Source organism: Alnus glutinosa, chromosome 14 (assembly GCF_958979055.1).
Source record: "Alnus glutinosa chromosome 14, dhAlnGlut1.1, whole genome shotgun sequence".
NCBI classification, from domain to species: Eukaryota; Viridiplantae; Streptophyta; class Magnoliopsida; order Fagales; family Betulaceae; genus Alnus; species Alnus glutinosa.
The window spans coordinates 3,519,404-3,591,492 of NC_084899.1; the positions used below are offsets into that span (position 1 = coordinate 3,519,404).

General features: G+C 35.0%; 2 protein-coding genes and 1 pseudogene across 4 annotated transcripts; 1 reads left to right on the plus strand and 2 right to left on the minus strand.

The window, feature by feature from the left end:
- Positions 1 to 16,695: 16,695 nt before the first annotated feature.
- On the plus strand, positions 16,696 to 19,659 carry LOC133857525 (uncharacterized mitochondrial protein AtMg00810-like; annotated as a pseudogene).
- Positions 19,660 to 23,506: 3,847 nt separating this feature from the next.
- LOC133857854 (probable RNA-dependent RNA polymerase 5) lies at positions 23,507 to 41,988 on the minus strand. 2 transcript variants are annotated; one of them, XM_062293214.1, is made up of 19 exons: positions 41,593 to 41,988; positions 39,814 to 39,934; positions 39,604 to 39,736; positions 38,595 to 38,669; positions 37,479 to 37,662; positions 35,768 to 35,963; positions 35,589 to 35,676; positions 35,312 to 35,455; positions 35,000 to 35,044; positions 34,816 to 34,887; positions 33,531 to 33,637; positions 29,612 to 29,760; positions 29,015 to 29,237; positions 27,960 to 28,185; positions 26,624 to 26,784; positions 26,091 to 26,256; positions 24,369 to 24,507; positions 23,943 to 24,112; positions 23,507 to 23,842 (listed from the first exon to the last, which is right to left on the minus strand). In XM_062293214.1, the coding sequence occupies exons 1-19, from the start codon at positions 41,891 to 41,893 to the stop codon at positions 23,606 to 23,608; spliced, it is 2,937 nt and encodes a 978-aa protein (XP_062149198.1). In that variant the 5' UTR covers positions 41,894 to 41,988; the 3' UTR covers positions 23,507 to 23,605. The 2 variants fall into 2 exon arrangements, with proteins under 2 accessions (XP_062149198.1, XP_062149199.1); XM_062293215.1 differs by lacking the exon at positions 38,595 to 38,669.
- Positions 41,989 to 50,228: 8,240 nt separating this feature from the next.
- LOC133857292 (golgin candidate 1) lies at positions 50,229 to 66,107 on the minus strand. Of its 2 annotated transcripts, none has more exons than XM_062292502.1 (21): positions 65,845 to 66,107; positions 62,518 to 62,598; positions 61,975 to 62,021; positions 61,238 to 61,888; positions 61,057 to 61,119; positions 60,058 to 60,135; positions 59,723 to 59,926; positions 56,017 to 56,073; positions 55,835 to 55,909; positions 55,683 to 55,754; positions 55,338 to 55,400; positions 55,099 to 55,197; positions 54,345 to 54,416; positions 53,953 to 54,021; positions 52,805 to 52,852; positions 52,609 to 52,704; positions 52,404 to 52,480; positions 51,315 to 51,360; positions 51,137 to 51,235; positions 51,008 to 51,052; positions 50,229 to 50,702 (listed from the first exon to the last, which is right to left on the minus strand). In XM_062292502.1, exons 1-21 carry the CDS (start codon positions 65,870 to 65,872, stop codon positions 50,631 to 50,633), a joined length of 2,142 nt encoding a protein of 713 aa, XP_062148486.1. In that variant the 5' UTR covers positions 65,873 to 66,107; the 3' UTR covers positions 50,229 to 50,630. The 2 variants fall into 2 exon arrangements, with proteins under 2 accessions (XP_062148486.1, XP_062148485.1); XM_062292501.1 differs by having other exon boundaries at positions 54,345 to 54,422.
- Between the last annotated feature and the right edge of the window lie 5,982 nt (positions 66,108 to 72,089).

A 72,089-nucleotide genomic window follows, 5' to 3' on the forward strand; every position in this document is an offset into this window, starting at 1 on the left:
CACCGTCGGGAGGAGGGAGAGGAGCCTCCTTCCTCCGGCAAAACAGTTCACACTATAAGACTCTCTCTTTTTTCTCTCAAAGGAAGACTAAGAGAGAGGAGAAAAAAACATTTTGTGAAGGTCCTTGATATGATATGATGGTTTTGTGGATTTTTTTTCCCAGTTTGTGTTGATATATACAGTAAAAAAGCTCTTCCCGAGGAGGTTTTTCACTGTCCAAAACTAAAAGCAATCTTCGGTGTCGTTTTTAAAAAATTTGAAGGACACGAATCGGTTATCTCAGTACGTACTGAGATTCCCAGCTAAAGTGAATCCAAATTCCAAACGAAGAAAGAAAAAGGTTCTTTTGCGATTTCTCGGTAAAGAAAAACATTTCAGACGGGATGAGTACCATTTATTTATTTATTTTACTTTTAAAAAGAAAAAAAAAAGGTTAGATAGTATAATTTTATTTAATATTTATATGATAAAGCTATGTAGCGCTCTCAATTGATTCTTGAATTATTATTTTTTTGTTAAATTAAAATAATAATAATAATAATTAATTTAAAGTGTTAAGTTAATATTATAGAAAAAAAATATACTGCTAACATTTTTTTTTTTTTTTTTTTTTTTTATTTTGAGCAACTTCCTTGCTAAGTTTAGTATCTAGGCTTGTCAAGAAGAAAGGTGCGTATATTGATCAGATTCCAAGCTAAAGTGAATCCAAACGAAGCTGCAAAAGGTTCTATTGCAATTAATCGATGGAGGATACTACACACCAATGGTCTTTATGACCTAGATTCTCTCCAGTTGAGTTTCAATCGGAGAGAAGCCAGTTCGTTGTAAATAAGAATATTTTGATACAAATGTGTATCAAAATACCTTTGCTTACAATTAACTGGCTCCTCTCCAGATGAAACTCAACTGGAGAAGACCCTACTGGTTGTCTCTAAGGCTTGCTACTTAAATAGTTTGAAGATACCTAAAAAAAATTCACATATGCTAAGCACACACCATGCCCAAGATCAACGAAGGGATGCACCACTATTTTTATGGGATACGCTTCAAACGATTCTTTCTTTGGCCTAGAGTCTGGACACCTTTCCATATATCTCTTGCTACCACATTTAGAGAGACTCTTGCTCCTTTTTACTATCTTCACTAATTTACTCTCTCCATAATAAGGTTTTACTAATTTGGGTGTTAAGAGTGCCTCCGGTCTCCAAACTAACGGCTTTCTGACCACTCTTTTCCTTATTTTGCAAGTACAATCAAAGGTCCTCCCTAGAAGATGACCTAAGGTCACTATTGATATTCCTTGCATCGACAACGGGTAACAAAAACATTTCAATAGGGATGAGTACCTTTATTTTCACAAGGAAAAATGTTTGATACATTTATCTAATAAGGCTGTTGTAGCACTTTTAACCACTCTTAAATTAGTCTTTATTTAATCTTGTTTTAAAAATAAAAATCCAATAATTAATTTATGGGTAAATTAATAAATCCTTGAGTTGACGTGCAATTTGAAAATGCTCTCTAACTTTTTAATTTTCAACATTGACTTATAAACTTTTTCACATTTTTTAATTGGGCCCTTCTGTCACTTTTCCATCAAATTTTGCAAACTTTGATAGTGCCGCGTGTTCATTTTCGCAACATCACCTTAAAAGATTTTTTTTTAATAATTTTAAATAAATAAATAAAAGTGTTGTGAGTGGCCTGCAAGCCACCCCCAACCCTAGGTGGCGGCACGCGCCACCCCTTGGCTCCCGAGAGTGGCTTTCAGGCCACCTACGAGCCACCCCCAACAATTTTTTTTTTAATTATTATTATTATTATTGTTTTATAATTTTTTTTAAAAAAATAATATTTTAAAGTAATGTGGTGAAAATAGACATGTGGTACTAACAGAGTTTGCAAAATTAGATGGAAAAGTGATGGAAAGGCCCAATCAAAAATACGAAAAAGTTAAGGACTCAATGTTAAAAATTAAAAAATTAAGTGATATTTTCAAATTGCACGTCGACTCAAGAATTTATTATACATTTACCATTTATTTAAAGTATCACATCAATATTATTAAACAATTATATAATAAAAATGTGGTAACTAACATTACTCTTCTTCTTGCTTAATAAGTTTGATTGTTTTTATTTTTTCGACCAACTTTTTCAGAAATTAAGTTTAGTATGTAGGAAAAGAAGGACGATTATTGCACAACAATCATTCACGATAATTACGTAACTCTATTTATATGCGGTGAAATTCATGCGTTAAATTTTACTCATATAAGTCCCGCTCTACATAAATAAAATTATATAATTATTATATCCTGTTGTTGTTGAGCAGGAAGCATTTTTCAAAGCAAAAGGTTCTTTCGTAAGTTTCGTGATTCGTCGGAAAAGAAACAGTTCAGTAGCCAGCAGGGATATTTACCTTACCTTTTTGACTAATAGACGCTTGCTTTGAGCTTCCCACAGAGCTCGAGAGATTCTTGAAAAGTGGCTATACTGCTATTTCTGACCATGAATACGCGCTTTTTTGTTAGGATGGTCTTCTTCTTCTTCTTCTTCTTCTTTTTCAAAAGAAATCTTGTGGCCCTGACTGGACAAGGTAAGTTGAACAAAAAGTCAAATAAAGAGGAAAGGAAGGGCAAGAATGGTGAGAGAGATGAGAGGCAGGATCCCTGTAATCTTGCCCCAACCATATGGCGGTGATAAAGGGGAGAGGCCTGCAATTATTATTTCATAAGAAAAATTTGCAAGTTTGATTGATAAAAATTGCAAATTCAAACAAAACTGCCACACGCATGTTCACACAGAGATACCAACATATCTATGAAGTGTAGCCAATCATGACGACACAAGAAAATTTCAGGAAAAACTCATTCAACAAAAATTAGGTGTAGCATAAGAGAAGTCAGAACAAGCTGAAAGTAAACTCTGTGCAAACACTTTTTAATAGAACTTTAGCCTTAGCCGATCACTTAGTCAACCAGAAAGGAGGATTAAATTTAACTACAGGAATGACGAAAAAAGAAGAAGAAGAAAACAGGGGTCGGGCAGTTATAGAAATAACAAGGCTGTATGATTTAATAGACAATACGAGTACTGATAGAATTGACAGAGAAAAGTACATGTAAAGTGGTAGGAACTCAAGCTTTGGAAAGCTGAACCACGTTGCAGCCCTGTGCATGTATGCATCCTAGAACGATTTTCATTTTCCTTTGTTCATTCATGGAATAATAATAAAATTCAATACATAAGTGATTCGAAACCACCATGACTCTCAACCTAACAAGCGAAGACCAACTATGCTTTCATCAGATATCTGCCTACCCAATAACTCATCGGTATACAATGAATCACTAACACCAACTCACACCCTTAAAATGCTTCCAAGCAACTCCTATGAAAAGAAATCCCGACATTGAGATTTATGCAAATTTTCATCTCCTCAATATCTATGTCTACAATAATTTTATTTTTTTATTTTTTATTTTTTTATGATGAGTAATCCCTCAAAGGCAGACCTACTTCGTGTACCTACCCATGACAGATAAACATCGGACTCGTACAACACTTAAGAGCTCCCTGTGACTATGTGTAACACCCTCATGTTTATACTTAGGAATTTGACCAAGGTCTTGAGCCTATAAACTTAAGGACCATGTTATTAGGTCTAGTAAGCTTAATAAAGATTGGATCAAGCCCTCTAAAAGAGATAATGGAAAATATTTGATTTCATAAATTAAGGATTAATTTATAACATATGTCATATAGAACAATATGAAATAAAACTTTGTGATTTTAATGTAACATGACTTATTTTAATTATGTGCATTAACTATTTTCAAATTTTGTTTAATTATAGATGATCCTTATTAATTAATTGGTCTTTAAATCACAAACCACTCCATGCATAAGACCACCTAGGTAAAAAGAAAATGGACCTTTACATGGAATGACCTAATTAATAGGAGCAATCTTTCTTCATTTGGAATAACAATGCTCCTTTTTTACTTCCCCAAAATAAGGGAAAATGTTTCTTACCCCCCCCCCCCCCCCCCCCCAAATTCCCACCTACACGTCCAAAGCCCTCCCATTTCACTCCATCCACTCTTTCATTTTTCCTCGCCTCTCAACTTCTCCAAGAGCTCATCCCACTCCTCCACTAGAGAAGCCTTTAAGCTCTAGTGTGATTTTTGCCTTAACCTTGTAAGTAACTCATCATCTCCTCTTTCAAGCTACCATTTATGTTATGCTTTAACTTGTATGTTATATTTTACTAGCTCTTAACCCGTGCTATGCGCGGGATTCTTCCTTATAATTTAGTTTCATAATAATAATAATAAAAAAAATGGAAGAAGAGAAGCATAGAAAATATAGATACAAAATAAAAACTGAAAAACACTAATATAATATAATAGGGACAAAAATTTCTTATAAACTGGTTTATAGGAAATTTTCTACAACTTACATTTAAAAAAGACACGTATCCTTCGTACATGCTATTAATGCTATTAAAAAAGCATGTACTTCGTACATGCTATTTAAATAATATATGCTTCTCACATGTCAAATGACACATGTCAATCTTATATGTAGATTGTAAGAAATTTTCTGTCCATATAATAGTGTTATCTTTTTTGTATTACACAAAGTAATAAAAACTACTCAATAAACATAATACGCTAAAAAATCATCATACCCCGTACAAAAAACAACCATAGGAAACTCTCTCTCACCATCATTTTCTTCAATTTAGTGTAAAATTTACAAAAGATAAAATAAGCAATTTGAATGAAAAAAATAATATATTAATTACATAAATAATAAAGAAAAAAAAGAGAGGAAATGAAATAAGAGAACCATAGAAAATATAGACAAAAAATGAAAAATAAAAAATACTAATAGAATAAATTAGAGTTTTCTTTTTCATATACTTTTCCGGTTCATATGAAACCTTGAAAATCAATATTGTCTATCAATTAAGCACGTTAACAATGTGCATTATACAGGGAGAAAAAAATAAATGAACAATGTAAATTAAAAAATCTCATATCTCGTACTCAAAACAACAATTAATGTAAACTCTCTCTCTCCATGGTTTCCTTGAATTCAATGTAAAATTTAGAAAAAGGAAAAAGAAGAAAAAAAAGAAAAGCAATTTGAAAAAAAAAATAATATAAATTAGGAAATGGGGACAAAAAAAAAAGTAAAGAAAGAACAAAATCATAGAAAATAAAGTAAAAAAAAAAAAAAAAAAAGTAAAATGATAACCACTAATATAATAGAAAATAACTATTTTTTTATATACTTTTTCCAGTTCCAAAGAAATTTGTAGATATAGGAAGAAACTACAGTTAGATAGATATTTTTTAATTCGACCATCATTCTTATATATAGCGTAAAAGAAACTACTTTTCCAACAAAAATTAAAAAAAATATAAATTATCAATGCAAAAATAAGAATAGAAAATCAAATCAGAAAAACAGAAGCACATAAAATAAATATAAACATATTATTTACAATTCTATTGAACACAGCCCCGACAAACTTTAAAGGCAAACTAAAAAAAAAGGCTATAGCAGTGTATTACAAATTAAAAGGTTCCAACAATAGCAAAAATTTCGTTCTCTTTGCTTTGAGCACCACTCTCCGGTAATGTAAACAACATTACAGTTTTGCATAGTCACAAACCATTACTTCTCCATATATTTATTTGAGAAAGCGAGAGATATTGGAGTGACTTTTGACATTTCCCAAAGAAAAAAAAACTGACATTTGACTCTTTGAGGTTTAGTTTGTAACGGACATTTAGTGGGAGAGGAAGCGGTGTTAGAGTAAAAGATTTTACTTAAAGGAAGAGAGAGAGAGATGTATAAATTAGTGAGAATTTAATGACAACAAAATCAAATGTTTCTATTCATTTTATATTCAACGAAAGAGATTTGATTGGGAATATTAAACGCATCGTTTATTTCACTTGAAATTCATGGAGCAGTTCAATTTTACTTTCTTTTTTTTTTTTCTTTTTTTTTTTTTTTTTCCAATTTTGCTTAAAGGAAGAGAAAGAGGTAGAAATTAGTGAGGATTTAATGACAAAAAATTTGATGTTTTTATTCATTTTTTATTCAATATAAGATAGTTCATTAGTCATATTAAATGCACCATTTATTTTATTTGAAATACACAGACCGGTTTAGTTTTACTTAAATTACCAGTTTTTTACTCAAATGGCCGGTTCGATATTTAAAAAGTATGGATTCATGCCACATGTCCGAATTCTAGGCCAACTCTAAGTTGGAACTCGGCTTTTATATATATATATGATATGATTTGGGTATTTAAAACCACGTGTTAGCATGCCTCAACCTATATGAGATATTTTGCCTATGTTGTATAAATATTTGTTTAAACCATGAAAATGTGACTAAATTATTTTATTAGGTAACTTAACTCTTATATTGTCAACTTTTTTTTATATCATGAAAACACATTTTAAAAAGATCTCATAAAAGCATGTGTTGTACCCAAACCTATGTACCTTATGTTTTATTTTTCTTAAATTACATCTACCTTATCTTAGATAACCAAGAGTTTTGTAAATGACCAAATGTCTGAGCTCATGAACACCACCTTGTTATAAAGAAGACTTCATAATGACCCTTTAGTAATATTCTTTATGGAAATGATATAGGATTCATACCAAATGTCCATAGTTGTAAAATGATGTGAAAAATGGTTTTAAAAATGAGTATGAGTTTGGATTTTAGATTGGATCATAATCTTTTATAACCAAAAAAGTCTTATAGTATGGTTCTTTTGAGTGATGAATTATTTCTAAACATTAACACTTAAAGTGATGTTAAAACTACTTTAGAAAAATATGATATTTCTCATATATGACAAAAAAAAGAAAAAGAATAAGAAGAATGTTTGAATTAAATCTGGAAAATTTATTTCCATGGTATGTTTGGGTGAGTGTTGATCTAAAATTTATTAAGTGAATACCCTTAGGTGTTTTGGGCCAATGGCCCAAGTAGGTTAAGCGAGGAAGCACTAGTTTAGACCAATTTAGTGAGTTTTGGGTCTTAGTGCTTAACCTAATTAAGAGCATGTCCAAATGGGCCATTCTTGACCCAAGCCCCCATATCTATATATATATAAAGAAAAAAAAAGTTAATTAATTTTAATTATTTATTTATTTATTTATTTTAAAAATATATATTTTAATAGGGAAAAATAGCCAGGAAGGTTGTGTAAAAGACGACATACTCTTAATTAGGGTAGTTGAGTAGCTAGCTCTGGGCTAACCCAGATGAACTTTATTGTTCAGGTCTTAGCAGATCCTTACATATCTTATCGCAGTAGTAAGGTAAGTGGTACTCCTTACCCCTTCTAAATGTATTTCAATTCTAAAGATTCTAAATTCTTTTTACTATACATGTTATGATGGATTATTTTGAAAATTTAATTACCCTGCAAAGTAATGCTTTATTATCTTAAATATTTTAATGACATGTATTTGTTATGGAATTTATCTTAATTTGTTAGTGTTTTATATATATATATATATATATATTTTATCATCATATGATTTAAAAAGCTCATTGCATTAGAATGATTTATAACTAAGTTGTCACTCAAAAGTAGGTATATATGCTCCGTATCAAAAACGATGATTTCAAACGAGGGGAGCTTCTATTTTATTGATTTTTCTTAAATGAATAAAAGTTTCCATTTATAGAAAGTTTCTAATTAAGGAAAGTTTTCATTTTTGGAAACTTTCCCAATAAAGAAAGTTTTACAGGACGAATAGGTACCCATTTTCACGTGCTAAGTTGAATGATTATTGAAAGTTTAAGGAAGTAAAGAATGAGCATGTGTAAAGTGAAACCAAATTACGTAAATGAAGATTTTAAGACACTCGGCCTTCAGAAAATAAGCACGGTACTGGGCTAGATAGAGTGCACCACACTGAAGTATGATTTCGGGAAAGTGTGGCCATCACTAATGTCATGCTGAGCGCACCCGGAAGTTAATCAGCTAACCAGGACACCCCGAGGCCACGGGTGATGCCCGATCCTCGAAGGTTGGATCACACAGCCCCACACATACGGGGCGTAATAGTATACAATATCATAAATGACAAGAGAAAATAAAAATGTTTTGAGGATAGATAAATGGAGTTTAACTCAAGTAATTACTTTATGTTATATGCTTAAGTCTCACCTTCAAATTTTAATGTTACTTTATTTCAAAAAGTCCCAACCCCAACCATTTAAACTTGGTTGGGAATATTACTTACTGAGTTTTTCGCTCACCCCTTACTTTCTCCCATTTTCAGGTTTTGAGGCAGATGGGTAGGTGGCTGGAATGCTTAGGCTTTTGGGGGGTCATCATATCACCCACTATGTTACTTTATTGCATTTCTATTTTGTTAAACTATGTGTTATGTTAGTAAGTGCATCGCGCACAGACAAAAAAAAAGAAGGATCCCTTAACTTGTTAAGTTGTGTTATTATGTTTTTTTTTTTTTTTTTTTTTATTATGTTAAGAACTTGTGCTTCTACAAAAATATTATTTTCTCATGGTATGCATGATAGTATTTTACAAGTGCTCTGACATCCTAATATGTAACATTGCACCTTCGAAGCTTTAAGACTAACGAGTTAGGCTCTTTTGGGTCTTGGCGTTACACTATGATCAGGAGACTCTGCGTAGGATTTCCTGCTATATGAACCTGCATGACCCCTCCTCATATGTGTAAAGCTATCATTTTCCAAAAAAAGAAAGAAAGAAAGAAAGAAAGAAACTGTTAGAATAATACGATACTTGCCATGTTTGTGGTAGAATATTTTCGTAATATCATTAACATATCACGAAAATATTATCCCATCAATTATGGTATTATTTGATATTATTGTATAATGTAATTACGTTATTTTCCTTATTTCTTTGCCCTCATTCAACTATAAATAGGTCACTTCATTGTACAAAGAACACATCTCAAAAATACAAGTTTATTTCACAATTATATTCTTTTCTCTTTTTCTTCATGGTATCAGACCTACAAACTTGTGGCCTTTAGGATTTTTTTTGGTGTACTTCCTGCGACTTTCCGACTCTCTTTCTTATGACGGTACCTGTTGTTTGGAGTTCTTTTCAGCCTTTTTGCAGTCCAATCTAGAACAAAAAGTCCAGAAACAAATTCGCAAGGTACGAGACTTCCCTCCTGTGAAAGAAACTCCGCCGTTCCCTACCTCACGCGCTGCCACGCACCGCTACCTCTCTCTGCCTTTTTTGACTTCGCATTGTTCCGGTCACTACTACACCGAGGTGCCACCACAATTGGAAAACCCATTCCGTGAGCAGTTCAACTCTGTCGAAATTGAAGCCATCAGGCGCCACACACGCCCCCACGCGCCGACCAGCTGTTACACGCGCCATCAATACCATTAGTACTTCTCTCTGCCACGTGTCTCATTCCGCATGCGACACGTCAGCCTTAGCGCCAGATCATCGACACCTCGGCCCTAGCTGACACGTCAGCAGTTGACCGTTGACCGTTTTGGGATTCAGGTGTTCTCTATTCAATTTTTCGTCCTGATTTCATTTTTGGAATCTGTTTTTGCATTTGAAGCTTCAATATGTCTTAATCTGCATCGAATCTTGATTCGATTGTCCATCCTATTGATGTGATATTGGATAGATCCAACTATAACATGTGGGCTCAGAATATGGAGGTTTTCTTGAAAGGACACAGATTATGGCGTTATGTGACTGGAGCAGTTCCTAAACCAGTGCAGAAGGACAATGAGAAAGAAGAATTTGCATCCCGTATGGAAGAATGGGACAATATTCACTACAAGATTCTGTCTTAGTTCATCAACACTTTCATTCCGTCTATCAATAGTCTTCTTTCGAGACTTGGGAATGCTACAGATTCTTGGGATTTTTTTGCCAAAAGATACAACTGCACCTATGATGCTTCTTTGGAGTTTCAACTTGAAGCTAAACTTTATCAAATGCGTCAAGAACCAGGTCAGTCTATTTCTGATTTTTATTCTCAAACTAATCATCTTTGGGAACAATTATCTGCAGCAAATTCGAAGTTTGAATGTTCTAAAGACATTTAAACGTTTGCTACTTGGCTTGATCGATGGAGGTTTATGCATTTTATGATGGCTCTTCGGGATGATTTTGAATCTACTCGAGCCTCTCTTCTTCATCATCAACCACTTCCGACTTTAGATGCTACATTTTTTGAATTCATCTCTGAAGAAACTCGTCGTTCCACTATGAAGACGCAATCATCTGATATGGTTCTTGCCACTGCCTCACATGGTACTTCATAGTCTTCTACTGGGCATTCGTCATCCCAATCCACCTCCAAAACTGGTTTTTGCAAGTGGTGTAAACGCAATGGTCATACCATCAATGAATGTCACAAGTTCCAGCATTATAAGCAGAAACAAGCTTCCCAAGAGACAGCTGCGGTCGCTTCCTCTACACCCGAGACTCCATCTCAGTCCACTTCTCTCACTGCAGCTGATGTGAAGGACTTAATTCACCAGGTTTTGTCCCAATCCTCCACTGCCTTGTCTGTCACCCCATGTAAATCTCAGTAGTTTATAGACTCTGCCTGCTGTAATCATATGACATCTGATTCCACCATCTTCTCTCATAAAACTGATCTCTTTCCCAATTCTACCATATACACTGCCGATGGTTCCCATAAGCCTCTTAGTCACATAGGGTCTACTTCTACCTCGAATTTATCTGTTAGTGATACTTACCTTGTGCCTAAGTTATCCTTAAACCTTTTTTTCGTTGGACAACTTTGTGAACTAGGTCTTGAACTGAAATTCTCTAACAAGGGTGTTGATGTACGGGATTCACAAACAGGTCAGTTGCTTGGGACAGGCAGTAAAGTTGGACGTTTTTTCGAGCTCTCATTTCTGCAGATTCCTTCTTCAACAATAACTTTCATGGCTGCTATCACAGTCACTTCCAGTTTGTGGCACTCTCGGTTGGGTCATGCATCACTTCCACGTGTCCAGCTCTTGGCCTCTCAGGGTCATTTAGGTTTAGTTAATTTTCAGTCTTTTAATTGTGTTTCATGTCATCTTGGAAAACAGACACATTTGTCCTTTAATAAAAGTGAATCATTTTCCTCTGCACCTTTTGACTTAGTCCATTCTGATATTTGGTGTCCTGCCCCAATTCCGACTGAGGGGGGATCTCGTTATTTTGTTATCTTTGTGGACGATTACAATCGTTATACTTGAATTTATCTTTTACAGCATCGGTCTGAACTTACTACTATTTATCAGAATTTTCACAAAATGGTGCAAACTCAATTTTCTTGTCCCATTAAAATTTTTTGTTCAGATAATGCAATGGAATACAAGGACAAGTCATTTCTTACCATCTTACAGCAAAATGGGACAGTCTCTCATATAGGGTTGGCAATTTTTGGCACGACCCGCGAACCCGGCATGAACACGACACGAAAAAATTGGGTTTGAGTTTGTTATAATCGGCTTCGGGTCATAATCGGGTCAACACGATTATAACCCGGTTTTTTTAAAAAAATCACGCCTCACACCTCACGGGTCACCGTCTTCTCCATTTCTTTATTCTTTTCTCTTCTCAGTTCTTCCTTCTTGCTCAAACACACAGCATAGAAAAGAGAGAATCATCCTCCTCTCCTTTCTGATTTTCTTTTTCTTCATTCCTCTTGTCTTCTTCTTTCTCCCATCCGAAACAAAAAGAGAGATGGTGAGCGAAACACAGAGAGGGAGAGTCAGAGGGAGAGATCGAGAGGAGATCCGAGTGACCCGATGAACCCTGAAGACCCGTTGAGCAGTGGGAGGCCCGAACGACCCATCAAACCCAGAGAGAGACATGATCTTCCATGATCGCCGGAGGATGCGATTTCTGGCAAATCATCGCCGGTGAAGTCACAGGAAGTATTGTCCAGCGATTCTTTGTTGGATTCTCGGTGGATTTTCCTCAAATGTAATTCTTGTAATTTTTTGTGTTTCCATTATTAATATTATTTTGGGTATTTTTGGATTGATAAGTTTTGATTGAGCTGTGTGGGTTCATTGGGTTGAATTGTTGAAGCTTGAAGATGTACCCCTGTTCCGACCGATTTTTTGGGTTTTTTCTTCTTGTTTTCGGTTAGGGAACCGAATAGGTTGAAGGGATTTTTGTTATTGTTTTGCTTAGAAATTTCCTTGGGCTATTCCTCATAATGGCCGAATGGGAATTTTTTTTTTAGTTCTCTTGTTTTCCGGTTGAGCTACCGATCGGGTTGCTTGAATTGCTTCTCTTCTGTAATCGTGTGTACCGATCGGGTTGCTTTAATTGCTTCTCTTCTGTAATCGTGTGTATCGGGTCATGTTCGGGTTACCCAGTTCACAATCGGATCGTGTTTGGGTCACATCTAGACTCTGTTGTCTTATTGGTTATGGTCTCACTCAAAAAGGTTATCGTTGCTATGATCCCACAGCCAAACGTATTTCTCGTCATGTGGAGTTTTGGGAACATAAGATGTTTACGAGTATTTCCCCCTTTCTGCAGTCCTCTTCCAGTTATGCTCATGTTTTTACTGACCCATCTATTGCTTTAGTCCCTGACTCCTTTGCAGAGATGCTGAGCTCCTTAGACAATCATTCTTCGACTGTTCCTAAGTCACCTGACACGTCTGTTGATACTCCTGTTCCATCAACTGCACCTGAGCCCGTCCAAGTACCTGCTGGTAGCGCGCTAATCGACTATGTGGATTTTACATTTATAAGTTTACCACTCGCAATAGTATGAATCAATTGTACTATAGTAAGGGTGATTGAACCACAGAGATTATTGGTTGTTTTGCGTAATAGGATATCTAAAGGAACGTATCTAACTTAACTTAAGAGTAGAAATAAAAGCAAGGGTTGTAGAATTGAAGCTACAACAATAAAGTGAAGAAATGAAAGCGGAAATTGAAAACAACTTAAAGAAAACTTAGGGTATTGATCTTGTCCAATCCTCAACCAATGAGATGCTTAAAGTCTATATGGATCTTCCTAATATGCATGATATGAGTGCGTAATGGGCGTCAACCATTATGACGACCTCGACATGAAAACACTTTCGTTAAGACGTAGTTATAAATGACATAGTTTTACATTAATCAACTCCACATAAAGATTAGTCTATAATTGAAAAACGTTTACACTACAAAAGGTGTGGAGTGATTAATACTCCCTAGCTTACTACTCTACAACACATTCTAATAAGCATACACAATACATGCAAACCCTAACTAGGCCACAATGATAAGGTATCTTAGTTTCACACTGGTCTATTCCATGTAAAGATTAAACTACAATAGAAAGACATTCTACACTACCAAAGGTATGAAATGACCGGTGCTCCCTAGCATACCCTATAAGGTAACTCTAATAGGTAAACATAAATCATGTCAAATTAGAATCATTGCAAAAGACATCGTTCTTGTTTCCAAGAACGTTGGTTTTACTCAAGAAATCTAAGAAAACTTATAGACAAGTTTAACTCTTTTTCATGAATAATTAGATTGAAATCTTGAAAACAAAACCTTTTAGCATGGGTTTTTAGATCCTCTAGCCCTTAACAATCATCAAACATCTCAAGAAAATCCTAAGCATCTCAAGAACACTTCATGGTTTTTGGAGAGGATTTTGATCAAACCCTAAGGACTAATTTAGCTATGCATAATAGAATCTAATCTAAGCATTAAAATTAATCAAAAACAGTAAAGGAAACAAGATTAAAATGAACTAAAAACAACTATATTAAAATCATAAAATTCGGATTACAAAAAGGAAATAAAACCTAAGCTAGAACATGAAGAACAAAGAAGAAAAAGAAAGAAGACAAGCTTTCTAGAACTAAGCCCATAAAACATGCATTAAAGGAAATGAAAAACACTAGAATTTAAGTGATACATCTGAGCAAATTCGAAATCCCCAAAAGATGCATGTCTAAATCTAAATCCCTCATCTCATATATATAGATAATTTGATTTACAAAAGACCATCAAGAATTAATTCTAGCCAACTATTCAGAGCTGGTCGGCGTCCATTTCTGTCCACAAAATCCAACTTATGATTTGAATTGCATAAAGAATTCAAAAGATCTGGAAATATATGATTTTCTAGAAGACGGAGAAATCGATTGATCGATCGCATTTCGCTCGATCGCAGTCGGGCTTGTCCTGGTTCGATTGATCGAGTTTCGCTCGATCGACTTTTTTTCGACTGATGAACTTCGATCGATCGATTATAAAGTCGATCGATCGAATTGCCTTGGTTAATTCTTCAACTCGCAGGAATAATTTCGAACTCTGGAAATGACTAAAATACCATTGATGTATTTCCAAGTCTAATTCAAGTGTTTTGAATTAGATTTCAATTAAGACCTGAAAATAAGACAAAACACAAAAACTACAATAACACATTATATATACAACAAGAATTAGGTCTAACAAATACAAATTAAGGGGTCTTGAATCGAATAATTCAAGACTTATCACCTGCACTCCGTCAATCCACTAGAGTAAGAGCCTCTCCTTCTCATCTTCAAGATTATCATTGTTATTATGTGATAAGTCTTGAATTATTCGATTAAAGACCCCTTAATTTACATCTGTTATATCTAGTTTGTGTTATAAATATAACGTTTTGTTGTAGTTTGTGTTTTGTCTTATTTTCAGGTCTTAATTGAAATTTAGTTCAAAACACCCGAATTAGACCTGAAAATACATCAAAGACGATTTAGTCATTTCCAGAGTTCAAAGTTGCTCATGCCAAGTAAAGAATCGGCCAAGGCAAATCGATCGATCGACTTTATAATCGATCGAATCATCAGTCGAAGAAAAATCAATCGTGCGAGATGCGATCGATCGAGATAGGGCAACCACGAATGCGATCGAGCTAAATGCGATTGGTTGACTTTATAATCGATCGATCGAATCTGAATATTTTTGGAACAATTTGGAACAATGTTGACATGTCACTCTCCCTTTATATTTTAAATATCTTAGATATTTTTAGATTTTATTTTTTTATATTTTTTTAGATATTTCCAAAATATCTTAGATATTTCAGAAATATCTCTTATCTTATCTCTTCCTTAGATATTTGTAAACTCTATTCTCTATAAATAAGAGACTGTAGAGAGAGTTATTTTCATGCATCTTTTGGGGGTTTCGATTTTCTCAGGTGTATCTTAGTTAATTTTAGTGATTTTCATTTCCTTTTGTAATCCGAATTCTTTTAGATTAATATAGTGTTCTTAGTTTATTTAAATATTGTTTTCTTTACTGTTTTCCTTTGATTTCATACTTAGATTAGTGTACTTCATGTATAGCTAAACCCTTTCTTAGGGTTTTGATCAAATCTTTTTCAAAAGCCATGGAGTGTTTTTGATGTTCTTGAGTTTTTCTTGATATGTTTGATGATTGTGTAAGGCTAGATGATTTCAAAACTCATGCTAAAAAGTTTTGTCTTCAATATTCCAATTTATTTATTCATGAAAAAAAGTTATACTTGTTTATGAGTTTTCTTGATTTATTGAATAAAACCAACGTTCTTGAAAATGAACGATGTCTTTTGCAATGGTTCTATTTGACATGATATGTGTTTACTTATTAGAGTTACCTTATAGGGTATGCTAGGGAGCACCGGTCATTTCAAACCTTTGGTAGTGTAAAACGTCTTTCCATTATAGTTTAATCTTTTCATGGAATAGATCGGTGTGAAACTAAGATACCTTATCATTGTGGCCTAACTAGGGTGTTCATGTATTGTGTATGCTTATTAGGATGTTTTATAGAGTAGTAAGCTAGGGAGCATCAATCCCCCACACCTTTGGTATTGTAGTTTAAATCTTTACATGGTAAGTGATTGATGTGAAACTAGGTGCTTTATCATTACGTATTAACTAAAGTATTTTCATGTCGAGGCCATCGTAATGGTTGACGCCCATTACGCGCTCATATCATGCATATTATGAAGATCCATATAGACTTGAAGCATTCAATTGGTTGAGGATTTGATAAGATCATTACCCTAAGTTTTCTTTTAAGTTTGCTTTCATTTTCTTGTTTTTATCACTTGATTCGTTGTAGCTTTAATTCTACAATTTTGCTTTTGTTTTTATTTTTAAGTTAAGTTAAATACGCTCTTTGAATATCCCGTTACGCAAAACAACCCCCCCAATCCTTATGGTTCGATAACCCTTACTATAGTACAATTGATTCGTATTTTTGCGAGTGGTAAACTCATATAAATTTAAAATCCACGTAGTCGAGTTGACTACCATTATTCCCTTGCTACTCTTCACGAACCTCACAGTTACCTTGAGGCTAGTACTGACCCTCTTTGGCAGAAAGCTATATTTGATTAACTAGATGCTCTCACTAAAACTCATACTTGGGACCTGGTAGAATTGCCTTCTGGGAAGTCTGCAGTTGGATGTAAGTGGGTCTACAAAATCAAGACTCAGTCAGATGGTTCAGTAGAACGATACAAAGCTCGACTTGTTGCAAAGGGCTTCTCTCAGGGGTATGATATTGACTATGAGGAGACTTTTGCTCCTGTTGCTCGTCTTACCTCTGTTCAATCTTTACTTGCAGTAGCTGCTGTGCGTCATTGGCAACTGTTTTAGATGGATGTCAAAAATGCATTATTGAATGGTGATCTTGCTGAGGAAGTTTATATGCATCCTCCACCTGGCTATGACCATCCTCCTCACATAGTTTGTCATCTTCGCCGTGCTCTCTACGGTCTCAAACAAGCTTATCGAGCTTGGTTTGCTAAATTTAGTTGTGTTGTTGCTCAGCAGGGCTTTGTCCCTAGTGCCTATGACTCTGTACTTTTTCTTCGGACTACTAGTGCTGGTATTATTCTTATCCTTCTTTATGTTGATGACATGATCATTACAGGGGATGATCTCTCTGGTATTCGAGATCTTCAGCACTTTTTAAGTCAAAATTTTGAGATGAAGGACTTAGGGCTGCTTAACTACTTTCTTGGTCTTGAGGTTACTTCAGGTTCAGATGGATATTATCTCTCTCAAGCTAAGTATGCGTTTGACTTGCTTTCCAAAGCAGGCTTGACGAACAACAAAACATGCACTTCCCCACTTGAACCTAATATTCGGCTTATTGCAACTGATGGTGAATCTCTTCCAGATGCTACTCTGTACAGACAACTGGTCGGTAGTCTAATCTATCTCATTGTTACCCGCCCAGACATTTCCTATGCGGTTCACTCGGTTAGCCAGTTTATGAGTGCACCTCGCTCTACTCACTATGCTGCCGTTCTTCGTGTCTTACGCTATGTTAAGGGGACTTTGTTTCATGGCCTTCACTTTTCTTGATGCTCCTCTCTTGAGCTCCGCTCTTACTCGGACATTGACTGGGCCGGTGATCCTACCGACTGTCGCTCCACCACGGGTTATTGTTTCTTACTCGGCACCTCTCTCATTTCTTGGCGTAGTAAGAAGCAGACTGTTGTTGCCTGATCCAGTACTGAGGCTGAGTACCGTGCACTTGCAGATACTATAGCTGAACTTTTGTGGTTACGATGGCTGTTGACAGACATGGGTGCTTGGTAGCTCGCTAATCGGCTACGTGGATTTTAAATTTATAGTTTTACCACTCGCAATAGTACGTATCGATTGTACTATAGTAAGGGTGATCGGTCCACAGAGATTATGGGTTGTTTTGCGTAATAGGATATCTAAAGGAACGTATCTAACTTAACTTAAGAGTAAAAATAAAAGTAAAGGTTGTAGAATTGAAGCTACAACAATAAAGTGAAGAAATGAAAGCGGAAAAGGAAAACAAACTTAAGAGAAACTTAGGGTATTGATCTTATCCAATCCTCAACCAATGAAATGCTTAAAGTCTATATGGATCTTCCTAACATGCATGATATGAGCGCGTAATGGGCGTCAACCAATATGACGACCTCGACACGAAAACACTTTAGTTAAGACGTAATCATAAAGCACATAGTTTTACATTAAACAACTCCACGTAAAGATTGAAAAACGTTTTCTCTACCAAAGGTGTGGAGTGATTAATGCTCCCTAGCTTACTACTCTATAACACATCCTAATAAGCATACACAATATATGAAAACCTTAACTAGGTCACAATGATAAGGTATCTAGTTTCACGCCGGTCGCATCACGTAAAAGTTACACTATAATTGAAAAACGGTTTAAACTACCAATGGTGTGAAACGACCGGTATTCCCTAGTATACCCTATAAGGTGACTCTACTAGGTAAACATAAATCATGTCAAATTAGAACCATTGCAAAAGACATCGTTCTTGTTTCCAAGAACGTTGGTTTTACTCAAGAAATCTAAGAAAACTCATAGACAAGTTTAACTCTTTTTCATGAATAATTAGATTGGAATCTTGAAAACAAAACCTTTTAGCATGGGTTTTGAGATCCTCTAGCCCTTAACAATCATCAAACATCTCAAGAAAATCCTAAGAATCTCAATAACACTTCATGGTTTTTTGATTGAATTTTGATCAAACCCTAAGAACTAATTTAGCTAGACATAATTGAATCTAATTTAAGCATGAAAATTAATGAAAACAATAAAGGAAATGAAGAACAACAACTATATTTAACTTCTAAAATTCGGATACAAGAAAAGGAAGAAAAATAAAAGCAAACTAAGCTAGAAAATTGAAGAACAAGGAAGAAAATACAAAGGTAACAAGCTATCTGGATTTCGGTCTAGAGAGTAGCATCAAAGAAACTAAAAAGCAAGAAAATTAAGTTGATACACCTGAGCAAATCCGAAATCCCCAAAAGATGCATGTTTTAACCTAAAACCCTAATCTCATATATATAGAGATTTAATTTACAAGGGACTCATCAATGATCAATTCTAGCCACACAAACAGAGCTGGTCGCTGTCCATTTCTGTCCATTAAACCCAACTTTTGATTTGGATCACACAAAGATTTGGAAATATCTTGACCTTCTGGAAGATGCGAAGTCGATCGATCGAAAATTTTGTGCTCTGAGAATCGATCGACTGAAGTTGAGTCGATTGAAAGTCGATCGATCGAATTATTAGCTATACAAATAATCGATCGATCGAAATGCTTTGGACGATTTTTCATCTTTTCAGGATCAGCCTCGAACTCTGGAAACGACCAAATTGCCCTTGATGTATTTTCATGTCTAATTCAAGTGTTTTGAACTAGATTTCAACTAAGACCTGAAAATAAGACATAAACCGAAACTACAACAAAACGTTATATGTACAACACAAACTAGGTCTAGCAAATGCAAATTAAGGGGTCTTGAATCGAATAATTCAAGACTTATCAATGCTCCTCAAACGACTAGTTCTCCTATTTATTGTGATAATCAGAGAGCCATCCAGATTGCTCACAATGATGTCTTCCATGAGCGCACCAAGCATATTGAGATTGATTGTCACTTCATTCGGCACCATCTTCTACAGGGCACTCTACATCTTCGATCTGTTTCATCTGAAGATCAACTGGCTGATATTTTCACGAAGTCTCATCCTCCTGGTCGGCTACGTGATCTTGTTTCCAAACTCAAGTTGACTTCATCATCTCAAGTTTGAGGGGGGATGTTAGAATAATACGATACTTGCTATGTTTGTGGCATAATATTTTCGTAATATCATCAGTATATCAAGAAAATATTATCCCATCAATTTTGGTATTATTTGATATTATTGTATAATGTAATTACGTTATTTTCCTTATTTATTTGGCCTCATTCAACTATAAATAGGTCACTTTATTGTATAAATAACACGTCTCAGAAATACAAGTTTATTTCACAATTATATTACTTTCTCTTTTTCTTCAGAAACAAGTATACATACCATTGGATTATAGCCAATTTGCAATGTCTAACAAATTTTTGGGTATGTTTGGCAATTACTTGTGCATAACAGAATAGTTGGTTGTTAATTTTGAAATTAGTAAAAAGTGATAGATGTGATATAAAGTAAAAAGAATTTGTATAGAAAAGTGAAAAAAATTTGTATTGAAGTGAATTTTTTTTATCTGAATAGTAATAAAAAAATTATTGATGTGATATAAAAAGTGGAAAAAGTTTAAATAATTTGATGTTGATTGTTACTGAAAAATATTAAAAAAAGGTGGGACTGGTCATGGCGTTGCCAAACAATGCCTTTAATTCAAGCAACGGCCTCCAAACTATTAGAATTATCCTATAAAAAGACAAAAATATCTCTTAAATTTTCAAAAAAAAAAAAAAAAGAGAAAAGAAAAGAAAAACAACAACAACAAATACTCTTACAAATACAAAAATAAAAAAGAGAAAAAAAAAAAAAAGATTCACGGCCGTGGGTGGTGGGTCTGTTGAAGACCCATGGCAGCGCCCCAGCTTTTTTTTTTGTTTTTTGTTTTTTTGTTTTTTGTATTTTTTATAAATATATTTTTATTTTTATTTTTGTATAGAAATGAGGTTATACAATTTTTCTAATAGTTTGAGGGGATATTGTCTAATTAAAAGTTTGTGTGACATTGCAAATTGCCTAAAAAGAATATGCACTTTTCCAAAAAGGAAAAATATATTAAAAAAAGGCTAAAGACAAAAAGGTTCACGTGATTTCCATGTGTATCAGATTTCTAATTTAGTTTAAGAAAGGAATACAATTTAGGAATATTGCACATTTGCACAACTAATTTTTTGGGTTGCTCTAAATTACGAATCACTCTTTGTGGTGTAAAAAGTTCATGAAGGATCCTTATGGCAAATTAGAATTACGAATCACTCCATGAACCCGTTTTTCCGTCTACCAAGTTAGTAATATCCGTTAGTTTGCCGCGCCATATAAATAGTGAGACAACCTCTAAATATCATTTGCATTATAATCCACTAACGAACTCAGTTAACTTGGTGGACGAAAAACGGGTTCAGGGAGTGATTTGTAATTATAGTTTACGACAAGAATCCTCTATAAACTTTTTGTACCATATTGAGTGATTCGTAATTTAAGCAAACTCTAGAGACCAGTAGTGCAATTATCCATACAATTTATCCTTGAACTTTCTTAGTTTATAAGATGACTAATGCTATAAAATATGTTTTTAATCTCACAATTATCTTACAATGTTGACGTGACAATCTTAATTAACCATTTGATCAATCCTTGTTAAAAGAAAAGAAGAAAAAGTTCACTTACCACTTCTGATCTTTCATTATTTTTACAATCATACCCATAAATTTTAAAGTATCAATTTAGTGTATCAATCTTTTAATTTTTTCCAATTTCACCAATCTGCTAAATTTTTCATTAAATCTTAACGGAGGGGTGTAAAAATTCCTAAAATACCAATTTTTTTAGGGTAAATGTATAATAAATCCTTGAGTTTGAGCGCGATTTGAAAATGATCTCACTTTTTAATTTTCAACGCTGGCTCCCTAACTTTTTTGCATTTTTGAATTGGGCCATTCCGTCACTTTTTCATCCAATTTTGCAAACTCCGTTAGTGCCACGTGTTCATTTTCGCTACATCATCTTAAAATATTATTTTTTAATAAACTTATTTTAAAATAATAATAATAAAAACAAACTGAAAAAAGAAAATGAAGGTTGGGGGTGGCTGCCACCCTTGGGGAGGGGGGTGGCCTGCTAGCCACCCCCAGAGGTGGCTAGCAGCCTACCCCAATCCCCATGACGCCGGAGATGCAGGAAAGTGCATACTCTCAGTTGAATATGGAGCCAAAATTCCCCTGCAACATGACTGAGGTTTATCTACCTCCTACCCTTCATCCTTGTGCGATTTTTCAATTGGTTTTGCCGCCAACTCCTTGTAGGTTAGGGCCTTTGGGCTTGAGTTTATAATTGAATAGATAGTTGGGTTGAATAATAATAATTAGGCCCATAATTAGTTGAGTCTATATTAGGTATCAGAAAAAGATTGTATGGGCATCAAAAGAATTATCAAAAGGATTATGCAATGAAATATTTCTTGGAGATTAGCTGTTCTCAAATCAGCCATCGGAGTTATTGGGTTTCTTGAATTGCCCTACCTTATTCATCATCCATCTTTTACATTCAATCACCATTAACCATCCAAATTTCATATCAATTTCCATTTTTATCATAGAAAATCATAGAAAATATGAACTACGCATGTAAGTCCCAACAAGGAGTGGGGGCAAGTGATATACCAAATACCTTCCGACAGTAATTCTAGAAGTCCTTCATATGTCATTATTGTGTTACTTTAAAAATGAAATGGCTTTTAAAATCACAATTTGATCAAAATATAATAGTGATCAATTACAAACCCAGTGGTGATTTTAAAAGACCTCATTTTTTGAGGGACACAAAAGAAATACAAGAGGAACTTCTAGCATTACTCCTCCCGACATGAAGGATTAGAGGTCCCAAGGAACCTCCGTTACTCAAACAACAAATAGGAGTTGCAAAGGATTTCCTCCCATGTCCATGCATTAATTGTCCCATTATGTTTGGTGAAAAAGTAGGCAACGACCTCAAGTAAATGTGCACTCTTATACGGATTAGGATCTTCTCAAATTATTTGTCCGAATTTAAAAGAATTCAGGCAAGTGATCATGAGAGACCACTCATAAGACCTACTTAACCAAATAAAAATTGAGTCGCTTAACAATTTATCCGGTCAGATAAGTCCTATAAGTAATTTCTCACAATCACCTACCCAAATTTTGAGAAGATCCCGCACCCTCTTAGACTACGAGTAACGACCAAACCCAATCACCCTATGACACTTTGCTAGATTCGTACAAGTCCCTATCCCCCGCCATACAAGGAGAATCGTAATACCATCCGGATAGTGTTCATTTTTAGTCATGAGCAAAGTTGGTATTATATAAAAGTTCATCCATATAGACATTAATGGGGTAGGGAAAGAACAAAAGTACGAGAGAAAATGATCCAACATACTTCTAACAACCGTTTTGATTCTATTTTATTTATTTTTCAAGATCCAAAAAAATGAGAAACCGGGGATTGAGATCCTTAGCAATTACTTATCGTTATACTAGCTTGGACAAACATCGACTAGGGTATGAACACGATTACAAAATCTTACTTAATTAGTATTGCCCCAATGTCGTGAAAGTCCAATAAAGAATAAATTTCTAATAAGGAGTTTGATTCCAATTCTGTCTAATAGAATTAAGAGTTATTGTCTACAATTAATAGAATCAGTCTTAATCCTAATCGGCCAGTTAGAAGGTTTAAGAGTCATCAACTCATGCATTCCTAATTATTGTTCGATACAACACTGTTTACAGTATTTTTACAGAGGTCAAAGCTTCATCGAAATAGATATCTATCATTTCCTTGAGTTTTGTGCTAGTTGGTTTGCATTATACGATTCTTACGAAAATGGGTTACCCTGAAATCATGAATGCTTTCACAAAGAAAATGGCGACAGAAATACTTGGCAAGCAAAATATACTATATTTTATACTATAATGCAATATTTACACTGCAATACTTCATGTCCTTTACAACTACGATACAATCTACCAATATCCCGTTAATTAAAGATCTCCCGTAAAACAGATGGGAGACAGACAAAGGATTTTTCGCCTTTTTTCATGGCATGGTACTTGAATAGGGCTGGACCTGCAACCCTCCAAGCAAAGCTACAATAACTGGCAGATCTTCTGCTATTAGCAAAATCATAAGTGATGTGATATATTGCAAGAGCCTCACTAAATATTTCTTCCATCCCCCTTCTACTCTCTTCAAATTCCGCAGCGCCATACAATATCTACGAAGAAAATAGTTAGCAAAGCAAGAAGTGGGAAAGGGGTTTCAACTTTCAAGGCGCACAAATTTGAGAATTTAAGAAGCATAAACTAAAGCCTCACCTTCTTATACTCTTTTATGACTTCCTTAGCAGCCTCATTTTTGAGGCCCTCATCATGACCATTGTTCAAGGCGTTAGCCATCTCCTGCCTATATTGCTCGTAGTGTTCCTTCCATTTGTTCAAGCATGCATCAGGGACTTCAAAATCAAAACAAGGGAGTTTCCAAATTTCTGAAGAGCACGAAGTATACATATTAGCATCATATGATGATGGTCAAACCTTCTAACGATACGATTTTATCGTTTTCATCAGCAAACAATATAGAAAAGAAGAATGCAGCAGAACATAATTTGCCTCTCTTCCGTCCTTTAAACATTAGATTCGTCCTATTTTGGTTCACTTATAGCATAGACAATCTTCGGTCAGCATACCATGGAGGAAAGAATAACTGAAAATAATTGCTTTCTTAATTTAGAGAATCCTCACCTTTCATTGATGGATCTTCTGATTGATAAGACTTAACCTTATCATATATTAAACCCAAAATAGATGTAGAAGTGAAAGACTTCTCCCTCTCCATGTAATGTGGAAACAACTCTGCCTTCAATTTATTTGGAACTTCAATCTATTTAGAAAAAAAGAAAAAAAAGGGGGTATTAGTAAATTCAAGGTAGAACCAGTCACTACAAAGCAACTTGGGAGATCAAGGATCATGAAGATAAAATAGCTAAGAAAGCAGCAAAGCCCTTCAGATTTTATTAATTATTGATTGCTCAAGCATACTTCACCACATTAACCACCAAAACACCTATTGATAAGATTGTTGCCTTAGAATTTGCTTAAATCAAATTCATTGGTATGCGGAGGGCAACAACTTTTTATTTTCATCCATCAGTGAACCCTCAAAATACGAGACAACATATACATCGGACAAGCAGGAGGCTGAACAAGAGGGCTTACACTCCAGACAGAGGGCATACTATAAGCATTAATTGATTCCTTGAATGCAACCAAAGCATTAGCTCCATCACCCAAAATATAGAAACATCTTCCAGGAGGTTATAATCAGAAACATCTTCTGTGAGGGTATAATCACTATATTGAGTACAAGCAACCAGGGGTTAATACATCAAATAGATATGAGCAGACCAGCATGATCTTCTGGATAGGTGTCCCAGAAATTATTGAGTGCAAATGAGGGCTTTTGAACAAATGCTGTAAGAAGTATCTAAGTATTTTTTCAGACCACTAATTGAAGGGTGTTAGAGAGTTATCAGGAGAGTTATCAAAGGGAAGGCACAAATATCTGGAAATAATTTTCTCATTAAATTCTCCAAATCTTAATATATTACCTATCTTCATGAGAGTTTTGCTGACCCTGCAACGTCCTGTCCTAAATTAATCATCAAGCACCAGCTTATGCATTTTCTAATTCAAGAAAAAATTATTCATTAAAATGGCATGCTTGAGCTTCGGCCAAGTAAGCATAATTGTCAATCAAATATGCTCTTACAGAAGTAGAGGATAGGCTTTTAATAACCACAATGGTCTTGGTTATTTGGCACACGTCACAAACAAATCAAACAAAGCCAACTACCATGACAAATGTGACCTTTTCTGGCATTCATTTGGTTAAAGGTTTCTCTCTGCGGGATTTACCATCTTTCTCTTTTGCCCCAAGCTCATCCCCCTGTTCTCCATCAATCCCTCTTGTCCAGAACTTATTATTTATTATTTATTTTTTTGATAAGTCCCTCTTGTGCAGAAAATGAATCCTATTCACATTTAATTTCATGCAAACACTTAAGTCTAATCCGACTTATGCAGCACTCAACTACTGAACCTAATTCAACCTCCACAGAAACAACTGGTACGTGCAGAACATGCTGGTTCACAGGTTCAAAGCCCTTTCTAGCCCTCTATTATTTATTTTAATACATTTCTCATCTTTGCTGGTTGCTGCATGACCCACATGCAATCTACTGTAAGATCAAGCTTGGAAGTTAAACAAGCTCAAAAGTCAGTGCCAGGTGGTGGTGAGCCTTGAAAAATTTCAGCCTGAGAAGGTGTACATGATATAAACAGTTCACAAGTTACTCAGCCCAATTTCATACCTAACCAAATTGGAACTGGTAGAAAGTCACAGCACAAAAGATCCTGATGATTCCTGAGTATCTAGCAAATGAATAAAAAAGATACAGAACTAACCTTTTGTCCACCCTTTTTCGGTGCATCTAAAGCATCATAGTATATATCAATCAACTGAAGTATGTTTGCCTTCATGTGATCTTTCTCTTCAATACAATACTCCCGCAGAATTAGAAGCCGATCCATTAATGCCAACCAGCTATCAGCTGCCACACTCACAGCGTAGCTGTAGACAGCAGAAAACATCATGGTTTCATAATAATAAAGGTTAGATCTTCATACCAGATTCCTGATGTAAACAATACCTAGGAAACCTTACAACTTGATTGTGGAATGGAAAACCATATTTATATGAATACCGTCTGACTTAAGTTTGGCATTACAAACTCACTCCAGAGAAATAAGGTTTTTGAGATCCAACAATTAGTTGAAACTTCAGAAAAAGGGAAGCAATTTTAAAGCTAAAATGATTTCCAGAGTAAATCTATTTTCCCTGGACTATTAACCCTTAATTGTTCATTACACATATGGTCAAAGTCTATTTGCATTAATTTTATAATCCATAATTAACAGATATATGATTAAGTGCATACCTTGGCTGAAACCTAGTTGTCAGGAACAGTTTAAAAAGCTCTTCCTCAAGTTCCTCAGCTGAAAAATCACTTGGCTCTTTATTGACTACATTATGATTGGGTACATTTTGCATTAAAGAAGTCGGTGTCCAAGGCTCACTCCCTTTGTAATATTCCAATAGCTGAAGTAATTTCAATAATAAGTGCTCAATGTATAAAGAAATTAAATCATACCCACAGACACGCACACAAAGGCAACAATTGAAACGCCAATTTTTAGTACATCATAATACTCGGGAAAAGTATGACCTTCAGTTAAGAAGGCTTCATAAGTTTAAAGATCACATTCTTACCGTGTTTTTTGAATAAAGACTTGATAACTACCACTTTAATCTCCTCAAAAAACCTAGGTCATACTGACCCCAATAACCAACGCAATACAATAAATCATACCTCTAAACTAGCTAAAGAGCAAAAGTGGGAGATGTTAACCAGGTACATTTTGGTGATATACAAGGGCCTGAGTTGGGCCAATAGTAGGGAATACATTACTGATGGCCTACTTTGGCAATATTTTATAAATGGTCGAAGTGTGCAAGTCTTCTGCTGAAAAACCTAGAGTATGCTCAACATTAAGCTAGAATTATGGATACTTTGACTGTAAAATTTTTGTTAGCATTATATGGCATTTAAAAAATGGAGTATCTGTAGGAAAGTAAGAGAAATTATGGTCAAGAGATACCAAACGTTATATTCACCTCCCCCCCCCCCCCACATTCATGCCATCCATAATCCATAAAGGGAGAGAGGAGATGGAAGAAGAAAAGATTCACTGAAATATAGTCCCATTAATTGAATTGAATAGTACTCCTAGAGGGTCTAATCTTTTTAAACTGTTGAAGTTAAAAGTGGAGATTTTCCAATACAATAATAAATCATGTTCTATGCTGGCCTTTTATTAGAACAACATGTTCACAAGTTACAGAGTAATTGCCAGCAGAGTATTGGTTATGAGGAAGAGTAATTATGCCTTAAGAAAGCTAGAGTAGAACTATATTCAGCGGCATCACTATTCCTAGAATGAGATCAATTGAGTTAAGACTTGTGTATTCAGCCTTAAGTAATTAGTTTAATACTTTCTAGAGTATTACTTGAATTTGTTAAACCCAAATTTTGGCTTGAATTATGAGGTTCACAAAAAAGAGAAACCCTATATGTACATCGAAAGCAAAATACCGAATGATAGGAAAAGCGTTAAGATTGCAGGACACTCAGAAAATGAGATTATCCCACCAAAATGAGAACATCGGAGAAAATGAAGAAATCATCTGAAACTAAAATAAATGAAAATACCAACCTGGGGGTTTCTTGAGACCCAATACATGTCACCATCAAAATCACCACCAGCTATTTCATCTGCCAAGGACCGTGGACCTTTACAAGGGAAGAATATAGCATACTTGGCATTTCCAATGAAAGATTCTAAGGCCTCCACATAAGTGGCCTTTAAAACATGAATGTCGCCGAAGTGTAAACCAGGATTCCGGTAGACTAAAACCTTCCCCGAAATTTGTCCTTTGTCACTACATATATTGTGTAAAGAAAAGAAACAAATATAAGAAAAAAACACACACACACACATGAAATAAGTATAAAAAGAACCTTATTAATTGCCACTGGAGTCGTTAGATATCGACAAAAAAAAACATATAATAATTAAGAAAATAGAAACTGTATCCATTCATGTAGTCTTCACAAAGCAAGGTCCGAACAATAAGTCATTAATCATAAATAAGACAACAAAAAGGCATATTTAAAGCAAGAAGGAAGATTAAGATAGCACACCACATAATAGAACGAATCTAGAACTAGAAAATCTCTAAAACCTTTTTATCATCACATAAGGAGATTATTGTAGTTTTGTTTTTGCTTCACTTTAATTTTTTGACACTTTGGAAAATCTTTCACACCCATCACAGGCTGACATTTTTTTAATGCTTTGTAATTTACAAATTTTATCTGAAGCAAGTTATGCCTAATCAAAACAACACTTTAAGGGACATGTATAAAGGCAAGCTTATGGTAGCACATATAAAGATCAGAAATACAATATATTCCCAACCCAACTGCAAAAGAATGTTGATTGACCAACAAATTGTAATCCAACGCCATCATAATGGCAGAGGATGAACTGTAGAGACATATTCTCTTTGTAGTAGTGCGGTTTAAAGACCAAAGTGAAGTATAACAAGGGAATCTTTCAAAATTTTCAATAAAATATAGCTGTTGGAATATAAATTTCAAAATATTTGTTGTCCAATGCTTGTATAGTTGCTTTCTCCTTTTTTCTTAAATGCTCAAATGGTTTCAACCATATAGAAATATAAAAAAAATGTTAAACAGTATACGTACAGAATAACACAAACTTCATCACTCTCAAGGATTCCAGTGGGATCGGCAGTCCCCATTAAATAGTAACATTCAGGTACTGGAAGCTTTCCTCCTCCAAGACTTCTTTGTTCCTCCTTCATCAGTATAGACAGCCGATGTTGCAAAAATGATTCGTCAAGAGGAATCCCTGATAAAATCATTCTTGCTGCACTAAAATCATCCATGTCACCATGGCAGACGGAAACTGCATAAAGCAAAAGAATTCAAGGAAATTCATCAAGGAGTTGTACATTGAAAGAGAAGTAAATGAAACAGACAAGTATTGCTGTATTGTCATCCTTTTGGTGAGATTGTAGAAAGCCAATAAGAAGCAAATAAAAACATTCAACACGAGAAAAAAAAATAAAATAAAATAAAATAAATCCCTTTTGCCAAAATGGTCAATGAATGCATAGAAAGAAAGCAGAATATAAGATTTTACTTCCAATAATGCCAGAAATAATAATGGTAACAATAACAGTAAACAGAACAGTAACAGTAATCATAATAACAATAGCAACAGAGATAAGAGAAATATTATGGCAACCCATAAGCTACAAGCTTTATCAGAAAGACTACCTTTTAGTGCCGCACGCTTATCGGAGAAAACGCTATGAGCATCCCTTAAAGCATTTGTAACTATATCAATGAAATATTCCTTTGGTACCCCTCCATAGCTTAAAAGTGCAATCAAATATCTTGACAAAAATGTTCTCTTTGGCTTATTGCTGTCAGATTAGAAACTTAAAAATTAGAACGCCTTAAACAATAGAAAACGAACAGTAATAGAACTTCAATATATCTGAATTTTTTTTCATGATAAATAATATGATCAAAACTGACATCAATACAAGCAAACCATAGAATCATAACATCGTACGACTACTATTGTTATGTCTCAAATCTTGAACAAGCATCTGCTGAAAATGATTTCTTATTAAATTATAATATCACACTTTGTACTAACATAGCTGGTCAGTGGGCAAAATCTTTTACAGTCAACCACATCAACTAAGAACTATTTTTTTATTTTTTATTTTTTATTTTTTATCAATAACTCAATAGTAAGTAAAAAAAAATTGCCATGTTAATTTTTCCATAATTAGCATAGAAAACTCAATCTCAATCATCACTACAAGTTTCTTTGCACACTGGCATACATTTCATTTACTAAATGAATGTGTTTCACATTTCTTGAACCAGCTTCAGACCACTTTGGCAACAATGGGTATTAGCCCATGATTTGCAGACATAAAGAAGAGTATCAAGTTTCAATGCACACTTGGTGTCAGCTCTGCAACTAGCAAATCATGACACAAGGACATGTCAAGAAGGTGAATGAAGGTGAATACTTAGCAGTCTCAAAACAAGTGTCAGACATAGAGGGATACAGGTCTCCTGTCCTCAAGTGTCCAACACGCCAATTTTCAAATATAAGAGCATCCCTAGTGAGCTCTCTAATTTTTCTTTAAATTTTAGCTCAAGAATCTACTTTTTTGATTTTATCTATCATTTTTAAAAGGCTTCCTACATCAAACTCCCTAAATCTTTCTCTATTTCAACTAAATATTAATTTTTTATTGGTTTTAAGCAACCACTACTAACAAATGAGGAGAGAGGAAAAGTGAAAAGTGATGTAAAATGAGAGAGAAATGATAAAATATTCAATAGCTCATAAAATTTGTGAGCCAAATTTGGAATGAAATTCTGACAAAAGCTGAAATTGAGAAATTATAGAGAGTTTGTTGGAGTTGGCTTTTTTGAGTTTTTTACCAAATTTTAGTGAAAATTTTGAAATGGAGAGCTCACTAGGGATGCTCTTAGCCTACAAATCATAGCAATTAATGGTGTCTCTGCCTCATGAACCCTATCTATTGGAAGTCTTCCATTGAAAGCTAGACTTAAAATGTGATAGGGAGGTGCGGGAGGAGTAAGGTTGGTGTCGCTAGTTAAAAGGTTCTCAGCAGGGTATTGCTGTTTTCAACAGAGTTTTGAGGTCATTGAGCATTTTCTTTCCTTGACAGTGGACATTATTATTGATCTGTCTGGCCGTGGTATCTTCTTTCACTGCCTCATGTTACAGGGCCATCAGAATTTGTAGTTAAAACTTTTCTCGACATGTAAGGAGTTGTTGGACTTCAAGACTACTGGTGAAAATGTATACATATTTGGTAGGATTTTTCTTAGAGCACGAAAAAATAAAAGAAAAATAAGCATGAAATCAGGTAATAACATGATACACACTTCAATTTTAAGGTTAAATATAACGAATTATGAAAGACCTCAGGTTAAATACTTTTTTAGTACTTGTGTTTAGCCTCGTTATCAAGAGCCACCTTGGTTTGCAAAAGTGTCACATATGAATACATGTGGACATCTTATAAACGCAATTGGTACTTCAGTCCAAAAACTTAATGGCCTACTACATCAAATCTATCAATATCTGCTAGGTGTCCCATATGCCACATTGTATTATGTTTTTTTTTTTAAAAAAAAGAAAAAAGAAAAAATAGGGGTGGCTTGACAACCATTTCGAGAAAACATATCCTAACTAATTCTTTCTTTAGTTATACGAACCAACCTACTCCTATTAACCCCTATATTATATCCCTTTCATTGCCCACTCTTTTAAGTACCTTGCCCACAAGGGCAGTTGGGAAAAAAAAAAAAAAACCATTGCAAACACAAAGAAGCTACCCAATGCAAATAAAAAGCTCCATTTAGAATTCTTTGTTGTCTCACACAGCACCCACACGCTAGCCGATGACGTCATTCTGTTGGGTAATGTTGGGCACCACTTTAGGCCCAGTCATTCGGAAAGCCCAACTCATGCTGCTGCCTAGAGAAAGAAATTCTAGTTGTTCTCGAGCAAAGGAAATGCTATTTTTCCAAAACGACATCAGCTCCTGCCACGTTGACCTCCCAGACCCATTCTCAATACTGTTAGCCTTGAACCTTCCAGAAACTCCAGCAAATCTCCCCCATGCATAACGCTTCTGCATCCCTGGCCACGTTGGCACCCATCGTCCTCCTCCTCGCCTCTGTGCGAAACAAGTGCCGGCCGTTTCGTGCACCCAAGGATCTCTAGAAACGTCTGGATTGCCAAACGTCGTCGTCGTCCGTGAAAGATGCCGGAGGCCCCTGCCTCCAGTTATCAGCACCCACGGTGGCCGCCACCAAGAAAACTTCCAACGCTATCGGTGTTTGAAGACGACAAAATTCTCAGGCCTTGCATTCGAGTACAGAAACACAAATGAGCGCCGGATCTTAAACGGAGCCTTCGGTGTAGTCTCGAACGGCAGAGGCCGCGCTTCCATGAGCTCGATCAGCGTGGTTGGCTTTAAACCCTCGATGTTGACGACGCCGTGCTGATGTAGATCGTCGAAGGTTTCCGCCGCTTGCTCGATGATGCTCCCGAATGGTTTAGGTAGTTTCTTGCTCGGCCTCTGTGTTTCAAAAAGAGTCGGAGCCGAGTCTGCGTTGTTTATGTACTCGTGTACTGCTTCTTCTTTCTCGATTTCTTTCACAATCTCAATAAGATTGTCCCATTTACACCCCTAGTGGCGTGTGGTCTCCACCATTACATTCATAGTTTCTAGCATTTGGCCCAATAACTTCAACGCCTTTCGGAGTATTGGTGCTTGCTGTGGCCACAAAACGGCCATGGCATTTGTTTGTGTTGTGGATTGAAAAAAAAAAAAAAAAAAAAAAAAAAACGGGTATCGGAAGCTAGAAAAATAAATAAATAAATTCAGATAGAACTGAGAGATTTGGATGCGATGGTTGAAGAACCGAACGGCTCTGATACCATTTGTTATGGGGTTTTTCTTGGGTTAGGGATATATTTGGTGACTTTGATATGGATTGTGGAGGAATTGAGAAAATAAGAACGAGATAACTGGGCTATTTGAGATGCCCGTGTCTCCAAGCTGATTAGAGAGCAGCAATTCTCCTTAAGAATCCATTTCTGTATATTTCTTTTCATGCATTTCTTTACACCTCTGGTTCCCCTTTTATAGACTCTAAATAACTAACAGAAAGCATATTCTAGAAAGCACATCCTAACTAATTCTTCCTAGAAAGCATATCCTAACTAATTCTCTCTAACCAATTCTTCATTTATACGAACCAACCTTCTCCTATGAACCCCTATATTATATCCCTTACACAATGGTCGACTCTTCATCAACCCCAAGCTTTACCTACATGCAATTACATAGCATATTCCTAAGACACCATCCTAGGTAAACTTCCTGCACCATAAGCAATTCGCTTACAAATATCAGCATGAAGTACACAAATTTAAATATCCCTTTTTCTGAATAATTATGATTTTCCTTTTCTCCATTTTGAACCTGAAGCACATTTGATGGTTCCAAAAATAGACCATTTTCAAATACCTTATTAACAAGATTATAATTGAAATAACTACAATGTCATATGAAGAGGACATATAAATTGCAAAATCATGTAAAAATAAGGATCAAATGATGAATACCTTGTTCCTACTATCTCAAATGAATTCTCTGTTCTAATATTTGAAAGTTTTGGATCTGGCCGAACTTTAACCATTGAAGGTCGAACTTGAATTGTTCTAGGAGGAAGCTTCAAAATTTGAATACAAAAAACCAAAAGGGGCATGCAATATTAGAAGAAGAAAAAGGAAACTAGATCGATACAATAAATAAAGAAGAACAGAGCTAAGAGCCCCAGCAGCCAATTACTATTGTCATTTAGGATCATCAATAAACACAACATATTAGAAATCAAAACTAAAATTAGTACCATTTACCCTGAAGTGATGTGCATAATGTATTACACTAACATTATAGTATAAGTGTCACTACCTACAAAAAATGCTAGCTACATCTGCGCTATTACTCCAAAATGATTAGTCTAGTTACAATTAAAGCGTCTAAAATCACTTATAAAGCTCAGTTTTACATAGTAAGAAACTAATGTAGAACTTGACACCACCCAATGTGGAACTAACTTTCTGGAGTGGCATAATTTTTCCCACTCAAATCCCTAACGCCCTCTTTAGGATTCACATCATATAATGCCCTAGCGCCACATGATGTTATTAAGTTGCTCTGATACTTTTTTTAGAACTTAGGAGAAAGCGCTTGCCACATCTACACTATTATTTTAAAAGGACCAATCAAGTTACAATTGGAGTTCTTAAATTCACTTATAAAGCTTAATCTCACATAGTAAAGAACCAATGTGGGATTTGTCACTCATGCAACACTTTCGCAATCCACCAACTTAACGTGCGGCCAATTTTATGGGGTCTCACAATAAGTGTCTAAATTTACATAATTAAACCTGAGGTTGAATGACATTCAGTTATGAGAAAAAAATAATTACGTGATTATTGAATAGAAATTGGAGGTGATTTCCAATTAATATTGGCCAAAAATGATATTTAATCAAAGTTATTCAAGATCCTAATATATTACAATGGCATACGGTCAGGTGATATATGATTAAACCAATAGCATCAAGGTCATGTTGGCAGTGTTGTCTGATCTGTTCCACTAATGCCCCGAGTCAATATGGTCCATACAAATTAAAACATTCTATTCCAATAAAATTCCAACTATAAGGTCATCCATCAGCACTAAATTCAAGAAAAATTGAATTCTTTACTCATCATTACTTTGTTTGTGGGCATAGCAAGCATATCCATTTTCAGTTAAAGCTGGATCCTTTGGAAGTAACTTTTAGAGATGACAAATCAATACATTCTTTTCTCCAATAGAAACTGACCAAAAAACTACCTTTTTATTGACCAAAACAGTTCCCTTGATAGCACAACCGTTGTTAAAGAGACGGAACTGGATCAGCAAAGGCTAGAAAACAGCCAAAAAGAAGTGAGAAAGAATTCCAAGACAAAAGTAAATGGAAACACATCTATAAAGACTCGAAAAGAGAAAATCATGCCCCAGTACTTGATCGACATACCGGTTCTCGGGTTTTAGATTCTGGCTGTTTCATCATTGCCAAAAGCTTACCAGCAAGTTCATCAAGATTAAAAAGATTAGTTATGTAACAGAAGATTAGAGAACATACTAGTATAAAAAAAAAAAAATACAGAAGACAAGAAGACAACATGGAATATAAAACATCCAGCCATGTGTTCAGAATTCAGATCAGTTAACATAAACTGGGATCAGTTCCAAGAAACCAAACTTTTTTATATTCGTCACTTCAAGCTGCAACATATATAGGCAGTCAAAGCGAATCTTATATGGAAACAAATCCAGTATCACAAACCTCAATATTTTCATCTCTGATTTGCTCTCCTTTGTACAAATTATGAGGGCAGAGCAAAGCTAAATCCTCAGATATGAAACCAGTCCCATCTGTATGTATATGAGGTTTACCATCTTTATCATGGACAATATTGCCATCTGTATCCTGCAATTCAAACAAAGAGGAAAAGAAAAAGAAAAAGTACAATGCATGTTGATGGATTAGTAAAAAGAATTGAATTTAACTACATTCACATAATGCAGGAAATCTCACTGGAAATATAATTCAAAGATCATACCTTGCAAAGTACATCTTCAATTTCTTCAATATTAACGGATGCTAAATCAACTTCTAGCTTTACGGTCTTGGACAAGATAAGAGCAAACCTGATTTCGGAATAAGGATAATACACACAAAGACTTGAGAAAATGCTCAGGTATGGCTCTGAAAAAGAGACGCTTTGAATTGTTAACGTACCTGGCCATAAACCTGGTCACACTAGGCAATCCATGTGCATGCATAAATACAGATCTTGCTTCATAAACTTTTTTCCTAGATAATATATATTCGCTCTGATCAATAGTAGCATTAGACTCCATGCGAATGAAATAACATTTGACAGGGGAGGAAGTTGGGTTTTTCTTCTTTTCTTCTTTGCCGCCATCTTTAAACACTGACCAATAACCATATAAAGAAAGTATCAATTATGCTAGGTCTTTTAACAAGTCAAATTGATAAGAAATTTTTAGGTTTATCTATCTACATGTCACTGGAAATCAAATTATGACTCGAATCAGATAACAGGCAATGGAAAAATATAGGGTCTGACCAGGGGCAGTAGCCCCACAAAATTTTAAAAAATCCTTTGAATTTTATGTTTTTTTTATGAGATGGACCTCCCAAAAATTATTTTTTACCCCCCAAAAATATTTTTTTATTAATATATTTTAGTTTTGCCCCCCCCCCCCCCCACCCCAACCTAAAATTCTAGATCCGCTCTTGGATCTGACAAAGAGGAACCATGCACCACTACTTGAACTCATACTTGGTCCTATTTCCAACAAAAGGAATTGACAAACTCAAATTTGTTATCTGTAATCAGAATAACAAAATAGCCAAAAAAAAAAAAACACACAGAAAAACGGATCCTTAAAAACCTTGGGACCATATACACACACAAGTTAGGTAGGGATGAAGTTGCAGGGCCTGTGTGCAGAGTGCATGTGTTGTGACGTCCCACATCGCCTGAGAATGAGGATGTGCTTATATGTATAAATGCATCCTTTATGACACAACGCGTTTTAAAGCCGTGATGGTCATGAACCTATCAGAACTCCGCAGCTAAGCGTGCTTCTGCGAGAGTAATCCCAGGATGGGTGACCTCCTGGGAAGTTTGATTTTGGGAGTCAAAAGCGGACAATATTGTGTCATTAAGGGTGAGTCGTTACAAATGGTATTAGAGTCATTGCCCAGCCTAAGATGGTGGGAGCGTGCACAAGCCCAATGAGGGACGCCAGCGGGGACGCTGGGTCCAAAGAGGGGGTGATTGTGACGTCTCACATCGCCTGGGAATGAGTATGTGCTTATATGTATAAATGCATCATTTATGACACAACTCATTTTAAAGCCGTGATGGTCATGAACCTATCAGAACTCCGCAGTTAAGCGTGCTTCTGCGAGAGCAATCCCAAGATGGGTGACCTCCTGGGAAGTCTGATTTGGAGAGCCAAAAGCGGACAATATTGTGTCATTAGGGGTGAGTCGTTACATGTGTGGAGGTGAATTTGTACATCCACAGTTATAAATTCCAGATAGCTAATTGTTGTTTTAATCATATGTGAGAGACAGCACAGGGAAATTTTTTTTTACCAGATTTTACAACTCTCTCTTACTCGCTTTATACAAAGTTGGTCCTTTCAAACAAGGAAATCACACTCAAAACACGAGAAAGGGCAAAGATTTCATTGATAAGAAAAATAATGAAATAGTTTGTCAGAAATGGGAAAAGGATCCAAAACTTGCTTTTGTGGGTATAAACTTAAAATCATAAAGTATCAAGTGCACATCCTGAATTGGATTGCTGCTGAACAACAGTACAGTTCAAATAACAATGAGAAGTAAAAATAAGAAAACAAGAACAAACCAAAAATGTAAAGTTCATTCACAAATGGCATAAAGAATAGCTTACCAAAAAAAAAATAACGACGGGAACCAACACGAATCCCTTCTCTTGCAATCTTATGGTACATAGAATAATCGTCACAGGAAAAGATTCTCCTGCCTGCCTCCGCTTTAGCAAACTTCACAGCTAAAACGTTCTCATCTCCTAAAACTCTTTGTAGGTGAGTTTTTGTTTTGTGTAAATAAGGGCCCTGAATATGGTCAAATGAAACAACAATATATTTGTTACAAAATATCTTGAAGTGATAAATTAATAGAAGAATTCCCTTTATAATGAAGAACTGAAACATGAAGATGTCAATTTACAAGAACATATTACTTTGTAAAGAAGTTAAGAGCATAAGTGCCTGAGATCCACGGATTATTGCTTATCTGTGACAACGTATAGATTAAATACTTTGTGCTGTTTAAGAGTCTGTTTGGGATTGTTAGAAAATAGAGCTTTTGTCTATAGAAAAAACACTTGAAGAAGAAGACTAAAAAAACTTCTTTTCAAGCTTCCCCAAAATTGCATTTTTGAGCTTTTTTAGAGCCAAAAAGAATATATATAAAATATATATATATATATATATATATATATATATATATTTAAAAAAAAAAAAAAAAAATTTTACCATGCGAGCCCATTTTTGCTTGGCACAACTTTTTATATATTACAATCACTTTTTAAGCTTCTTAACGCAATTCAAAACAAGCTCTAAATGGTATTATTAAGAAAAACATATTCAACTCCTTTCTTCATAAAAAGATTGGGTGACAAGTAGACAACACACATTACCAGTGCAACCTCAAGCCCTGAAGCAAACAGGACTGAGATTCAAACCTCCCATAATAGAAAGTGCCAATTACCAATTCTTGGTGTGCACTGGCAATTTACAATAGTAGTGTCTCATGCATGTACTTGTCTCACATTTCCATGAGGGAAATTTAGTTATGACGGCCTAGAATACAGCTTCCAACAGAACCTTATTAAATTTTACACCAGCAATTGAGGTAAACTTCCATGAGTTTAGGTAGATTGAAAAAATTATCCTCAAAATTGAAGTTAGTTTATGTGATCACAGACTTGTATCTGCTTGTCTTTGGGCATGCTCTATATACACAAAGGAGGATACATACAAACCTTGAAACTGTATTTTCCATCCAGAGAAACATGACAATGATAGAGATGTGTCTTTTTCTCATCCCAATCAAGAGTCTGCAAGACCCCAAAAACAGAAAAGGGGGAATTAAGTAAATATTGCAGTTGATACAAGGGTGCTGATGACTACAAAAAAGAAATTAACACTGCTGGAGAGCATTTACCTCTCAAAAGTTTCAATTCAAGACTCAAGAATAACATTGAACCCTCATTTGAAATTTATCCACCAGAAGACAGAAGATAACATTTATATTTTCTAATTAAATTCCATTTATCCTATAACTGAATTAGCCAATAAAGTTTAGAAAGCTTAGTCAATTCTGCACATAAGAGAATCGGATTTTGAATTGAAGCAACTTGTTACCACCAGCATTCAAGTAATGCCCTTTGATTTCACCTGTTTCAGCTTCCACTTTAGGAATTGCTTTGGCACTCCTTAGTAATTATGATTCAAACTTTAGGATGCAGCACAATTCCCAGATTAAATCTTCTCTCTCTCTCTCTCTCTCTCTCTCTCTCTCTCTCTTCTTTGATGGGAACTCGTTGATTCTCTCATCTAGAACATATCAAGCACACAACCAAAGATTTCTAGCTCAAACAAATTGACGGATGTGAGGATATGTTAAGAGGCCATGTATTAATCTCTTTAATGAATCACCCAGCAAATAAAAGAACAAAGAGAACATAGAAGACATGGTAGTCTATTTTATGTACTCAGAAACCCTAATAACGGTTAAGATATCACTTCATAACATTAGCATTTTTAGGTTCCTTCCGATTATTTGAATCAAGTCACAAGTATATACATTATTGTTTCAGATAAACAGAACATCTTTTTTGGGAGGAAAAAAAAAACTACTTTATCATTAATAATATGAAGAGGAAAGCAACTTCAAGCTTTTAAATAAATTCAGTGGACTTCAGGCATTAAGAAATTAGTCAAGAAACGGTAACCATCATAGGCCAACAACAAATAGAACATAACATTCACCATTCGACGGTCTTCTTTGTGAATATACTTGTGTCCCAAGGCTTCCCAAACTCTTTCTTCAAAATCTATCATCCCTAAATGTTTCAGACTCCTAATTTCATCTGCAGAAATATTAATATCCTCGAGCTGGTTTCTGTAGAAAAAAAGTAGCTTAGTATGAGCATAGTATGCAGCAACCACAACTACCAGTAGAAAGCAAGGAAAACTTACTCCCCAATGTAACTCAGTATTAGAAATGCCTTTGGGAACTCAAGTTCTCCCCAGGCCGCTAACTTGGGACTAACAGCACTCTTTGAACTCAAACTTGAAGAGGGTGAGCCTCTCAGATTCCCTTGAATTATTATTATTGGGGTGTGAGGAACAGCACCACTTACGGGCTCAAAATGTACCAAACAAAATCATATAACACTATTTGGTTTATAGCATATAGAATGAAATCAAGCAAGGGCACAGTATAACAGTGTGTCATACAAATGAAACTAATTTCCCCGAACAAAATGTAAACAAATTAAAGTTAGAAATTAGGAAGAAGCATATAGTGCCTGATATAATATGTTTTGGTGAATTCAAAGTGGGGTGCCTCTCAAATTCCATGGAATTAGAGATCAAGTAAGGGCACCACCCATCTCATTTTTGGAAAATACATTCTAGGAACTATTATCTACCAGATAAAAAATTACAGAGGTTCTAAAGCAAATGCTGCATGAAGCTCAAGATTAAGCCCTCCAGCAAAGAAAATACAAAACGTGGCCAAAAGTTTTTAAAAAGCCTAACACAGTGTTGACTTTTATAAGACCTCAAATTTGAAATCTCTATGAAAGTAATGTTATACTTCACACTACAATCATATTATGCTGGCGTGGCGTGGCTAATAGCCCTTAAATTTTTATTTTTAATAAAGGCTACTAGCCCATGCCACTTCAGCACGGTGTAATTATGAAGTGAAGAATAGCATTTCTCATTGAAGAATAATCAACAAGACCACTAGCGGAGTCAGGATTTTTCTCTTGGGGGCCGGATTAATAAAACAATACTACTAGAATAAAGTTCAAACATTATATGAAAGGAATATTTATAAACGAGATTTTTAATATATTAATATTACCTTAGAACTAAAGAAGAGTATACAATAGTATATCTTATCAACTTAGACATTGATATATACCAAAAAAAAAAAAAATCACAAATTTGTTATTGGTGGGACCCAACGATGATTTAGAGAATAGAACATTTCCACATTTTTCAGCAATTGCTTTATCAATGTAGATAACTAAATACTTTACAATAAAGTCATCCTCGTCGTGTTGCAAGATAATTATAAATGCAAAACCAAAGAATGAAGAGAAAGTAAAGAACTATATATAAGCTACAAAATATTCCAACAAAATAATTAGTATGTTGTGTCTGGTCCTACGAAAACAATTCAAACAACAAACTTGAATCCTAATCCAGTAATCCCCCTGGAATCGGATCCTCTCCCCTCCATTTCAAATGAAATGGAGAAGATCCGATTCCTTGTAGAACAGCAAACTCACAAGCACAGACACGTGCGCGCACACACATGTATTATGTATATTTACAGGTATAGTAGGTATGAATGCGTGCTCGCGTGTGCACGCATGCGCGTAGATAGGTACACACAATCCAAGATAGAGAAAAATCCAGTAGTCCACTAAATATTAAAAAACCAGAGGAAGTACAACCCACAGTCAGTCAGTCAAACAAACCCTCAATTATTCAGTAAAAAACAAGGGAGAGGTAAAAGAAAGAATATTTCCTTGCAGCCAAACACAGCCAGAAGAAAAAGAACGCTCCGAGAGTTAGAATGCGAATTAGACCAAACGATTCGTTTAAGAGTAGCATCTCAACAAGCTATATCCAGATTCCAGAGGACATTGAAAAATTCCCATAGGACTAAGTGGTGTCCCAAAATGCAAAAACACTGGCGTGTCTACAGAACGAGATAGCAAAATTTGGGTAGGTAGGTACCTTGTGGCGGGCTGAACGTGGGGCGGGAAGGAGAGGAGGCAGTGCGAAGAGGAGAGACGGGGGCAAGTCTCTGAGAGGAGGCTTTGTCGATCATGTGGACGATGAATCCGCCGAGGCTTTTCCTGATGACAGAGGCCGATATTACACGGAGGATGTCGAGAGCCGCTTCCTCGCCGAGCGAGGCTAGCTTCTGCCGCACGTCGGCGTTCGGGGGCGCCTGATTCTGCTCCCTGCAGATTTTCTGGAGCAGTTGCTCCACCTTGTCAGGCAGCGCCACTTGTGGAGACCAAAGGTCCGCCATTAGAGTAAGAGGAACTGATATCACAGAGAGAGAGAGAGAGAGAGAGAGAGAGAGAGAGAGAGAGGGATGGTGAATTCTTCAACGAGAGCAAATTAGAGGCATTTCCCGCTTTGAGCTAATACTATAACTAGGCAGGTCTACGTGGATTTGGAGTTAATAGTTACGAAAAAGCAAGCTTCCCTCTCAAAGTTCAAATTATGTAACAAAAATACCTTTCATAAAAATAAAATAAAATTAAAAATTTTTAAAATTAGAAAAAAATAAAAATAAATAAACAACGAAAAAAATGATAATCCAAGAAAGTGGCTAGTTTTTAAATTTTCTTTTTTTTAATCTTTTTTTCAAATTTATAAGAATATTTTTGTCTTATTTTAAGAAATAAAAAACAGATGTTTATTGTTTCGAAAATATTGACAAATTTTATAGTTTGAGAAAAATATTAACTCAATGAGTAATTTGAAAAAGACGGTAAAAAAGTAATAATTTAAAGAAGATATGTATACTTTCTTTTCATAGTTATTATTTTAATAAATAATTTACATTTGTAATTAGGAAATTAATTGTAAAAGACCATGGACTAGTGTGGGATAAATTTTCCTTTTAAATTGAATATAATTTATTAAATTAAATTGACAAGCATTTAAAATATATGTTAGTTTTATATATATTTTTAATAAAATATGTACTTTTTATATTTTTTTTAAATAAATATATTAATTTAATAAATTAAATTATTTTTGGTAGGTGATTATTTAGTGAGTTTTTTTAGGGTAATTTAATAAATTAGTGAAAGTTGATATTAATATGGATTCGGTTTGTGTGATGTAGTTAAAACTACAACACACATGTTGTAAAAAAATTTGTAGAGCTTACATTTAATTAAATAATTGAAGGGCTCGGATCGGTCTCATTATTTTAATTCATCAAGCTCTATTCCATCCATCACTTCCTCTTCTCCTATGTAAAACCTCGCTCTCTCTCTCATTCATCAGAACTCACGAGAGAGCATTCCTCATCTTCATTCAAAGATTTGACAAGAATGACATGAACAGTAGCAACCGAGAGAGCTTTTGCATAAGATAATGCCATGGCCTTGCCATTTGAGCAAGTTGACAAGATTACGAATAAGAAAGGCAATGATCTCGATGCAAAAATAATCGCTCTTGGGAAGTTCAAAATAATGAGAGAATAGCTTGGAGGTAAAGGAAAACTAGGAACAGAGCAAGAACACGCACCAGAAAAAACATTAACTGAATTGAACTAATACCCAATTGGGCTTTTAAGCCCTGAAGCAGATAAAAAATACAGAGCATTTTTCTACAAAATCCCATAACCATATGGTGATTCTTTTGCAAAATCCTTTTCTTTTCTTTTTTTGCTTCGTTTTGTCTGGCTTCACTGGTGAGGAAAATATTGATGGAAGAGAGAGAGAGAGAGGTTTTACGTCCAGAGGAAAAAAAGGAAAATAAAGTGATGGACGGAAAAAAGCTTGATGAAAATTCTGAACCAGGTCTGAGCCCTTAAATTATTTAAATAAATCTAAGCCCTTCAATTTTTTTACGGCATGCGTGCTGTAGTTTTAACTACATAAATATATTAATTGAATAAATTAAATTATTTTTGGTAGGTGATTATTTAGTAAGTTTTTTAGGGTAATTTAATAAATTAGTGAAGGTCCGTGATATTAATATGATGGTGTAGTGGATTTTTTTTTCCCAGTTTGTGTGATGTATACAGTAAAAAAGCTCTTCCGGAGGAGGTTTTTCACTGTCCAAAAGCAATCTTCGGTGTCGTTTTCTAAAATTTGAAGGCCACGCAGCTGTCATTCACCCCAAAAAGGAAGAAAATAGTGAAGTGAAGAAAAGAAAGGTGCATGTACTGAGATTCCCAGCTAAAGTGAATCCAAACGAAGGAGGGATGAGTAGGGATGAGGGAGGACTACCGAGTACCATCTATTTATTTTATGTTTTTAAGAAGAAGAAAAAAAAAAGTTAGATACTATAATTTTATTTAATATTTATGTAATAAAGTTATGTAGCCCTTTCAATTAACTATTGAATTAATTTTTGTTAAATTAAATATATATAAAAAAAATAAAAAGAATATTTAATGATTAATTTAAAGTGTCACATTAACATTATTAAATAATTAGAAAATAAAAATATAATACATACCATTACTTTATTTATTTTTTTTGAGCAACTTCCTTGCTAAGTTTAGTATCTAAAAGGCTTGTCAAGATGAAAGGTGCGTATATTGAGATTCCAAGCTAAAGTGAATCCAAACAAAGCAGCTGCAAAAGTTTCTCTTTCAATTAATCGGTGGAGGACCATACCACACGCCAATGGTCTCTCAGGATTACTGTTTAAATAGTTTAAAGAGGCCTAAAAAAAAATTATATATGCTAAAAACACTAGTAATAAATACTCTATAAGTAATTCATTTCCTTAAATATAAAATAAATAAATATAAAAAAAAAAAAATCACTTCCAGCAAATTCTCTACAGGTTCTCTAAACATTGGGAATGTTACAGTGCTTCCTAATGTGTAGAGAATCAAAAGAGTTTCTCTTCTCTTTCCTTATAATAAAGTAAAAGTAAAAAAAAAAAATGTATATATATTTTAACACTTTATGAAAAAATTAAGGGAAGCGATTGTATAATGTTTTTAAATATAAAAGTAAAAAGTAGTTTTATTCTCTAAATTTAAGAAAAATAGTTGGGTGGCGGCTGCTAATGTTCTAAACCTACACTAGGTCCAAGACCAACAGAGGGATGCACCACTGTTTTCATGGGATACACCACAAACGATCTTTCTCTGCCTAGAGTATGGACACTTTCCTATATATCTCTTGCTACCATATCTAGAGAGACTTTCTTCTCCCCTTTTTACTATCTTTACTAATTTACTCGATTTCTCCATTAATAAGGTTTTACTGACTTAAGCGTTAGAATGTTTCCGATCTCCAAACTGACAACCTTCTGACCACCATTTTTCTTATTTTGCGAGTACAATCAGAGCTACTCCCTAGAAGACCACCTAAGGTCACTATTTATATTCCTTGCATCAACAATTGGTAACGAAAACATTTCAATAGGGATCAATATCTTTTTTTTTCACAAGGAAAAATGTTTGATACATTTATCTAATAAAGCTGTTGTAGTACTCTCAACTAACTCTTAATTAGTCTTTATTGAATTTTTTTTAAAACAAAAAAAATCTAATAATTAATTTAAATTATCACATCAACATTATTAATAAAATATATTAACTATTTACTATAATCTTTTTGAAATCGCAAACTTAAACGGATCCTAAATATTATTTAATATAATCTTTTCTTTATTGTTATTATATCAATTTGCCTATTTTATTCTCCTTCATTTCCTGCTTCCTTCTTCGTATCAATTTCGCTATTTTATAATTTAGCAAGTGGTTTTCAAAAATTCGGCTTTTAAGTGTTGTGAAAAAGTTACGGCACATATGTTATAATTTTTTTAAGGGTTTAGATTAGCTTTACTCTCTTTTCTTTTATAAAAAATTTAAAATTAAATCTGAGCAATTATTTACGCATATATTTTAATATATAGTCTTTAAAAATAATAGATTGATACTATAATTTTATTTAATATTTATGTAATAAAGTTATGTAGCCCTTTCAATTAACTATTGAATTAATTTTTGTTAAATATAAAAAAATAATAATAATAATAATAATTAATTTAAAGTGTCGCATTAACATTATTAGATAATTAGAAAATAAAAATATAATACATACCATTACTTTATTTATTTTTTTGAGCAACTTCCTTGCTAAGTTTAGTATCTAAAAGGCTTGTCAAGATGAAAGGTGCGTCTATTGAGATTCCAAGCTAAAGTGAATCCAAACAAAGCAGCTGCAAAAGTTCCTCTTGCAATTAAAGGCTTACTGCTTAAATAGTTTAAAGAGGCCTAAAAAAAATTATATATGCTAAAAGTATCAATAGCAGATACTCTATAAGTAATTCATTTCCTTAAATATAGAAAAAAAAAATGTAAAAAAAAAAATTACCTGCAGCAGATTCTCTACAGGTTCTCTAAACATTAGGAATGCTACAGTGCTTCCTAATATGTAGAGAATCAAAAGAGTTTCTCTTCTCTTTCTTTATAATAAAGTAAAAGTAAAAAAAAAAAAAAATATTTTAATAGTTTAGGAAAAAATTAAGGGAAGTGATTGTGGAGTGTTTTTAGATATGGAAGCAAAAAGTAATTTTATTTAAATTTAAAGAAAATGATTGAGTGTTTGCTGCTAGTGTTCTAAACCCACACTAGGTCCAAGACCAGCAGAGGGATGAACCATTATTTCCACGGTATACACCACAAAAGATCATTTCTTTAGCCTAGAGTATGGACACTTCCATATATATCTCTTGCTACCATATCTAGAGAGTCTCTTCCCTCCTTTTTACAACCTTTACTAATTTACTTTCTCTTCATTAATAAGGCTTTATTGACTTAAGCGTTAGAGTGTCTCCGATCTCCAAACTAACAACCTTCTGACCACCATTTTTCTTATTTTGCAAGTACAATTAGAGCTATTCCCTAGAAGGCCGCCTAAGGTCACTATTGATATTCCTTGCATCAACAATTGGTCACGAAAACATTTCAATAGGGATCAGTACCTTTTTTTTCACACGAAAAAATGTTTGATACATTTATCTAATAAGATTGTTGTAGCACTTCCAACTAACTCTTCAATTAGTCTTTATTAAATATTTTTTTAAAAAAAAAAAATTCAATAATTAATTTGAAGTATTACATCAACATTATTGATAAAAATATAGTAACTAGCATTACTCTTCTTACTATTAATAGATAAAATCAAAATTCAATTTTAATTTATTTTACGAATTTCGAGGTTTGATTTTGTGAGACAAAATTTGAAATTTTTTTAAAAAGTTGAATAAAATATGATTTTTTTTTTAAAAAAAAAAGTAGATAATAATCAAAATTCAACTATGTTCTCAAACGGACCTTTAAGTGTCGTTAAAAAAGTTGAATGAAATATGATTTGCTTAATTTTTTTTTTTTTTTGGATTTCGACCAACTTCTTTGCTAAGTTTAGTATCTAAGCAAAAGGTTCTTTTGTGATTCATCCGTAAAGAAACATTTCAGTTGCCAGTGGGGATATTTCCCTTTTTGACTAATAGATGCTTGGCTTGAGCTTTTCCAGAGCACGAGAGATTCTTGTCAAATTTTAACTAACCTTTAAATTCTAGTAATTTTTTTTCCTATTTTTTTTACTTAAAAAAAAATGATATTTTAAAAATTTTGATAAAATTTAACGAAAAATCATAACGAATAACCCCTAATTGAGACTTTCCGAAAAATCAATACCCTAAATTAAGACGGTTTGAAGTTCAAATATTTTATTTCAAAAATTGTGAAAGTTTCATACCCTTAATTGATTCAATCCCTAAAAGTTGTTTACCTTCCAATTTAATTTTTTTTTATTTTATTTTAAGGAAAAATGGTGGAACGGAATATTGTGAAAGTTTCATACCCTATGAAAGTGCCTTCCAATTGTAAACCTTGTAGCTCACATTGTCGCAATCATAAATCTGTAATGATTGTCTAGTTGATTAAAGCTCAAAAATTACGCTATTGAAAGATGTTGACCTAGTAGTAAATAAAGATTACTCCTGTGCGTTTTCCGTGGATTCAAGTCTCGTTCATGATGATTAGGTTTAGACTCATGTCCATTATTCAAGTCCACCCACTTTCTTCCTGCACCGTGCTGTAAAAAAATAAATGGTTAAGGCTTTGGCCTCTCCCTCTTCCTCTCCCTCTACCCTTCTCTCTTCTTCTCTCTCTTTGTTCTTCTCACCGGATAATCTCTCGACCGAATCTCTGCCGGATCTCGCAGGAAAATCTCTCTCTCTCTCCGGAATCTCTTTCACCAAAAAATCTCTCTGCCCGGATCTCGCCGATAACATTGTTGACATAATTTTTTGCCCCAAAAATGCATAACAAAGGAATCAAGAAGACCAAATCTGACTAATTGGTTCAAATGTTGAGAACTTGTACACTTCTCCAACCAATTTCATTCATATTCATGGGGACAATTGATTACAACCAAAAGGCTTTGAATTGCAGAGAAAGATTGGTGTCATCAAGCTCAGAGATAGATTTAGTGCTGGATTCATGCGTCCTCCGCATTAAGACTTGATGTTTCGTTTTCTTAGATAGTTCCATCCAGCTACCATTCAGACATCCCCAGAAAATCCACCACAAGAATAACCAAAACTGAAACTCCAATACCCATTCGGTGTGGAGTTCGAACAAAGAACAAAACCAGCCTAATCGGTCAAAAACCGAAATACCCAAATTTCATCTTCAATCAACTCAAGAAATTCAAGACTCGAGCTAGAGAGGAAGAGAATCTACCTTGAAGAAACCCATTTTGCTTCAACCGGTCTCTCTCTCTCTCTCTCTCTTTCTCGGCCCAGCTTTCACGAGCTCTCTCTATTTTCTCTCACAAAGAGAGAAGAAGATAGAGAGAGAGAGAGAGCGAGAGAAAGGGGAGATGCCAGTGAAGGACAGCCAGCCGGCCAGAGACAGAAAAAGAGAGAGAGGGGAGATATTCTCTCTTTTTCAGTGATACTTCACAAAGAGAGAATAAGAGTGAGAGAGAGAGAGAGAGAGAGAGAGAGAGGGGGGAGATAGAAAATAGAAACTTTTTTTTTAAAAAAAAAATAAAAATATATGTTTGGTTTTTAAAAAAAAAACCTTGATTAAATCTCAGCCATTTCTTTTTTTTACAATACGGTGCTATAGTTTTAAAGCCGGATCCCTTTCTTCCAACCATGCCTTATAGTGGGGTTGAATTAAATTATAGCTTGACCCTAGTTGAGGGAGAACGACAAAACTAAACTAAATTGTGGCCGAATGGATCATGACATGGTTCCCATCAAACTAAACTATACTGGAGAGTGATTCCCTTACAACCCTTCACACACAATTTTCACACAATCTACACACATTGGGTGGAATCCATGCATGTTTGAGTGATTCCCTTACAACCCTTCACACACAATTTTCACACAATCTACACACGTTGGGTGGACTCCATGCATGTGGGTCTCACGTATAAGTCCCACCCAATGTGTCTAGAGGTTATGTGAGAGTTGTAAGAGAAACTATTCAAACTATCCCTGCCACTTGCCCATCCCCTACTTCATTTCTAGCTGTTATAAACTTATATAACTGTATTTGCTTCTTTCTCTCAGTTTCAGCCGGACTTCGGCTTGTTGAACCTTGAAGGTCTCCTTTTCCTCTGCATGGGGAACACCAATAGATCCCATCTTATATTATTTTAAAGTGTTTACCAAGAGGTGGGGATGGCTCGCAACTCGCAAGCCACTCTTCAATTTTTCTCTTTCTTTTTTGTTTCTTCTTCTTCATCTTCTTCTTCTTCTTCTTTTCTTCTTTTTTTCTTTTTTTTTTCTTTTCTTTTTTTTAGTTTTATATATTTATATTTATTACTAAGAGTGACACATATCATTATTTTATTGGCACTAACATGACACTGAACCGAATCAGCGAATCCATCAAATATTTAATAGAATTTAACTCTAGTGGCTAATTTTTTTTATTTTTTATTTTTATTTTTCATACTCAAGGACTTCTTAATTCACTTTGATACGACATTGATCCATTTATAATTTAGGCCAACCATAAGAACTGATTTTTTACATTTATCCTTACTATTTTAAAATCATAGATTTTTTTTTTTTTTTTTTGGTTTGTGAAATTGAACGAAATAAGTATGTGTACATATATACACAACCCAGGCATGTAAGAAAAATTGAAAGAAACCATAAGGTTATATTTGGGCACTTAAAAAATAAATTAATCATATTTAATACTAAAAATAAGGGATATGGGCGGGAAGGTCCCAGCTTAACATGCGCAAATTGCCGTTTGTTTGGTAAAGGTTTTTTTTTTAAGTGAGTTTTGTTTTTGAGAATAGTAATAAGAAGTGATTAATGTGATATAAAATAGAAATAACTTGTGTAAAAAAGTTTAGTTTTGTAGTGTGTATTTTTGTTTGAATAATAATAAAAAAGTTATTGATATGATATGCTGTCACTTGTAAATTGCCATCCCTTGTAGTAAAAGGGTTGGACCTCAACAATAACTGCATTTTTCTTAAAAATACAAGTTGCTTTAATGCACAGATGAAAGCCTGTGGCAATGTTAATTTAGAACAAATCCAATATGAGAACTATAAAATTAGCAATGGCATCAATTATTATTTTTTTTTTTTTGAGGAAGAAGAAAGAAAGAAAGAAAGAAAAAGAAAGGAAAATTCCATATTCGCGGCAGCAGAACTCTGGATCTACATGGTGAGGACTTCAAATTTTTTTTTTTGAATATAATCAGTGTTAAAGAGGCTTACAAATCAATCATAGAAGCATGTAATCAGTGATGTATCAACATTATGCAGCAGTAGTATAACCTTCACCTGGATGCAGTCTCCTAATTCCAACTGGCAGCAGTTTCTCCAGGATCAACTAATTCCTCGAATTGTTGTGTAACAGGAAGAATAGAATGACAATAAATCACCTTACCTTTTTATATTTCATATCCTGATGCATCATTCTCAAGCAATTCCATGCTCGTCCAGAATTGGAAGATCCACCCTTTTAAAAATAAAACGGGTTACGCTAGCTTTCTACCTCGTGCAGCTAAACAATCACGGCAAGGTAGGGGTCATAAGTCCCATAGATTCTGCAACTTCTCTAGCGGCAAAATTCTCTGCTTGTGCCTAAACATTGCAAAGAACATGCATATCCACAGTTATATCTCGTATGTGTCATTTCTAAACCGTTATCCTATAATACAAAGTACATGCTTGGTATAATCGCTATCATTAGGGAGAAAGTATCCCAACTATCATAAAAAGCAACAAAAGAGACTCATTAGTCATGCTTAAGAAAGCAAATAAGTTATTTACATGATATATACACATATATCTATTTAAGCATGTACGTATCACAACGATTTCAAATATCTATCATGGCTGAAAGCATACTTCTCATAACATTTGCACAAATGACCAAATATCTGTACCTGAAGACGATGCAACAGATGCATCAAGAAGAGATGTACAAATACCTGAAGAACATTTCTCATAGTTAATAAACAACTCAAATCCTTCCATATAATCTTCATAATTAACACAACATGAACTCTTCTTACCAGATAAAAAAGCAGGATAACTCGAGCGGTTGGGTAGCGCCAAAGAAATCTTGTGGCCCTGACAGCCCCTGAATCTAACAGTTTTGCTGCCTTTTGCAACTGTACAAGGTAAGTTGAACAAAAAGTCAAATAAAGAAAGGAAGGGCAAGAATGGTCAGAGATATGAGAGGCAGGATACCTGTAATCTTGCCCCAACCATATGGCGGTGATACAAGGGGAGAGGCCTGCAATTATTATTTCATGAGAAAAATTTGCAAGTTTGATTGATAAAAACTGCAAATTGAGACAAAACTGCCACACGCATGTTCACTTAGAGATACCAACATATCTATGAAGTGTAGCCAATCAAGACAACACAAGAAAATTTTAGGAAAAACTCATTCACCAAAAAATTAGATGTAGCATAAGAGGAGTCAGAACAAACTGAAAGTAAACTCTGTGCAAACACTTTTTAATGGAACTTTAGCCTTAGCCGATCACTTAGTTAACCAGAAAGGAGGAGTTATTTAACTACAGGAATGACGAAAAGAAGAAGAAGAAGAAGAAGAAGAAGAAGAAAACAGGGCTCGGGCAGTTATAGAAATAACAAGGCTGTATGATTTAATAGACAATACAAGTATTGATAGAATTGACAGGAGAAAAGTACATGTAAAGTGGTAGGAACTCAAGCTTTGGAAAGCTGAATCACATTGCAGCCCTGTGCATGTATGCTTCCTAGAAAGATTTTCATTTTCCTTCGTTCATTCATGGAATAATAATAAAATTCAATAAATAAGCGATTCGAAACCACCATGACTCTCAACCTAACAAGCGAAGACCAACTATGCTTTCATCAGATATCTGCCTACCCAACAACTCATCGGTATACAATGAATCACTAACATGAACTCACACCCTTAAAATGCTTCCAAGCAACTCCTATGAAAAGTAATCACAACATTGAGATTTCTGCAAATTTTCATCTCCTCAATATCTATGACTACAATAATTTTTTTTTTATTTTTTTATGACGAGTAACCCCTACAAGGCAGGCCTACTTCGTGTAACCACCCATGTCAAGTAAACCTCGGACCCGTACAACACTTAAGAGCTCCCGTGTAACTCTTAGATAATCATATATCAATCACAATCAGAGAACATTTTAAGAAAGCTAAAGTGACAACTTTAACAACTGACAACAATCTATGTGCTCGCTCATGACAAGCCAAAATCATAAGTGGAAGCTTATATAAATGCCAAATATAATAATAATAAAAAATCAACATACTCAAGTTCTTTCATTTCAGTGTCTTCTTCCCAAGTTGTTGATGCCCGACGGGGCACTCTACTTCTTTCAGCCTCTACCTGTTCAATATAACAGCGAAATTTCAAGCAAAACCAAAAAATAAAATATGAAATAACCAGATATACAAAGATTGAACTCCAGAATATAAATGACCACGAATCAAGAAGCAAAGTAGCAAGCGCCAGACCTGCACTTCTTGAATACGCTTTATCTCCTTCTCCAATTGAAACTCTGCTGCAGCTTTTTCACTAGCCATGGCCTCTAGCTGTGTTTGCTTGTAGTACTGAATAATAGATAAACTTTAGAGATACAAGAACTCATCATAATATTGGATATCATATAATAAACAAATTGGGGGCCATGCACTTTTGAGTTCAAGTTACCAGCAGATCAGTTAGTTCACGGTAGCGTTTCTCTAGCTCCATGTGCTCCTGTTCCATGGCAGCTATTATCATTAAGTGATTCTTAAAATATATTATATTTACAGAACTGACCATATCATGAAGAAAAACACCAAGAAAATTAGAAAAATAGTAGAAAACTCAAATCACTTGCTTGACTAATTCCTAAAAGTCACAACGAAAAAAAGGACAGCACAATGACATAAACAAAACTTCCCATGTTCCAGTATAGCATAAATTATTTTAGACACCAAGTTGGCACAAATATAACTCAACATCATACCTGAAAGAAAACATTTCTTGCTATAATAATGTATCACCCACATGATGCCAAATCTCTCATTTACACTGGGAATTTTTGAGACAGGAAGTTTCATGAGAATTTTTCTTCTCGGTTGCACTTTAACATTCAATTATAAAACCCCTTTCATGCTTTAGAATGTAGATAGAATTTCTTTATTACTCATTCCTGTCCACTGCCAATCATGAAACTTCCCCTGTTATATACAGATATGGATAGAGACAATTTAGGTGCCTTGTCTTCAGCTAATGTCTGTCATAGAAATCATAAAACCCTGGAAGTAGTTGAAGACTTGAAGGCGATGCTTTGCATTATTGAGTTCCATTTGATATAAATTAAAAAGAGGATGGGAAGTTAGGAAAATAATACAACTTTGAGTTACATTTACATCACAATCCTAGTGTTCTGATATGATTTACAATGCACAACAAGAACCGAAAATTGCACCAAGAACTTGGTCAAAGCAGCAAGAAAAGAGTCTGCCTTATGACATGACAGTCAATATAGCTACAACAAAAGCAAGAATGGCGATAAAGGGTACATTTAGCCACCACTAGCAGTTCACAAGGCCAGTTTAAGTACATATGCCCTTAGAACATTTGGATACATCTATATCCAAATTTAAATTCATTGAAACAAACGCTATCAGGAAATTTAGAAATTTAGCAACCATGTAGCCATATCAATATCAAAACAGATCCACAGATTTTCTGGCTTCCCTTCATTTATTTGGACATGCATGAAAAACCAAGGTTGACACTCCTTATCCATGCGCATTATCTAGAATAAAAATAGAGCACCTGAGAACGGGATAAATCAGAGAGGTAACCTGACGTGAATAATGCTCAGCATCTCTTTTCATTGCAGCCATTTCTACTCTCATTTTTTGCACTTCAGCCTGAAATCAAATATCCAAAAAAGTCATAGCAAACAAAGCCTTCACCAAATGCCAAATTACAAGATTTATATAAATCCATCATCAGGCAAAAAGGGTCCGTGGAGCTAAATCCTAGTTCAGTGAGATCAAGGCTTAGTTGTTTTTTTCTTTCTTTCTTTCCTTCCTTCCTTCAACAATCTATAGAAGAATCCCTTATCCCCACAAATCCTGCACTCATGGTGGGTCAAATCTCGAACCTCCTCCCTTAATGAAAGGAAATGTATCACTAGGCAAAAAGTTGAGTGGAATTTAGAATTTTTAGGCAAAAAGCAAAAGATACTTGCCTCCAAAGAAGAAAGTTTGCTCTCAGCATCTCTCTGTCCTTGGCGTGCACGCTCGACCTCTTCCTGCCAAGCCTGCATCTTAAGATAGAAACATGTGTAAATATACAGATACTATAGCAGATGAGCATAAATAGCTACTACTGTTACGCCAGCACTGCTTCCAAAGGACTAAATTATTGGTTTAATTGTATGTAAATAGCAGGATAGTTTCATAATTTAAACTATTGGACTGGAGATGTGTTCCTACAGTAGTAGAACCATGTTTACAACTCAAAAAGTATCAAAAATTGAAAATATTACGATTTTTTTTTTTTTTTTTTTTGGGAAAGATAGCATTCAAAGCAGAAAGCACCTTCAACTTTTCTACACACACAAAAAAAAAAAAAAAAAAAAAAAATCCTCAAATTCATGCTCCAAATTTATAAAAAGCCCAATGTGAAACATGATGCACACACGCGTGCACTTCCAACTATAAAACCCATTGAAACACCAAGCTTTGAAAATCCTGTAGTTAAATCAAATCTGACTTCAAGATAACATTTGTTCAGATAACATTTATTCTTTGAAAATAAGGAATGATTTTTCAATTATCAAACTACTAGTCATAACATGGAAACCGGTTAGCTCCCTGAAATTATCCCATATCAGGAATAAGTTGTCAATTAAAAATCAATTAAAGGAGATCTGCTGCAGTCTATTCAGTGTGGCTGAAACTTTTGGACTGAAGGGTTAGCCGTAGTCTTAAAATGCATACCTGAATCACTTGATTTGCCTCTTCTGGCAACTTCTTTTGTCCACGGCGAGCACGAGCTTCCATATCTTGCAGTTCTTGATTTAGAGATGCACATTCAACCTAATGGCATAATTTGGTTAGAAATTTCAAATTGCATACCATGTATGTAGAGCGAATCTTCGTTATTGAAAAAAAAAAAAAGGCGGAGAAAAGAAGAAGAAAAGAGAAAAGAAAAAACCAGTTATAATGTATTTATCTACCTCAAGCAATGCCACCTTATGCTCAAGGTCTGCTGCCTTTGCTGTCCTCTCATCTGCTATTCTCTAGATAAGGAAGCAATTACAGTAATTCAATCAATATGATGGACATAATGATCAAATGACAGGCATATACTCCTAAGTTGCTATTAGAAAAGGAAGAAAATGCACTAGCTATCTCAAACATATACTTTTTTATGAATACATCCCGAATGTATATTATTGTGGAACTCCAAACTCAAGACCAGTAGTGAGAATCAGAATGCATTTAATCTCTGTAATTATTATGTATTCCAACATGTACCATTTTAAGTAATTAGCTGCAAACATGATGAGTGCTTACATTACCTGGGTCCTTGCAAGGGCCGTGGATGACTCAACTGCTCTATGTTCCAATTCTACCTCTCTTTCCATAGCAGCCTGTGTCATGAGATACAGATGATCACATTCAAGAAAACAACATAAAAATAATAACTAAATTAGTAATTCTAGATGTAAACCATTTTAGTTGCATTGTGTGCAGCACGCTCTTCCTCTGCTCTCCGTTCTGCAGATGCTAACTCCTCCCGTAGGGCCTGGAAAAGAATTTTATTCTTAAGAATCTTGGAAACAGTATGTGATTATGTCCAAGGATCCAAAAAAATAAGATATCTCACATGCAAGGAAGAACCAACCAACTTACTTGCATCATCCTTGTCTCTGTTAATTCCCTATTTCTCATAATGGACTCCATGTTTGCCTGATGAAAGTAATCTAAGAATCAGAAGAGCCTTATATAATCATAAATCCAAGCAAGGAGCACAGATAGATTGCCATAGAATAAAGAAAAATTTAGGATGAAATGTAAGAGGCAGACAAAAGAGTTAAATGATGAAATATGGGTGGAAACTGAAGAAGGTACATCACATGGTTACTCTTCTCCAAATAGAAAATCTTGGCTATGAACTTATTCCTATCCCCCACTTCACCTAGGGCAGCAGCAAATGGACACACAGACAGCTCTAAAAAGGTCTTTTCGAGGGTTGAATGGTGGGAAAGGTTAGAAAAAAAAAATGCATTTTTTTCCCAAATTTAATTGGGAAACAGAAATATCTAATATGTGATAAGCTTTTTTTTTGGAAAAGTAAACGCAAAATTCATTAAAAAGCGCAACCCAAGTACAACTGGAGTATACAAGAGAGAGAAGCCTAGCTAGAAGCGGAGAAGAGATATAAGAAAACATGAAAATTCGAAAAACTAGAATTTGAGGCAATGGCCCAAAGAAAGAGAGTCTTAAAGAATAAAGCCTTTAATTCCACTAAGGTCTTCTCATTGTCCTCAAAGTTATGATCATTTCTTTCCATCCATATACACCACATAAGGAAAGGCGGAATCATCTTCCAAACTGTGTAAAGTTGAGACCTACCTCCTGGCACTTTCCAACAGGCAAAGAGGTCTACCACCCTTCTAGGCAAAACCCAAGTCAGCCCTACATTGCTGAAGAAAGATCTGATATGATAAGCTTAGAACATAAGGGAGCCATTTAGGGTTGATGGGTCAGAAAGGTTTTATGTGTCCATGTTTTCCATTCATTTCAGAAATTTGAGTGAAAGCGTGTTTTCTAGCATTGATTGGTGGGAAAAGTTAGGGAAAAAAAGTGAGTTTGGAAAGACCTATAAGAGAATTCACATCCTCCCTTCAACAAAAAAAAAAAAAAAAGAAAAAAAAAAGAGAGAAAAAAAGAGCATCTACATCCGACTTAGCAAACTTCATCTTCATTTTAGTTAAAAAAATCACAATTTCCTATTTTAGCTGCCCGCTTATCCAAAACGCTAACATCTCACTCTTTACTTTTGCCATCCACTTTCATTATTCCATTTTAATATTCTTTTGCAAGAATTTCTTGATTCTTTCTCCAACAATCATATTTTTGAAATTTGTCTTTTTTTTTTAACAGTCATATTTTCAAATTCATCTCTTCTCAACGGTCATATTTTTATGATTTTGTCTTTTCCTAATAGTCATATTTTTCTAACGATCATATTTTTTAAAAATCATGTAGAGAGGGAGAGTATGCGCTTGCATCACCATAATTAATGGTGCTAACAAAATTCAAAATCTCTCTCCTCCCTTTGGTCTTCGACCGTGCAACCTTAACTTTCCGAAGAAAGTCCTTTTCAAAGGCATCCAAAATCGCCAAGGACGCATCCTCGTCCTCAACACGATCCAATTCCCAATCCAATGCCAAGTTGGGAGGAAGAACACCCAAAGGGTAAGGGGAATCTCCATCCTCCCCATCCCAAATCTTATCACCCTGCTCCCACACCACCACCTCCCGGACCAAAACCTACTGGCCAATTCTGAGATTGGGATAACCCATTCACCTTGGAATCATCCGAAGTCGATGAAGACACAATCGTCTCTAAAACCGAGGTATGAATAGATGAAGTTTTCACAGCCGGACGGGTTTACAAACCCCTGCCGAAGGCATCCCTTCATAGAAGAAGAAGGTTTAACGCAACCCTTCACGGACTCTGCCTAGTATGATAAGCTTATAATGATACCATAAACAGGAGATTGAAAAACAAATTGTCAAGTTGAAATATAATCACAGTTGTAGTGACAGGATGTAAACCTATGTGACATATGGCCTAACACATGCCTTTGGGTAAAATCATTAACGTTTTTGTGTAAAATCTTTAGTTTTTACCTCCACCATTCGAAATCAAGGTCGTCTTTGAGAATGGAAGATTGATACTAGATTCGAGGTGGGAGACAACTCCATGTTTAATTTTTGGCATGACGTGTGGTAAGGGGAACAACCCCTTAAGGTAGAGTTTTTGGAGCTGTATAGCATTGCCCACATTAGGGATGCTTCCATGGCAAATCATCTTCAGTTCTCTAATGGTTCTCCTTAGTGGAACGTTAATTTTGTTAAAGCGGCACATGATTGGGAGTTGGAATTCTTTTCCTCGTTTTTTGATCAGTTGTATTCCATCAAATTGAAACAGGACAATGTGGACAAGATTTGTTGGAACCCCTCCAAGAGATGGTTGTTTGATGTAAGAATATTCTATAATGTCTTAATCCCCAATGATAGCACTCCCTTCCCTTGGAGGTGTATTTGGCGGAGTAAGGCCCCTTTGAAAGTGGCTTTCTTGCTTGGTCAGCTGCTTTAGGTAAGATCATCACTTTGAACAACTTAAGAAAGTGGAATATCACTGTTATAGATTGGTACTGCATGTGTAAGAAGAATGGATAAACCATTGACCACCTCCTACTCCATTGCGAAATAGCCAATGCCTTGTGGATCTCAATTTTCGGTTTATTTGGTTTAGTATAGGTCATGCCTTGTCGAGTGAGAGATCTCCTTGTTGGAGAGGACACTTTGGTAGTTCTCAAAGTGAAGCTATTTGAAAGATGATTATGCTCCGTATGATGTAGTGTATTTGGGGAAAAAGAAATGAGGAACTTTGACGACAGTGAGAGAATGGTGGCAGAGCTAAAGGCCTTCTTTTCTATCCTCTTTTCCAGTGGATGGCCGCCTACGATTGTTTTCATATTTCTAGTTTCATGACCTTTTTTTTGACATTTTTTATTTTTTTCTCTTTAGATGTTTCTCTTATATACTTCCTGTATACTTGGGAGCACCCTTTGGTTTTTGATGAAATCATTTACTTTTGAGCAACATCCCTTGCTGAACAACCTGTAAAATCCATCTTAGTGCCAATTGGTCTGCACATAACCTCGCTAGATGGGCCACTTCCACTTTGTGTACTGGAAGCATTCCCTGTCCCTTCTTCCCCCTATGGTGGTAGTCCTGTTAAGTGATTTGAAACCCCTGTATTCCACCCCCCCCACCCCCCCGGTTTTTTTTTTTTTCCTAGTGTTGTTCTTTGTTGTGTTTTCTTTTGTACTTGTCCATAAATATATATATATATATATATATATATATATATATATATATATATATATATGTGTGTGTGTGTGTGTGTGTGTGGCTTTACACATGCACCTACAATCTTCGTCAATAGCTTCAACATCCATGAATGCTCATGTGCTCCCTTCCAAAATTTAAAAATGGCCTTTTTCTTCATCCTTAGTCCTAGACTCGATAAATGGTCTGACACAACAGCGGGAATACTAAAAGGTCTTCTTCTGGCCCACAATTTAAGAAAGGATGTCCGTCTAATTAAACACAGCAGACTGAGAAAGCCAGAGAGCACCATATTTTCATAATTAGTCACGCCAACTCTTACATGACCCAGTTTGTTTCATTGTAAGATGAGCTGAAGCTTACACTTGACATCAACACAGAAAATATAGAAAGGAAATGTGAAGACAGTTATTTTCAGTAAAGTACAGTATAAAAGAAAAGAATGATCATGCATATGGTGATTGTGATGAACCTGCATTGAGGCTAGATTTCCTTCAGCCAAAGCAGCTTGTTTCTTAAGTGCATCCATAGAATTGACAAGTGCCTCAATTTCAGAGTTCTTTGCTGCCAAGGCCTCAACCATATTTGACTCTATTCTTGATACTTCACTTTTGGATGCAGACAGATCTAGATGCAGCTGCTTTATGCGAGCCTCAGATGATTTACTCAGCTCTCTCTATAAAGATACAACTGTAGCTAGTAAGCAGAACTCCTTCAGTAGCATAGTATGAAGATCATAAAAGACAGAAAAAAAAAAAAAAAAAAGGGGAAATTTAATCCCTAAAATGGACAGGGATGGTGTTTCACCTCCACAATGAGAAGTTCCTCGAGCTGTGCACTCTCAGATTTGTATTCTTGAAGACGGGATGAAAGTCCAGCACAGACCTGAATACTTGTGACAAAAAGGATTAAAAAGCATGTAAACAGCAGATTCCGACCAGCAACTACTCCAAAGGAGATCACATATAGAGCATGCTTATCCCATCTACAGTGACATTCTGAAGAATCATTGCTATACACAACTAACTGATTGCTGAAAGGCATGTGGTTCAAAATTGGTAGAGCAGTTTGCATTTGACTAGATGATTTAGACAAATTGATTGTTTTATAATATAGAAGAAAAGAGAGAACAGACACATATAAGGAAAAAAATCATATCTAATTTGTTTCTGTTCGTTCTTGGTCCATTAAAGGGCTGGATGCAGGTGGAACTCACATTGATTTGCACTAGGTAAGCTATAAGCAAACAAATGGCTGTAGTTTGATTTGCATCTAACCCACTAAAGAGGCCTAAACTAATAATCACGAATTTCGTAGAGTTTTATATTTTTAGTACACAAATTATTCTCAATATTCTTCTGTTTTCACTTAGAAAAAACAAACGATCGACATAAAACATACATTCAAATGCAAGATGCCTTCGAGCAGTTATAATGGCTTGAAACCATGTTTTGGATGAACTAATGGCCAAAAGAAGTGATTGCCGCCAGTAATTCAAATTTATCATTGAATCCTGTATCCTAATAAAAGGACAAAGAACATGCTATTGGTAAAGATGTATGCTCCATTAGTTCCATTGATGGTTTGATCCAAAGACCATGCTTAGTTTTAGCCACCAGTACCATGCATCATTTTGGAAGTAGGCAATTCATTCTTTCTATAAGCTTAATATAATTCAAATAAAATAAATAAAAATAAAAAAGGTAGAGTAAAGAGAACCTAATGTCAATTAATCTGACTATAGTCTATATCTGCAAGTACGGGAAAAAAAAGAAAAAAAAAAAAAGGGATATTTTTAGAGCTTACCCGAGCTAGCCTTGCCTCTTTAGACTGACCAGTGGAAACTGTAGTTTTAAGCAGTCCCTGAGCCTGCACATGAACTAAAGGATCTAGTCAACAAAATATCTAAAGGGCAGGCATGTAAAACTATATAACACTTGAACGAATAAAGTGAAGTAGATAGCCTCCCCTCTAGTAATTACTTTACCTCATCAAGTTGGTCCTGTACTTTCAAGGGAGAACCATCAGCTTTATCCTCCAGTTGCCTTTTTTTCTCAGTTTTATCCTCCTGTTGCCTCTTTTGATTGACAAGAGGTTCAACTTTAATATCACCATCTTCCAATTGAGTTTCACTGTTACTGGGCAAATCAATAGACACAGATTGAGATATCTCTTGGTCAATCTTCGTAGTAACATCTGCATCTCCAGATTTGATACTTTGGCCAGCATCAATTGGATCGTCTTCATTAACAATCTCAACTGTTTTGGCAGGTAATGACAAAGGAGGGTGTTCTTTATGAACATCTAAAGCATTCTCATTGACAATCTCACCATTTGAAGATGTGACAGCTTCCACATCGGTAACAGTTGAGGGGACTTCTATATGATCAGCATCATGTTCAACCGCGTCATTTGCTAGTCTCTCTGTTAAAGGAATGACTACCATGGGGAAATCTTTTTCAATAGTGTGCTGCTGGCCATTGTCTGTTTGGGCCACAGACTTATCATCAGAAGTCCCGTCATTTTCAACTAACTGAGCAGCCCTATTACTTTCAGGTGTCACATCTTCTTGTGACATAAACGTACTACTTTGCTCCTTTGAAGTATCAGATTCATTCCTGGGGACTCTCTTTTGAGCCTGTGAAAATCAACATGCGAGAAAAGAGTTCTATGAAAAGAACCTAAAAAATAATTACCTATGGCTACAGGTATGCTGGCGAGTACCTTTGTCTTTGACTTCCTCTTGGGTTGAGATCCTTGCCTATTAGCACCTTAACCATTAAGAAAAGGAAGACAAAAACAGCAATAAGCACCAGATTTTTCATTGAAGAAGTCAAGAACACTTAATAGCCAGGTACAATCACAATACCACTTTCATTTTAGGGAAGTCATTTAGTTTTTATTATTCACTATAAATTCAAGCTAGGAAGTCTAATTTCCCCCAGAATCAGTGGAATGTTGTTCATTTCTTCATTTAAAAAATTACAGAAACATGGATGCCCACAGGCACCACAATTCCTATGAAAGCAGGAGAGTTCTGAGCCTCACCCCTTCAGGAAGGAAACATCAATATCCACTTCTACTTAAAAATCATACTTTTATATCAAAGATCCACATTTTTTGAACCCACACCACCCCCCGGTAAAAAAAAAAAAAAAAGACTAAAGAAATAAAAAGGGCCAATTTCTAATTTAGTACCTATACATCAGAGTATATCTTTGGCAGTGAGATAAATGCAAGATATGTGAAGAGAATAAAGATCTACACCTGTAGGTTGAGAATCAGATTCTTCATCAGCCAACTCGCTGACAACCAGCTTTGCCCTTCGATCTACAACTTCAAACAAATCTGACGAAAACAATTTAAAATTTTCAGATTCTTAAACAAGAGGTTAATGTATAGCATGCCTATGTATGTCACTATGTGTATTACTTAATCCTGCAACAGGTACTGCCACAAATCAAATGCAAATACCAGAAAAAAAGAATCCCAACGCAAATCTTCTATATGTAGACAAAATAAATGAGAAGGAAAAATCTTACCAATAGTAGCAAAATCGTTAACTGACACTATATTTGAAGCAAGGCTTTTTCAACCGGTGATGATCAGCTCAAGAATAAATAGACCTCTTGGATTTTATGACATGAAATCATTTGGCAGAACACTATGGGATACTAACAACAATTATTCATTCTACTAAATATACTAAAATAGGTATGATTCTTAGAAAGAAGCAGTTCATGATAATATCATATCAATGTAGGATTACATTGATATGATAAAGAGGCTTTAGTGTCAGATTACATGGACTATTCCGCCACATATGTCCACTGGAACCCTAAATTTTTGGGGTGGTCCAGGATTAGGAGTTTGAGATCCTTGTTGCATTCCTCTATATTTGTACTCATCAAAAACCTTTTTGAGAGAGACAAAATGTTGTGGTCCCCAGCTTGTGATCATAGATTTGAAGTGAATAGTTATTATAATATATTACAGTCTAGCGAGTCTTCCCTTTTTCTGGGAAGAGCATTTGGAAGGTGAAGGTTCCACCTCGTATTGCTTTCTAAACTTGGACGACGGCTTTGGGTAAAATACTTACGATTGATAACCTTAGGAGGCGGGATCTTACCCTAGTTAATTGGCGATGTCTATGCTAATATTAAACATATCCATAATCTGGATCACATCCTCATGTACTTTGAGGCCATTTCGGGATTGAAGATCAACCTCCAAAAATTTCAGGTAGCCGCAGTGGGGGCGGTTCCTAATATAGAGGAGCTGGCCGGTATTCTTAGTTGTAGAATTTCTTCTTTTCCTATGAAATACCTGGGTAGTCGAGAGAACGAAAAAAAAAAAAGGTTGGCTAGCTGCAAAAAGATCTACTTGTCAAAAGGGGGGCGTCTTACGCTCATCAAGACCTCGTTATCCAATCTTCCTACATACCTTCTTTCCCTCTTCCCATTACCAGCAGGAATAGCTAAGCATTTGGAGCGCCTTTAGAGAGATTTTCTGTGGGATGGTCCAAGTGGGGATCCCAAAATACATCTAGTTAATTGGAAGACAGTTTGAACCCCTGTATCCAGAGGGGGTTTGGGTATTAAAAAGTTGATGATATTCAACAAAGCTCTTCTCGGTTAATGGCTTTGAAGATTTGGGCATGAGGAGCATTCCTTATGGAGACAGGTGATTGAGTCGAAGTATGGGCTCAAGAGAGGAGGTTGGTGCTCAAAGGAAGCTCGAGGTCCTTCTGGGATGAGCCTTTGGAGGAATATTAGAAATGGTTGGGGTTCTTTTTCCAATCTTCTATCTTACAAGGTTGGGGATAGTTCTTTCATTAGTTTCTGGCATGATGTTTGGTGTGGAATAGAGCCTCTTAAGCTTTCTTTTCCCAAACTCTATTCCAATGCTCGAAACAAGGAGGCCTCTGTGTCTAATTATTTGGACTTATCTAGTTCCTTTATCCATTGGAATCCTAGTTTCATTAGGGCTACACATGATTGAGAACTGGAATCTCTTGACTCTTTCTTTAGTCTCTTGTATTCCTCGAAGACACATCCGGGGGAAGTGGACAGCTTGTTGTGGACTCCCTTTAGCAGTCATAACTTTACAGTGAAGAGTTATTATACTCTATTACAGTCAGGTGAACACAATTCTTTCCCTTGGAGAAGTATTTGGAAGGTCAAGGCGCCTCCTCACGTTGCATTTTTCTTGTGGACAGCAGCTATTGGTAGAATCCTCATGGTGGATACCCTTAGAAAGAAGGGCTTCCCTTTAGCTAATTGGTGTTGTCTGTGTAAAAAGAATGAGGAAACAACTGATCATCTTCTTATCCATTGCGAGTATACTTCGGCTCTCTGGCAATTGATTCTTAACCTTTTTGGAGTCTCGTGGATTATGCCTAGCAACATCCAAGAGCTTCTTCATTGCTGGATAGTACAAGGGAGGGGACATCCCAAATAGACAATTTGGGAAGTTATTCCTTTATTCTTAATGTGGAGCATTTGGAGAGAAATGAATCGTCGTATTTTCGAGGATAATGAGACAAACGTGCTCTTTCTAAAATCTTATTTTTTGAGATCTCTCTTGGGTTGGGTTCTTGTTAATGTTTCTAACTTTGGCTCTACAAATATAGTTGATTTGATTTGCTTTTTACATTGTAGCAAGTTATTGGGTTAAGTCTCTTTTGTACACTTTTCGTGAATGTTTTTTCTCAATAAGATCTGAATTATTCATCAAAAAAAAGAAAAAAGAGTGAGGAGACTGTAAACCACCTCCTCATCCACTGTGAGTTTACTAGCAAGATATGGCATTTGGTTCTCACCTTATTCGGAGTCTCGTGGATCATGTTGTTGAGTTACTTCAATGTTGGAAGACACAAGGGCGTGGGGACAATCCAAAGAAGTCATATGGAAAGTCATATTTACTTTACTAATGTGGAGCATTTGGAGAGAAAGAAATCACCGTCTTTTCAAGGACTGCAAGTCTAATGTGGTTCAGCTAAAATCCTCTTTCTTGCGTGCTCTCTTAGATTGGGTTATATCTTTCGTTCCTAATTTCTCTTCCTCTAATCTTGCAGATCTTATTAACTTTTTAGATTTTCGACCCCAATAGGGTAGTTGCTTCTCTTATATACTTTTCGTGTATGTGAGATTTTCTCCTTCTAATAAATTATTATTCATAAAATAAATAAATAAATAAATAAATAAAACATTATCATATCAATGTAATCGATTACTTTTATCTGTGCATTTCATATCTAATCTCTAATCATACCCTTAAAGTAACATATCCTATTCATACAAAGTGAGGTATCAACAAATCCATAGTCCTGATTGAAACCAAAGAATGCCAACAAGGATAGGTTTACCAAATAAAGCAGTGCATATTTGCCATTTAAATTAAATCATAGCTGACCAAAGAGTTCCTTTTAGGATAATTAAGCTTAACCATTTCCATTTGAGTCTTGCTACATTCCAATGCGTATTACAAATTCTAGTTCACAACAAAAGGTTTGCTGAAGCATCGGATCAGACATAAAACACAGCTGAGCCCCAAAATGGATACTAAAATCAAAGAAGAAAGAATGGTGCACACCTTCTGCGGCTTTGAGCCACGCAGCCATTGAATGAACGTAACTCGGATCTGAAACAACCAGACGGCGTCGTTGCAATCCCGACCAGCTCCGAAACGAAAAAGCTTGGGCTTCGACGGAATGGAATGGCTTGGCTTTGGGAGAAGAATTTGATCGAAAAAATTAAAGAAATCAAACCGTTTTGGCGAGTCTCAGCCTGCGTTTAACGCACCGGGATCTTTGTGTGTTCTTGGGCTTTTGTCAGGGCTGTTGTTAGTTAAGATGTGCGTTTAGGAGTAAAATTGAAGAAAGTCGTAAGTTGATCGGGTGCTGACGTGACTATTGTATTTTTTCATGTTTACCAAATCTATAACATCCACGTGGCGAACAAGGGTAAAAAGTCCTACGACGAAAATAAATGGGCTCATCGTTGGGCTTAAACCCAAGTCTCAGCGTGCCGAACTGCCCTGTCCTAACAAGGCTGGTCAGGCCCGTTGTTTTTGTAGGCCCCAATGTTTCTATTTGTGGACTCAATGTGAAAAACTCTCCCCTTTTTATGCTCTCCATTGGATTGTAAGACTATTCGAACTTTGAATCTCCAACTATTTAGACTTTGTTTGAGTTGAGCTATTGATTTGCGATATATTTTCCTCTCATGTTCCGTTTGTTTCGACATAAAATATTTTCAAAGAAATCATTTTTTTTTTTTCTAAAAATATTTTCTGGTGTTTAGTTCGTACAAAAAATCACTAACGGCGTAAAACGGAATCTGGTGACGTCCGGCTACTGTCGCCGGATTCCAGCAAACCAGTTTGGCCAGATTCTGGCCAGTTTCACCAGAATCTAGCCTAGTTTGGTCGGAATCAGGCTATGCTAGCCGAATTCCGGCCGTACTGTTCATATTCCAATATTGGCCAGATTCCTGCGGCAGTCTCTGAAATCCAACCAGTGCTGCAGGATTCCGATAATCGGATAATAAAATTCGGAGATCTTCGGCGATAGAGTTGGGCTACCAACAAACTTCAATGCCCGACAGTGGTGGATTCTCACAAGCGTACGTGAAAGAATGAAGAGTTTGAATCCAGAAAACCGTAAGTCGTTTTTTAAAAATTAAAGAGACTTTTACGATCAAACTGAAAATGATTTTCGTTGACTATTATTTTCACCGCAACCAAATACTGAAAAATGCCAAAAATATTTTCCAAAAAACATTTTACGCCAAAGCAAAAAGAGCATCAGTTTTTGTTTTACTTAAATTTCTCACTAACCAATTGGAGGCTTTGGTTGATCTGTCGTGTGTATGCACTAGATATATGATTGTTGGAAGGAAAGAATAAGGAAAAAAAAATGTTTAAATAAAATAATGAAAGTGAATAGTTAAAATAGAAAATGAATAACTAAACTATAGAGTGAAATGTAAATGCTCTAAAAAAAAGTAAGTAGTTAAAAAATAAAATAAAATCTTTGAGCTAAAATTTGTTAAGGTGGATGAAAGCTTAATATTACCACGGCACCCAATCGAATATTTTTTTTGCTTTATTTCGGAAAGCAAAACAGGCTAATTGTCGATTCTTGGCAATCATGTCCTTAAAGGATGATTTCATCGAAAAAGAAAAAAGAAAAAAGAGGATGATTTCATATCTTTTTTTTTTCTTTTCAAAAACAGTGTGAAGGACAAGTGTCTGAGATGAAGGGACAATGGATGTCTAATTGTCTGTATAATAATTGAGCTTTAAGAATTTAGACGGACTCACACTAACCTTTTTCTCCCACCTAGCTAAGAGGATCTTTAATGGCTTAATGATTTCACCTTTTTAGCTAAAATAGTTAATGCTTTTTTTTCAAAAATACCTCTAGCCAATCACAAATTAAATTGCATGCTAAACATTTTTCTGAACCATGAATTAAGTCTCCCAAGATGCAATTTAAGATCTGAGCAAAACTAAAAGGACATGATATTGTTCTCCAAAGCTTAAATCTTTTGCACCATTGACTCGGAATATGGATAATTTTTCAACTCCACACACACACACATGCACCATTGATCCTTCTCGGCTCCACCCCCACAGCTTTTCAGGAATAACTGGGCATGGAGATACAAATATGCATGCAATATTAATTTAGGGTTAAAGAATTCGTCCCATGTGCTGGCGACGGACTCAAAGGGCAACAGGATTAGGATTTTCTCCGTTTCAAATAAAATGGAGATGGTTCATTTCATGATTTAAATTATATTTTACAGATTAAATTGTGAACATGTTGTCAAGTTATTTAAAATTTTTAAATAATATAGCACCATGCATTTACAATGTTAGATTCAGCAAAACAAAATTTAGACTGTAAAATAAATTCTATCCATTAGTGAAATGGAGATGATCATATTCCTTAAAAAATAGTATAACTTTATTTCTTTTATAATTCATTTTCTACCTCTTTTTTTTTTTTTTTGGACATGTCCACACAAGAGGTAGAGGGGAAATTCAAACTAGTGACCTCCGCTTCATGAGGCGTGATCCCCAGCCGATTGAGCTACCCATTTGGAACTTCTTTAGGCTTGTTTGGTACACAGAATAGACTTTTGGAATAGAATGGTTATTCCCTTACGAAGAGGAACGAGGACAATTAAACCAATCTAAAAAGTGACGTGTTTTTAAATTAAAGCATGTAAGAAGTACATGCTTTTTTATTAATGCTATTTAAAAAAAAAAAAAAAAAAAAAAACATGTGAGTTGCATATGCTATTAAAAAAACTTGTCTTTCTTATATAGATGCTAATCGACATGTACTTGGTAATTTATTAAATTAGTTTGTAGGAATAAATGACAACAAATGACCTGGCCATTATTTTTTTTTCCCTACAAACCTAAATAAATAAATAAAACGAGATATTCATCTGGCCACCACGACGTACCAAAATCTCACAAGATCTCTACCTACAATTCTTATGTTTTATTGGGCAATTGATACCTATATTATATTTTGTTAGGCTCATGGCCCTCGAGGGGATGTGGATCAAAGACAAGCTCCAACGACCCATGAGTCTTCTTCCTTGAAGAAAACAAAATCGCATCAGTGCAGATGCAAGCATAATAATATACATAGATTCACGTAGGTTGCATCAAGACAGAGATTGATCTTGCAAGAATCCACTTCCCCGGCCATTACATATTTAAGCTTTCAATTGACATTTCTTCAACCATGAATCAGGCTCATGAATTACCTATGAGAGAGAAAAATTGAAGTTTGTGGTTTGAAATGCATGGATGTGGTCCAGTGGCTCAATTGTTAGGCCATGACTACACATTGTGTGGCTTGACGCAATGAATGGGTCATAAGAAATCTAACACGGAGTTGGTATGCATCAAGTTTGTTGATACATTTTTTTGGATAGTCTAATCGGCTATGGGCTACCCGCAGAACAAATAAATCGTCACCAGATTAGCCCTTTTTTGGGAGGGCCGAAGACTTTTTGATGGTTAAGTTAGCATGCTGTTTGAAGTGAAAATAAAGTAATGACTAGGGTTTTTGGAAGACCCAAAGTCCCATTTACCTGATGCCTTGCTTCCCGATGCCTTGCTTCCCTTTTAGAGGGTTTTATGATATTGATTCTTTGTAGAATTCTACGTAGATGGAGAGATGGAATCTCAATAGAATATTAGAGTCCCAGATATCTTGGGATATGTATCCTTCATCGAAGAGGATTCTATAGTTATTATCAATAAAGTAGTTGTATTTGAGTGGAATTTTCCATATATATATCCCATTAATTGCCATATTAATGCAGTGTTTCCATAAGGAGTAGATCCAAATTTATTTTCCTTTGACAACTTGATTATCTTACATAGAGAAATGATATATATACATCTTGTACACATCTCTATACAACCAAGTTTTAAATTTATTAGGACCCAATATGAGTCTCATAGATTTGAAAATGAGATTTATTTATATCATTTCGCATCTTTTGATAGGAGCACATTGAGTGAGACCCACAAAAAATTTTATTTCTAACAAAGTTGAATGGTTAAACCTCAACTAAGTTTCTTGAGCCTTGACAAGTTAAGTCACCCCCTCAAGTAATTTCTACCATTAATTAAGAAGCAAAGACCATGCATATATGAGAAACCCAAATAAGTTTTATTCCTCATCTATCCATATGATAACTCATTACCTAAGCTAGGTTAAAAGGTGATATTGCATTACTCTTTTCTCTCATTTTATTTCGCATTACTCAAGGGAGGGTTCACTCTCTCATATGAAGGGAACATAACCGATAACCCAAGCCTTAAGGAGGAACCAACATAATACATTTTTCACCCAAATACAAAATCACATAAGGGGGAAAGCATTTTGCTAGTTGAGAGAAGCCATATAAACTCTTTTTCCTCCTCCTTTCTCTCTTTGTTTTAGGCTCCAATTTTTATTGAGCCGCCCTCGCCGGCGCCGTGACAACATGCTCCAATCAATCCTCGAAGTTGCATGTTGTTGTGGATTCCAGAATCACCCAGGTGCAATTTAAGTCTGACCTAAAGTAAAAGAGCACCATTTACTTGGAAAAATGGGTTTTTTATTATTTTTTGTTTATCTTATTATATATTATGTAGTGATGCAATTGAATGCTGGTATGAGTATGTTGTCAAAGGAGCTCTCTTACTTAAGTAGGAGAGTCAACAAGAGATTACCCAAATATGGGCCAAAATGCTACCCTACTTGAAAAAGGCTTATCTCATGAGTAGTCTTTGTTATACAAATTTTTTGGGGATTGAGTTCAATTATAATTTTCTCCGCTCAATATAAAGGATTAGGAAAATTTTTAAAAATTTGTGAGAGTAGACTTCTTATCTGCGTGGGAAGTAATCATTGCACAACACACTTTACATAATAACTACACAACATACTCACATAGGATATGACTCATATGAGTGTGTTATGTAAATATCATTACTCTATTCGAGTAGGTGTCCAAGCAAAAACTTTTAAATAGTAAGCACCTACTCGAACAATATTGAAGGCGGACTGACCCTCACATTCTCCGGCCAACTCAATGGAAGAAATTAAGGGGCCGACATTTCCAAATTACATGAGATTTTCTTACTTTTCGGATAGAAAAATAACAGGAGATTCGATCGGATTTATTTTGACGCACCGTGGCTGTGAATCAAACGTGACATAAGGCAAGTTTCAAATCAATTCAGTCAATACCAGATAGCCATGCATATATGTCACTTGAGTGTTCGAGTTGGTTCTAGAATTTTTTTAAAATTCCAGAAGAAAAACAAATAAAATAATAGCCACAAAAAAAAAAAAAAAGGAAAAGAAAAGAAAAGAAAAGGCTGATATATACGTCCCATCGAAGATAAGCATCCAATCGAGCTTTATTACGTTGATGAAGAAAAAGAGATCCCTCTTTAGTGCTTGAGAAGGACTCTCCGTCAATCATAGAGCACTTCAATCATAATCTCTCACCTGCTTTCCACTTGAATCCTTTTCACCACTGCGATATTTTTATTTTTATTTTTATTTATTTTTTCTTTGAAGTAGCTAGAAAACCTTCCCTAGTTCTTTCGAGATCTGAAGGCAGAAATATCATGAGACATAAATAATATCATGAAAATTACCTTAAAACAAAAAGGAATCAGTAATATTTTACATTAATTAATTAATAAGTTATAATTAGAGGATCGGAGGAATAATGATAATTTATCTACAATATATATAAGTAGTATTTTACAAACGATGTCGTTTTGAATATTTCACAAAAAAAAAAAACAAAGGCTTTTATTTGATGTTAATTATGTTGTGACAAATCTTTAGACCCATCTGGTTCGAACTCTTCCGTTTTCTTCTTCTTCTTCCTCTTCCCCCCCTTTTTTTTTCTTCTAATTAATTCACTCAATAGTCAATATATGTTAAGCTGGAGTGGCTATCAGCCTGTCATAGTCATGCTCCATGCTCCTCCGGTTTTGAATTTATATATAGTTAAAAATGTTTATATATTTATAGTAAAAACAATATTTATGTCAGTTATATACATACTTTATTTATGTTTTAGCTCATATTTTATACTAACTGTTTTAAAAAGAATAATAATACTATTCACACTTATTTATTACAATTCTTTATATTTATTGAGGTAACATATTTTAAATAATTTTTTTTTAGTAATTAACATAAAAAGTCATTAACAAACGTCAGATTAACTAATATAAAATGATTGCAAGAATAATATTACTCTAAAATTATGAAGACAGACTATATACAAATATGG

Excerpts from the sequence above, each read along its gene's own strand:
- LOC133857854 (XM_062293214.1), bottom strand. The coding sequence starts at position 41,893 with ATGGCGGACCTTTGGTCTCCACAAGTGGCGCTGCCTGACAAGGTGGAG. Across the intron at positions 37,663-38,594 it reads ATGGAAAATACAGTTTCAAG|GGCCCTTATTTACACAAAAC; the intron begins GTTTGTATGTAT and ends GACCATATTCAG. Across the intron at positions 34,888-34,999 it reads AATCTAAAACCCGAGAACCG|CCTTTGCTGATCCAGTTCCG; the intron begins GTATGTCGATCA and ends GCTGTTTTCTAG.
- LOC133857292 (XM_062292501.1), bottom strand. The coding sequence starts at position 65,872 with ATGGCTGCGTGGCTCAAAGCCGCAGAAG. Across the intron at positions 52,705-52,804 it reads GTGAACTAACTGATCTGCTG|TACTACAAGCAAACACAGCT; the intron begins GTAACTTGAACT and ends TCTATTATTCAG. Across the intron at positions 51,053-51,136 it reads TTATCCTGCTTTTTTATCTG|GTATTTGTACATCTCTTCTT; the intron begins GTAAGAAGAGTT and ends AATGTTCTTCAG.